The 56492-nt window shown below is 41.7% G+C and overlaps 1 protein-coding gene and 1 pseudogene across 2 annotated transcripts; both read left to right on the plus strand.

Annotated features, from left to right (window-relative positions):
• The first annotated feature begins 22376 nt into the window (after window positions 1-22376).
• On the plus strand, window positions 22377-25529 carry LOC308622425 (histone-lysine N-methyltransferase SETD2-like; annotated as a pseudogene). The gene has a single exon. The product of its transcript is annotated as a histone-lysine N-methyltransferase SETD2-like (transcript).
• Window positions 25530-38549: 13020 nt separating this feature from the next.
• LOC308622775 (histone-lysine N-methyltransferase SETD2-like) lies at window positions 38550-43024 on the plus strand (the record flags this gene model as incomplete). Its single annotated transcript, XM_081244405.1, has 1 exon — window positions 38550-43024. A coding segment is annotated over one exon (4425 nt), but the record flags the coding sequence as incomplete, so codon positions are not given.
• Between the last annotated feature and the right edge of the window lie 13468 nt (window positions 43025-56492).

Consider the following 56492-nt stretch of genomic DNA (forward strand, 5'->3'; position numbering starts at 1 on the left):
CCTGCCTTTGAATCTGCCAAATACACATGATGGTGGCTGACTCCCTAGCTACAGCAAAGCTGTGAGTAAGTAGCTTCTGTTTCTTCTCATTTGGGTGATCTTTATTTCCACAGTGCTTAACACTGTGTTTGTGGAGTTTAATGAGTGCCCAGTAATTTTCATATAGAGCTGCAGAATTGTTTTGTCAAATGAAATTTTACACAGAATCCCAACATATAAAACAGATAAAAGTGGCATTAAATAGTTTTATTTAAGCCAGTTAGTACTAGCAGTGGGACTTTTTTTTTTTTTTTTAATTTTTTGGCCGCATTGTGTCTTCGTTGCTGCGCGCAGGTTTTCTCTAGTTGCGGTGAGCGGGGGCTACTCTTCGTTGCGGTGCGCGGGCTTCTCGGTGGTGGCTTCTCTTGTTGTGGAGCGCGGGCTTCAGGCGCACAGTCTTCAGTAGTTGTGGGGCCCAGGCTCCAGCGCGCAGGGTCAGTCGTTGTGATGCATGGGCTTAGCTGCATGGCATGTGGGATCTTCCCAGAACAGGGATCAAACCCCTGTCCCCTACATTGGCAGGCAGATTCTGTTGAGTGCTTGCACTGCGCCACCAAGGAAGTCCCTAACAGTGGGACTTTTGTGGTGATCTCAGTAATATTAAATGGGAATAAAGGATACAATTGCTAACATGATTGTTTTTCAACATCTTTATTGGAGTACAATTGCTCTACAATGGTGCATTAGCTTCTGCTGTATAACAAGGTGAATCAGCCACACGTATACACATATCCCCATATCCCCTCCCTCTTGCGTCTCCCTCCCGCCCTCCCCATCCCACCCCTCTAGGTGGTCACAAAGCAACGAGCTGATCTCCCTGTGCTATGCGGCTGCTTCCCACCAGCCATCCATTCTACATTTGGTAGTGTATATATGTCCATGCCACTCTCTCACCTTGTCCCAGCTTACCCTTCCCCCTCCCACGTGTGTGTCTTTATTCTTGTCCTGCCCCTAAGTTCTTCAGAACCACTTTTTTTTTTGACATGATATTTTTTAAAATCCTGATTCACACTATAAGAAGTCGCCAATGATAACAGGTTTTTGTTTTTGTGTTTTTCTTTTAAGCAGGTTACCTTACAATCAAATATTTGTTGAACCCCCATGGAACCTCTTCAAAACTCTAGAGCTCTCAGAAAAATGGAGCAAAGGCTACTAGTGTGAGGTCAGGGTTCAGGGTCTTAATTTAAGTTGTAGGGATGATGCAAACCAGATGGGTAACCTTGGGCAAGTCCCTTGACCTTTGTCTGAGTTTTGTTTCTTCCTCTGCAAATTGAGGAGAGGGAACTAAATAAGAACTTCTCAAAATTTAGTGTCCACCACCACCTGCGTGTAGTGGAGGGGGCATCGGTGCGTGTGTCTGTTTTAAAAATGCAGGTTTCTGGCCCAACCAGTGGTTCTAACTCAGTAAATCTCACGTAGGGTCATATCTAATCTTTACAAGCACCTAGCTGATTTTGATGCTGGCGATCCTTGTGCATAATTTGAGAATCACATGAGTAAATGATCATTTAGGCTCCTTTCGGCTCTGGTGTACGTAATTTAGGTGGAGTTGGAGAGGAGAAGTCACAGGGCTGGAGCGTTGGGGAGGGTAAAATCGCTCAACAGGGAAAATGTTGATGGGGAGTCTTTTGTATCAATATTCCGCTTTTGAAAGCCCCCACGAATCTAGTCCAGAGAGACTTGCGTTCTGCGAGGAGTTCTTGCAAAGGCTATTCTATTCTCCACTAGCCGGCATCAAAAAGCACTCCTGAACTTCCCAGTCCCATGCCCTGCGTTTGAATACACCAGAGATGACATACGACGTGCAAAATGCTTCCTTGCCCTCCAACTCCACAATTTCCCCACGACTCGCTTGGGGTAGCACGGGACAAAGGAGGATTTGCCCACTTTGTGGTCTTGTCCTCAAAACCGGATTAAACCCAGGCCACTCCCTCAGCGCTCACGGTAAAATCCTCTTAATTCTGCAGTTGAGACACCAGCTCAGTGTAGCAATACCGCCCTCTCGCGGCGGAGAATGGGACTCCACCTGGCGAGGTGAACAAAGGCCAGGGTCGGATACAGCCCCCAAAGACTCAAAGTTCACCTGGATCCGAGGGAGGGGGAAGAGAAGGAGGAAAATAAAAATACCACCAGGGCGCTTCTCTGTCTCTTTCTAAGTTACCAGTCCTTTCTGCCTCCCAAAGCCAGTCCTCCCACTTACCCTTGCCCTCTATTAATAACCTTTTTCCTAATGCTTCCCAGTGTACAAGGTGTTTTCGTGATACATTCTCACGTCTTTTCACATCACCCGCCCCGCCTTCCAGAATGAGAAGGAACAACTGAAAACTAACAACCTATGTAAATGCCTTTCTTGTATTTTGCATAAGGGTGGACCTGACATCCCCTTATTCTTGGATTGCAGGACCTTGAAGCTGACTTTGACCCCTGTAGGAGCCTATTAAATTTGTTCTGCTGTGTGGTCACAAATGGAAACTTCAACATGCCAGGGCTTGGTCACAAGGAGAAAAAGCAAAGCATATGGCCAAAGCAGCACAAGCCTAGGTTCACACTATTTTTTTCTTTCATCAACTCTTTAAAATTAATGAAATTAAAATAAACATAGAGGAGACCTTCAAAATGGCAGAGGAGTAAGACGTGGAGATCACCTTCCTCCCCACAAATACATCAGAAATACATCTACATGTGGGACAGCTCCTACAGAACACCTACTGAACGCTGGCAGAAGACCTCAGACTTCCCAAAACGCAAGAAACTCCCCAAGTACATGGCCGTGTGGCTGACAGGGTCTTGGTGCTCCGGCTGGATGTCAGGCTTGTGCCTCTGAGGTGGGAGAGCCGAGTTCAGGACATTGGTCCACCAGAGACCTCCCCGCTCCACGTAATGTCAATTGGCGAGAGCTCTCCCAGAGATCTCCATCTCAATGCTAAGACCCAGCTCCACTCGATGACAAGCATGCTACAGTGCCAAACAACTAACAAGACTGGAACACAACCCCACCCATTAGCAGAGAGGCTGCCTAAAATCATAAGGTCACAGACACCCCAAAACACACCACCAGACGTGGTCCTGCCCACCAGAAAGACAAAATCCAGCCTCATCCACCAGAACACAGCACTAGTCCCCTCCACCAGGAAGCCTACACAACCCACTGAACCAACCTTACCCACTGAGGGCAGACACCAAAAACAATAGGAACTGTGAACCTGCAGCCTGCGAAAAGGAGCCCCCGCACACAGTAAGTTAAGCAAAATGAGAAGACAGAGAAACACACAGCAGATGAAGGAGCAAGGCAAAAACGCACCAGACCTAACAAATGAAGAGGAAATAGGCAGTCTACCTGAAAAAGAATTCAGAGTAATGATAGTAAAGATATCCAAAATCTTGGAAATAGAATGGAGAAAATACAAGAAACGTTCAACAAGGACCTAGAAGAACTAAAGAGCAAACAAACAATGATGAACAACACAATAAAAGAAATTAAAAATTCTCTAGATGGAATCAATAGCAGAATAACTAAGGCAGAAGAACGGATAAGTGACCTGGAAGATAAAATAGTGGAAATAACTACCGCAGAGCAGAAGAAAGAAAAAAGAATTGAGGACAGTCTCAGAGACCTCTGGGACAACATTAAATGCACCAACATTCAAATTATAGGTGTCCCAGAAGAGAAAGAGGAAAAGAAAGGTACTGAGAAAACTTTTGAAGAGATTATATTTGAAAACTTCCCTAATATGGGAAAGGAAATAGTCAATCAAGTCCAGGAAGTGCAGAGAGTCCCCTACAGGATAATTCCAAGGAGAAACACGCCAAGATGCATATTGATCAAACTATCAAAAATTAAATACAAAGAAAAAATATTAAAAACAGCAAGGGAAAAAACAACAAATAACACACAAGGGAATCCCCATAAGGTTAACAGCTGATCTTTCAGCAGAAACTCTGCAAGCCAGAAGGGAGTGGCAGGGCATATTTAAAGTGATGCAAGGGAAAAACCTACAACCAAGATTACTCTACCCAGCAAAGATGTCATTCAGATTCGACGGAGAAATTAAAACCTTTACAGACAAGCAAAAGCTAAGAGAATTCAGCACCACCAAATCAGCTTTACAACAAATGCTAAAGGAACTTCCCTAGGCAGGAAACACAACAGAAGGAAAAGACCTACAATAACAAACCCAAAACAATTAAGAAAATGGTAATAGGAACATACATATCGATAATTACCTTAAATGTAAATGGATTAAATGCTCCAACCAAAAGACATAGACTGGCTTAATGGATACAAAAACAAGACCCGTATATATGCTGTCTATAAGAGACTCACTTCAGACCTAGGGACACATACAGACTGAAAGTGAGGGGATGGAAAAAGATATTCCATGCAAATGGAAATCAAAAGAAAGCTGGAGTAGCAATACTCATATCAGATAAAATAGACTTTAAAATAAAGACTGTTACAAGAAACAAGGAAGGACACTGCATAATGATCAAGGGATCAATCCAAGAAGAAGATATAACAATTAAAAATATATATGCACCCAATATAGGAGCACCTCAATACATAAGGCAACTGCTAACAGCTATAAAAGAGGAAATCGACAGTAACCCAGTAATAGTGGGGGACTTTAGCACCTCACTTACACCAAAGGACAGATCATCCAAAAGGAAAATAAATAAGGAAACAGAAGCTTTAAATGACACAATAGACCAGATAGATTTAATTGATATTTATAGGAAATTCCATCCAAAAACAGCAGATTACACTTTCTTCTCAAGTGCATACGGAACATTCTCCAGGATAGATCACATCTTGGGTCACAAATCAAGCCTCAGTAAATTTCAGAAAATTGAAATCATAGCAAGCATCTTTTCTGACCACAATGCTATGAGATTAGAAATGAATTACAGGGAAATAAACGTAAAAAACACAAACACATGGAGGCTAAACAATAGGCTACTAAATAACCAAGAGATCACTGAAGGAATCAAAGAGGAAATCAAAAGATACCTAGAGACAAATGACAATGAAAACACTATGATCCAAAACATATGGGATGCAGGGAAAGAAGTCCTAAGAGGGAAGCTTATAGCTATACAAGCCTACCTCAAGAAACAAGAAAAATCTCAAATAAGCAATCTAAACTTACACCTAAAGGAACTAGAGAAAGAAGAACAAACAAAGCTGAAAGCTAGCAGAAGGAAAGAAATCATAAAGATCAGAGCAGAAAGAAATGAAATAGAAACAAAGAAAACAATAGCAAAGATCAATAAAACTAAAAGCTGGTTCTTTGAGAACATAAACAAAATTGATAAACCATTAGCCAGACTCATCAAGAAAAAGAGGGAGAGGACTCAAATCAATAAAACTAGAAATGAAAAAGGAGAAGTTACAACAGACACCACAGAAATACAAAGCATCCTAAGAGACTACTACAAGCAACTCTATGCCAACAAAATGGACAACCTGGAAGAAATGGACAAATTCTTAGAAAGGTATAACCTTCCAAGACTGAACCAGGAAGAAATAGAAAATATGAACAGACCAATCACAAGTAATGAAATTGACACTGTGATTAAAAATCTTCCAACAAACAAAAGTTGAGGACCAGATGGCTTCACAGGTGAATTCTATCAAACATTTAGAGAAGAGCTAACACCCATCCTTCTCAAACTCTTCCAAAAAATTGTGGACGAAGGAACACTCCCAAAGTCATTCTATGAGACCACCGTCACCCTGATACCAAAACCAGACAAAGATACTACAAAAAAAGAAAATTACAGACCAATATCACTGATGAATATAGATGCAAAAATCCTCAACAAAATACTAGCAAACAGAATCCAACAACACATTAAAGGATCGTACACCATGATCAAGTGGGATTTATCCCAGGGATGCAAAGATTCTTCAATATATGCTAACCAATCAATGTGATACACCATATTAACAGATTGAAGAATAAAAACAATATGATCATCTCAATAGATGCAGAAAAAGCTTTTGACAAAATTCAACACCAATTTATGATAAAAGCTCTCCAGAAAGTGGGCATAGAGGGAACCTACCTCAACATAATAAAGGCCATATACGACAAACCCACAGCAAACATCATTCTCAATGGTGAAAAACTGAAAGCATTTCCTCTAAGATCAGGAACAAGACAAGGATGTCCACTCTCACCACTATTATTCAACATAGTTTTGGAAGTCCTAGCCACGGCAATCAGAGAAGAAAAAGAAATGAAAGGAATACAAATTGGAAGAGAACAAGTAACACTGTCACTGTTTGCAGATGACATGATACTATACATAGAGAATCCTAAAGATGCTACCAGAAAACCACTAGAGCTAATCAATGGATTTGGTAAAGTTGCAGGATACAAAATTAATGCACAGAAATCTCTTGCATTCCTATACATTAATGATGAAAAATCTGAAAGAGAAATTAAGGAAACACTCCCATTTACCATTGCAACAAAAAGAATACAATACCTAGGAATACACCTACCTAAGGAGACAAAAGACCTGTATGCAGAAAACTATAAGACACTGATGAAAGAAATTAAAGATGATACAAACAGATGGAGAGATATGCCATGTTCTTGGATTGGAAGAATCAACATAGTGAAAATGACTCTACTACCCAAAGCAATCTACAGATTCAATGCAATCCCTATCAAACTACCAATGGCATTTTTCACAGAACTAGAACAAAAAATCTCACAATTTCTATGGAAACAGAAAAGACCCCAAAGAGCCAAAGCAGTCTTGAGAAAGAAAAATGGAACTAGAGGAATCATGCTCCCTGACTTCACACTACACTACAAAGCTACAGTAACCAAGACAGTACGGTACTGGCACAAAAACAGAAATATAGATCAATGGAAGGGTATAGAAAGCACAGAGATAAACCCACGCACATGTGGTCACCTTATTTTTTTTAATTTAATATTTATTTATTTATTTTATTTATTTATTTTTAGCTGTGTTGGGTCTTCGTTTCTGTGCGAGGGCTTTCTCTAGTTGCGGCAAGCGGGGGCCACTCTTCATCGCGGTGCATGGGCCTCTCACTATCGCGGCCTCTCTTGTTGCGGAGCACAGGCTCCAGACGTGCAGGCTCAGTAGTTGTGGCTCACGGGCCTAGTTGCTCCGCAGCATATGGGATCTTCCCAACCAGGGCTCGAACCCGTGTCCCCTGCATCGGCAGACAGATTCTCTACCGCTGCGCCACCAGGGAAGTCCCTGGTCACCTTATTTTGGATAAAGGAGGCAAGAATATACAATGGAGAAAAGACACCCTCTGCAAGAAGTGGTGCTGGGAAAACTGGACAGCTACATGTAAAAGAATGAAATTAGAGCACTTCCTAACACCATACACAAAAATAAACTCAAAGTGGATTAAAGACCTAAATGTAAGGCCAGAAACTATCAAACTCTTAGAGGAAAACATAGGCAGAACTCTCTATGACCTAAATCACAGCAAGATCCTTTTTGACCCACCTCCGAGAGAAATGGAAATAAAAACAAAAATAAACAAATGGGACCTAATGAAACTTAAAAGCTTTTGCACAGCAAAGGAAACCATAAACACGACGAAAAGACAACCCTCAGAATGGGAGAAAATATATGCAAATCAAGCAACTGACAAAGGATTAATCTCCAAAATTTACAAGCTGCTGATGCAGCTCAATATCAAAAAAACAAACAAAGCAATTCAAAAATGGGCAGAGGGCTTCCCTGGTGGCACAGTGGTTGAGAGTCCGCCTGCCAAATGCAGGAGACACAGGTTCGAGCCCTGGTCCGGGAAGATCCCACATGCCACGGAGCAACTAAGCCTGTGCACTACAACTATTAGGCCTGCGCTCTAGAGCCCGTGAGCCACAACTACAGAGCCCATGTGCCACAACTACTGAAGCCCGCATGCCTACAGCCCCTGCTCCACAACAAGAGAAGCCACCGCAATGAGAAGCCTGGGCACCACAACAAAGAGTAGCCCCGCTCACCGCAACTAGAGAAAGCCCGCACGCACCAACGATGACCCAGCGCAGTCAAAAATAAATAAATTAATTAAATAAATACCAAAAAAAATGGGCAGAAGACCTAACTAGACATTTCTCCAAAGAAGATATACAGACTGCCAACAAACACATGAAAGAATGCTCAACATCATTAATCATTAGAGAAATGCAAATCAAAACTACAATGAGATATCCTCTCACACCAGTCAGAATCGCCATCATCAAAAAATCTGCAAACAATAAATGCTGGAGAGGGTGTGGAGAAAAGAGAACCCTCTTGCACTGTTGTTGGGAATGTAAACTGATACAGCCACTACGGAGAACAGTATGGAGGCTTCTTAGAAAACTAAAAATAGAACTACCATATGACCCAGCAATCCCACTACAGGGCATATACCCTGAGAAAACCATAATTCAGAAAGAGTCATGTACCACAATGTTCATTGCAGCTCTATTTACAATAGCCAGGACATGGAAGCAGCCTGTGTGTCCGTCGACAGACGAATGAATAAAGAAGATGTGGCACATATATACAATGGAATATTACTCAGCCAAAAAAAGAAATGAAATTGAGTTATTTGTAGTGAGGTGGATGGACCTAGAGTCTGTCATACAGAGTCAAGTAAGTCAGAAAGAGAAAAACAACTACCGTATGCTAACATATGGAATCTAAAAAAAAAAAAATGTTCTGAAGAACCTAGGGGCAGGACAGGAAAAAAGACGCAGACGTAGAGAATGGATTTGAGGACACAGGGAGGGGGAAGGGTAAGCTGGGACAAAGTGAGAGAGTGGCATGGACATATATACACTACCAAATGTAAAACAGATAGCTAGTGGGAAGCAGCTGCATAGCACAGGGAGATCAGCTCAGTGCTTTGTGACCAGCTAGGCGGGTGGGATAGGGAGGGTGGGAGGGAGACGTAAGAGGGAGGGGATATGGGGTTATATGTATATGTATAGCTGATTCACTCTGTTATAAAGCAGAAACTAACACACCATTGTAAAGCAATTATACTCCAATATAGATTTTGATAAAAGGAAAAAGAATAAACATAGAAAAATGCACAAATCATAAATGTACAGTTCAAACAATATTCACAAGGTGAGCACACCGTTGTAACCAGCTCCCAGATCAGGAAACAGAACATTATTAGCATTTCCCTAATGCTCCCGTCCAATCACATCTCACCCCCCAGTTAACCACTATTCTGACTTTATTTTTTGGCCGGGTAGCATGCTGGATCTTAGTTCCGCAACCAGGGATCAAACCCGTGCCCCCTGTAATGGAAGCGCGGAGTCTAAACCATTGGACCACCGGGGAAGTTCCATGCTGTTCTGACTTTTAACATCATAGGTTAATTTTGAATGATTTTGGATCTCATATAAAAGGAATCAAACAGTATGTACTCGTGTATATGACTTCTGCTGAAAGTTGTGAAATTAATCTATGTTGTTGCATATGGTTCACTCTCATTGCTTTTATATATATAAACATAGATATGTATAAGTGAACCACTTTGCTGTTCACCAGAAACGAACACAACATTGTAAATCAACTATACTTCAATTTTTGAAAAAAGAATGCTTCTATGAACATTCTTCTACATAACTTCTACATAGCTTTTGGGAAATATAAGTACATATTTCTGGGTACTTCTTCTGGCTTTATAACTAAAAGTCAGATTGCCAGTTTGTAGGGTTGTTTTCACTGAGACTGCAAACAGATTTCCAAAGTGTTGTAGGTACTAATTTACATTCCCATCAGCAATGTATGAGAGCTTCTGTTGCTTCATGTTCTTGGCAACGTTGGTATATTGTTTTTCATTTTAGTCGTCCTGGTGGGTGGGTAATGGTAGTATTGCCTTGTAGTTTTAATTTACATTTCCCTGATGACTAATGAAGTTGAGCACCTTTTCATGAGCTTATCAGCCATATGGTTTGGATATCTTCTTTGTCAAGTGCCTATTCAACGCTTTTAGGCAAACAATTTAAGCCTAAATTTACTTACCCTGAGTGATAAGAGCATTGTTCAGTATTCAATTTAATTTCCAAAAAACATGTTCTATTCACGGGCTACACTGAGAGATGATCCTTATACCTGTGTGCTACTTACATGATGTCATTTGGTTAATACAAGCCCTCTGAAAAGTAGAAGGCTGAGGTTATGCTTGTTTTACAGAAGAGGAAGCAGTCTTTGGGAGATTGGGACATGCTCAAAATAAGTGGCAGGACCAAGATCCTCGATAAAGGTTTTGCTGTTTCCTGGCCTAGTGCTCACTCCACTCTAGTGGTTTAATCTCCCCACCTATTATAACAAATATTTTGTATCACTGCCCCCCTTTACTACAATGAAATTAAACCTACACATAATTTCAAAAGATAATCAGTCTGTTGCCCCCATGGTATACAGGAGAAATAAAAGAATAATGGTTTATAGTAAAGAATTACTATAATTACCAATAAAATAAGAATCTAATAATAGTATAATTGCAAATGAAACAAATGCTCAAGTACAACTATACTAGAACATGTAATGAAATAATAGATGCTTAGAGCAGACTCACTATAAATTCAAACAGCCACAAATAAAGACAAACACAACTGGTTGTACTGACAACTCTAATCCCATACATTGCTATCTCTGACATGATTTTCCAAATCGGTGAACAACTTCAGACAAAATTCTGAACAAAACAAAATACCATCATCCATTAACTTACATAGTTGTTGTATTCCTGAGAAATTCACTGTACTTTTTTTTTTTTTTTCTTTTGCGGTACGCGGGCCTCTCACTGTTGTGGCCTCTCCCGTTGCGGAGCACAGGCTCCAGACGCGTAGGCTCAGCGGCCATGGCTCATGGGCACAGCCGCTCCGCGGCATGTGGGATCTTCCCAGACTGGGGCACGAACCTGTGTCCCCTGCATCAGCAGGCGGACTCTCAACCACTGTGCCACCAGGGAAGCCCTATTCGCTGTGTTTTTAAACCATGTAAAAAATATTTTGTGTTTATATATAAAAGAGAGTTAGGCTTTAGATTCAGATACCTTTGGACAGTTTTTCAGCTGCGTGAGTACTGATACATTCAAAAGTTGGACAGGATGCAGGACACTTCTTCATTTTGCGGGACTGTCACGTTCATTGCAGGATAACTTAGCGGGCCTAGCCGTGCCCTCTAAATGGAAGTAGTGTTCCCCCAACCATTGTGACAACCCGAAACTTCTTGGAGCAGTACTGCTCGTACTGAGGGCATTATACTACATGCTCTGTACGGCACAGCCCCGGCCTGAAATACGGAGTGTGACCAAAAAGCTGGGCTTTGGACTGGGAAAGATCTGAGTTCAGTGGTCAGCCATTCATTCTCTGTAAGACCCTGAGCAAAGCCATTTAACATCTCTGAGCCTCGAGTCTCCAGCTATGGGGCTGGTCTCTGCCCCCCACGGCAGGAGCAGCAGTTGCTATGTCTCCCTTGAGCACAGCTGTGGCATGCTGTGCGGAGAAGGCTTCCATCCCTCACACCCCATCACTCAGCCCTCCAGTCCACCCACCACCCCGCGTTGCAAGTTTGACCAGTTACTTCTGCATGTCGTTCTCTTTTTTTTTTTGGCCATGAAGTGTGGCCTGCAGGACATTAGCGCACAGTCCTAACCACTGGACCAACAAGGAATTCCTATGCATATACTGCTCTTGATCTTCCCGGTCCCTGTTGATAAATGCATTCAGCAGTAGGTGCTATGGAAGATATTAGCATGTCTCTCAAAAAGAAATATCAAAATACATATCTATTGCCTCAGTAGAAAACACTCCTTAAGGCTTTAGCTATGAAAAAATACACTGTTTGACACTTTCCCAAGTCTAATGAGTTACCTCATCCTGGTCAAAATCTTGGTCAATGTAACCCCTTCCCATGGAGATCCCAACCGCAGCCCTTGCTAACACATGCCTTTTTGAAATTGGTGATAATTGGCCTACTTGAAAAATAGACATCAGATTAGTGAGGGATATCACAGTGGATTCAAAAGTATTACTAGAGGGCTTCCCTGGTGAGACAGTGGTTGAGAGTCCGCCTGCCAATTCAGGGGACGCGGGTTTGTGCCCCGGTCCCGGAAGATGCCACATGCCGCGGAGCGGCTGGGCCCGTGAGCCATGGCCGCTGAGCCTGTGCGTCCGGAGCCTCTGCTCCGCAACGGGAGAGGCCACAACAGTGAGAGGCCTGCGTACCGCTAAAAAAAAAAAAAAAAAAAGTATTACTAGAGCTTAAATTCAAAGGCACAAGGTACAGCATATGAACATAATATGAATGTATATGAATTACACTGGAGTATAGATTTTTTAAAAATTTAATAACATGGACTTATGCCAATATAAAATTAACACGTCAAAGACTTTATTCAACTTATTGATGAATGAAAAAAACCAATAGGATGTTAAAATTCAAATGAGAATTTAACACAGTAGACAGCATATTTTTACAGCTCTATGAACAGAAATCATTTGTATAACTATGGACAGGAAGCATTTGTATTTCTCTCAATTTTCTACAATTTAACTTCTACCTCTACAGGTTGTAGAACCAACGAAACAAACAAACAGACAAACAAAAATACAAAACCAACCCTGGTGTTAATTTTCTGCTGCTGCTGTAACTAATTACCAAAAACTTGGTAGCTTAAAACAACACAAATTATCTTACAGTTTCGTTGGAGTATCTTACAGTTGCAGGGCAGAAGTCCAAAATGGGCTTCACGTGGCTAAACTCACGGTGTCGGCAAAGCTATGTTCTTTCTGGAGGCTCTAGGCGGGAATCCGTTTCTTTGCTTTCTCCACCTTCTAGAGGCCACCCAACTCTTTGGCTTCTGGTCCTCTTCCTTCATCTTCAAGGCAGTCATGGTTGGTTGAGTCCTCTTCACGCTGCAGCACCCCAGGTTCTCTGACTACACTGTCACATCTTCGTCTTTGACTCTGACTCTCCTGTCTCCCTCTTTCACTTGTAAGGACCCTGGGGATTATACTAGGCCCACCTGGATAATACAGGATAGTCTCCCCATCCCGAGATCCATCAACGGTGCTAACTCCTTTGAGAATCAGATGATCCCTGAAGAGTCCACAAGAGACCACACCCTGTGGTCCACTGGAAGGATGCAGTTCACTGAAAGGACACAGTCCACTGAAAGGATGCCCAATAATCTCTTGTGCCCTTTCCCCAGTCTTGGAAAATTTTTCCTGATGATGCCAAGGCCCATAACAAGGGTGACTATGCAAAACACAAAATCAGGCAACCCTGGAATCATGTCTCTGAGCAGGGACGCAGCTGCCCCTTTAATCAGGCCGTGGTCGCTGTTCTTGCCCAGCTGATTTAGCTTGTTTCCCTTGGCCTCTGCTAGCGTTTGAGTTGTCCAATCCTGGTTACTGATTGATCAAATTTCCTTTCCTCAGCCCTGGAACAGAGCACAAACATTTAGTCCATAAACTGGGAAAAAGTTAGAAGGGGACAAAGAGAGAAAAGAGGCATATAGGTAGGGCACAAACAAAGCCAAACCGTAACCACTTTATGGTTTTGTGTCGACCTGCATTGTCCCAGGGCTGGGACAGGGAGTGGGTGCAATAGAGAGTGGGGTAGAGATGTCTCTCCACACTGCCCTCCTCCTCCCACCCATTTGGCTCTCACGGAATAAGGGCGAGCCAAGAACTCCCCTGTAGTAAGTCCAAGATGTCTTCATGCTATTAACTACATGGTCACAGTGAACAGGAAGTAGCCGGCCACACTTGATCAATCCAACAATTTTCAAACTACTGTTTTTTGTTTTGTTTTGTTTTGTTTTTTGCGGTACATGGGCCTCTCTCTGTTGTGACCCCTCCCGTTGCGGAGCACAGGCTCCGGACGCGCAGGCTCAGTGGCCGTGGCTCATGGGCCCAGCCGCTCCGCAGCATGTGGGATCTTCCCGGACCGCGGCACAAAGCCGTGTCCCCTGCATCGGCAGGCAGACTCTCAACCACTGTGCCGCCAGGGAAGCCCCAAACTACTCTTGATCAAACTCCTGCTTAACACTGAATTTTCACATTGCTCCGTTAGTTATTCATCTTCTCTCTCTAAAGAAAATCCTCTTAAATAAATGGCAATCAACCAAGACAGAATGAGAAGTTGCCTGATGGAGGCCAGAAGGTCACTTCATTTAAAGCCAAAGTAACTCATTCCTTCCCTGAGCAAAATCTGATTGAGACTTTGCTGAGTGCAAGGTCCCGGGTCAGGCTTTGCTGGGAGTACAGATAAGTCCTGCCTTCAAGGAGCTTCCAGTCCAGGGGGTGGAGAGGTAAGGGTGAAGTCGCATGTCCAAAAGCATAAAAAGGGAAGAAAAGCATTCCAGAGAGAGGGGACAGCAGCAGGGAAAGCATGAAGATGTGGTCACAGCGGACGCGTTCTAGGCTGGGAACTTCAGATAGAAAGAAGTTCAACCCATTCGCTCAAGCTCAGGAGGAACGGAACAATGCCATGAGAGATGAGACTGAAGAAAGGGAGGAGGATCAGATTATTGCTTGTGTACCCTCAGTCTTGGGTTGAGTCCTTCATTCACTAGATATTTATTTAGCACTTTCTATGCTCCCAACACCAAGTCAAGCACTTCTAATGGCTCTACCTTCAATAAGCCACAGTCTACGGAGGGGAAAGAGCTATGCAAATAAATACTCTCAGTAGAGCGAGATACATGCAAAAAAGAGGTGTGCTTTAAGTGCTGAGCAAGAGACCCCCAAACTCTGCCCACAGGATTGGCAAGAGGAAGGAAGGCCACTCAGAAGATTTTGCAAAGGCTGTATAATTAGTAATATACTTCCTGGCTAACAAGCAGAAGATGAAGACTCATGGAATGACTGCTCCAAGGCTCCATGCTCATAGTCATTCTAAAGCCACAGAACTCATCTCGTCCAGTCGGATTGGGTCCTCGATGGCTCCGTTCCCATTGCGTCAAGACAGTCGAAGCCAGATTTAAATCCTGCACAAATTCACTTCTCTCCTGCTCCATTCACCTGCCTCCTGCAACATTCCTTGGACTGGTTTCTCTCTGCCCTGTAGCTCTGCAATTTAGCCCAGAATTTGGTTTCCTCCAGTTTTTGACCTTGGACTCACTGTCTGCCTGCAGCTCTTTAAATTGCTGATTCTATGAAAGGCCTTAGGGTCACATCAACTGCCTCTATCAGTTACTCAGTAACTAACTTGCAAACTCTGAGATTTGCAGTCAGGCGAGAAGGAAAAGCTTACAGGCACTCTGCATTCGCTCCGCTTGGCTAACTCGGCATTATAAAGAAAGTTTCTCCTTCCAGAGGTGAATTCCAGCTTTCACAGCCAGTGGAGCCCACAGTTCTGAGCCCGTAAGCGCCATTGCCAGCCTTGCCCAGTGCTGGCCGTGTCCAGGGTGTTTTCCCCTTACCTTCCCAACTACACCAAAGACCCTGCAGTTTCGTGGCATTCTGCTGTAGCTGCCTAATTTTTTTGACCCTCCAGGCCCCACGTTTTTTGGGCAAGGATCATCAGAATTATTTCTGTTTTCCGGCCTTACTGGGAAACTCTGAAATGGCAGAGTGCAGCCAGAAAGACCCTGTACGGAATCCACTTTGCTGGATTCCTCATGGGACGATTTGGAATAAAAAATACCCTAGCAGGCATTGGCCGACGGGGTTAGTGAGCCTGTCTTTCATGGAATCTGCTTCCTAGCTCTGGATTTGACCTGTATGCAAATTTCCAGGAAGGACTAAACATAATGATGCTATAAGCCAGCTTGGATGCTGAAGTAGGTGGCCTTACAGAAATGGTGGCCCTGAAGGTAAGGCCCAGAAAGGTAAGCTGGCTAACTGCCTACACCTGCTCACCAGTCTGGCCAAGCCCAGAATCTGGCTGGGGCCTGTCCACAGCCCAGAGTTCCAGGGGGATGATTTTAACTGTGTGCACATAACCGTAGAGACAGATGTCATTGATACTGCAATTGGGACTTGCTGCGTGCCTCTCCCCAAATAACCTGCCAGTTCCAAACCTGTTTATACCCTCCTGCTTTTCTTCATGCCTCATTATTTATCTAAAGGAAATTATCCATGGTTCAAGCTTCACAAGTTTCTAGGTATTGAGTCACCTTATCAAACAGAGCCAGTCCACTGGGTCCAGATACCAACACACCCAGACTTCTGATTTAGGTGAATGTCAATTCCATATGTGCTCTACTAGGGATGAGAGGGGCAAAAGGGGTTCGTCACACATGAGAACTCCAGACAGCTAACTGTGGAACTTGGGAAGCCACTGACATTTTTATCATCCACTTGTCATGATATCAGCACTTACCTGTTTTAAGATACTAGGGTCATGCCCTGAGACCTCAGGTGGCAGCCACTCTGAGCTACCTGCTGCTTGTCAGCACTGCCTGCAGGCTTTGTAGTCGAGTGCACGACCGCCCTCCCAGTCCCACCTCACTTCCTGATCCCTTCTCTCATCTGACCCATCCCAGACCGCTGGCCAAACACATAAGGAGTAAATAACGCCTCATGGGACAGTGACTGTCTGTGTCATCACCCTTATGCCCACTGCTGCTTATATTTATATATACTGTCCAGCACAAAGAAAGCACTCTGTAGGCTCTATATAAACACTATGTATTTTCATTACTGTTATGCTATGTGATGATCCCTAAATAGACAGTCTTTCAATTCTGGGACCATCTTTCTTCTCTCAGCCGCACATTCCTAATGTCTTGCCATGACTTCGAACTCAGCATGATTAACATATTCCTTCCAAATGAGGTGTTTCCTTCCAACTCCTTTATTTCTGTTAACATTCTCTCGGTCTTTGGGACTAAAAACCTGAGTTCCCCCTCCAAATCCTCCCTAACAATCACATCTCATATTTTACCTGTTACCTGATATTTCAGATTCCTTTCGAATGCTTCCCTAACCCAGCAGTTGTCAACCCTGCTCATGCATTAGAATCATTAGAGGAACAGTCTTAAAATAACAGGTGTGGGTCCTGCCTGGGGTCACCTCCCTCATACGGTTGTGCAGATCATTCGGTGTAGAAGGGTGGGTGGGTGGCTGAGCCAATTCATGTTCTGCTTGCTAAGCCATTGACCCTGGCATGGAGCTGCATTTGATGAGAGGAAGAGGAGCCTTTGAACTCAGACAAAGGCACAGTATAGACCAAGAAAGTTCTGGCCATCCTCTGAAATTCTGATTCAGCAGACCTAGAGATTTATATTTTAAATAGCTCCAGTGAAATATGGAGACTTCATTCCTAAATAACTGCATCCCCCCTCTCTCTTTTTTGTTTTATTATTGTTACATCTATGTATGTTATAAACCCAATAATACATTGTTATAATTATTACTTTTAAAGGGACTTAGAGAAGAAGAGCAAGTATATATTACAGAGTTTGTTCTACTAACCTTCTGTTCTACTATGTCTACTATAGAGATATAGTAGAATATCAGAACAAACTGATATTCCGGTTTCTCTTTACTTCTTCCTATGGATTTGAGTTTCCATCTGGTGTCATTTCCTCACTCCAGTACAGATTTGCTCTCACCAGCTTCCTTCACTCTGTTATTGTCAAACATGTTACATTTTTACATGTTTTAGCCCCAACAATACAATTCTATAAATATTATTTTATTCCATTACTTTTTTTTTTTCTTTTTTTGCAGCACATGGACCTCTCACTGTTGTGGCCTCTCCCATTGCGGAGCACAGGCTCCAGACGCGCAGGCTCAGCCGCCATGGCTCATGGGCCCAGCCGCTCTGCAGCATGTGGGATCTTCCTGGACCGGGGCATGAACCCGTGTCCCCTGCATCAGCAGGCGGACTCTCAACCACTGCACTACCAGGGAAGCTCCTAAAAGTGGACATTTTTGATAATAGATTGTAGCAACTATGGATGCTGATTTCCCATCCCAGAGGCTTGTAGCTGCTGTTTGCTTCATCATTTGTTTATTTGTTTAATGGCTTGGCTGAACTAATTTTGCCAAGTCTATTTCCCCTGTGGTGTGCAGTCTCTGATGTCCCTGCTCAGACAGTTTCCCCTTGCTTTTATCTTTTACCGTGGGTAGCTGGGGTTGCCCAGGGTTGGCCTCAGGTTCTTCTCGGTCACAGGCGGTACTTAAGGCCCCTTAAGGCCAGTTATATTTGACCCTTTATCATTGGATATGTGTTTGGCTTGGAGGCTGCTGTCACATTCAGGGGGTTTACTTTTTTGCTCCATGTTTGTCCAGCACCTAGCAGCTTAGATGTTCCCTCTCTGATCACTCCTGATAGGGTGCAGCCTCAGGCATGCCCACAGTCATCCCAACTGCCAGGGATGAGTGTGATTTTACTTTTAAGACTACTTTCCTAGGAGCTGCCCCTGGTCAGAGTAGCTTATTGTTCAGTCAGTGTTTGGTCAGAGGTTGTGTTTAAGCCCATTGTGCGATAAGGAGCCCTGTGTTAACAGCCAGTGTGTGGCTTGGGGAAGTTTTCAAGTCTACCCCATCCTGCGCCCTGATTGCCCCTGAGTGGGGGCAGCCAGGCACGTGTGCTCAGGCTGCTTGATCCCTAGTGTGGAAAGGGCTTCCAGGAAAGCTCTTATGGGCTTCCTCTTTCCCTGGGTCTCTATTAACTTTCTAGCCACTCTGCCATTTTGCTTGTATCATGGAGCAACCAGCTCCTCTTAATTGCTCTACATCAAGATCTCTGTTGTTTCCACAGCACCATTAGGCAGAGTTTTCTCCAGGCTCTGTTCCAATAGTCTCAAGCGGAGTTCTGAAGCTCTTTGTCCTCATGAGTTGCTTTTCTTCCTTGGCAGAACCTGTGTGCCACTGCATCAGAGCTGGGGGTGGGGCCCCATTTTTCCTGGAGCAACATCCTGCTCTGTGAGGGGGTGGGGTGGGGGATGGAACCTACTCATCTTCTCTGCCTGTTCCTCCTGGTTTAGAACCCCACTCTATAAACTGGCTTGGGGGAGGGATGGAGTGATGGGGCCCCAGTATTCCAGCCTGCCATGACTGTAATAGAGTTTTCACAACAGAGAACTAGGGGCATGGAAGTTCTGACAGTCTGCTTCTCCCAGGGTGAAACTGTAGCCACAGACTGGGAGCTGGGATGAATCTTCTTGTTAAGAGCAGAGCTCCCTGGGAGAGCTTCTGTAACAAGGGGCTGGGAGAGGCAGGCTAAGGGAATAATGGGTCGTGGCTCAAAGGCCATAGACTCTCATCATTCTTCCTAAAATGTGGGTTTCTTGTATAATATATTTGTTTGCTCTATGCTCTTGGAACCATTTCAAGTGATTTTTAAATGATAGCGTGTGTTTTGTCTTACAGTTTTTACCAGTTAAGTTGTGTTTTGCTGGGGAGAGGATCCACCTAACTCCTTGCCCTGCCATTCTGAAAGTTCCACCCTCTATGTGTTATATTTAGAACAGTGCCCACCAGGGTAAGTGCTCGACAAATGATAACTGTTATATTTTGTTTCTCGCCAGTTATCTTCAAGATTCAGTGTTTTCCATTCTCAGTGAAGCCTTCCTTAGGGTGCAAAGCCTGTGACAGCAAGCCTGCCTCTGAATCCAGTAGCATTTATTATGTTCGGCTTTGCCCAGTTACCTACCTTCTGTGTATGGGTGCTGCCTCCGTGGCTGGGGCGTGAGATGCTCTTCTGCTTTTTTATATTCCCAACACATCTGAGGCTCAGTAAATATTTGTTAAATGATATGAAACACAGAGTACTATAAATAATAGAGGAACAGTTTGTACCTGACAACTACGTAAATAATCCCATTGACACATCCACGCAATAGGCTATTTTTTAAAATAACAGTTTTATCATAATTCTCATACCATACAATTCACCCATTTAACGTGTCCAAGTCAATGGTTTTTAGTATATTCACAGAGTTTCACAACCATCAGTGCAGTTTTAGAACAGTTTCATCTCCCCCATTAGCAGTCATTCCCCATTTCCCTTCAATCTCCCATCCCTAGGCAAATCTACTGTCTCCATTGATTTGCCTATTCTAGACATTTCATACAAATGGAACCACACAATATGTGATCCTTTGTGTCTTGCTTCTTTCACTTGAATACTTGAATAAAGTATTCAAGGTTCATCCAATTTGTAGTGTTTCAGTACTTCATTTCTTTCTATTGCTGAATAATATCTCACTGTATGGATATATCATATTTTGTTTATCCATTCATCAGCTGATGGACGTTTGAGCTGTTTCTATCTTTTAGCTATTATGAATAGCGCTGCTAAACATTCATGTGCAAATGTTTGTGTGGACATGTTCTCATTTCTCTTGGGTATATACTGAGGAGTGGAATTGCCGGGTCATATGGTAACTCCATGTTCAACCTTTTGGGGAACTGCCACACTATTTTCCAAAGCAACTTGTACCATTTTACATTGCCACCAGCAGTATATGACGGTTCCAATTTCTCGACATCCTCACTAACACTTGTTATTATTTGTTTTTTTGATACAGCCATCCTAGTGAGTGTGAAGTAGTATCTTGTTGTGGTTTTGATTTGCATTTCTCTGTTGAGCATCCTTTCGTGTGCTTATTGGCCATTTGTATGCCTCCTTTGCAGAAATGCCTATTCAAATCTTTTGCCCATTTTTAACTTGGGTTTTTCTGTCGTTTTATTATTCAATTGTGAGATTTTAAAATATATTCTAAGGTACAAGTCCCTTATCACGTCTGGGATTTGAAAAAAATTTCTCTCCCATTCTGTGGATTATCTTTTCACTTTCTTGATGATGTCCTTTGAAGCACAAAAGTTTTAAATTTTGATAATGTACAATTTATGTATTTTTTCTTTTTGTTGCTTGTTGCTATTGTTTATCCTTAAAAATTATGGACATGAACTTAATTAATATTTTTTTGGATATGTCTACTCAGGCAAGGGAAACAAAAGCAAAAATAAATAAACAGAATGCATCAAACTAAAAAGTTTTGCACAGTGAAGGAAACTATCGACAAAACGAAAAGGCCACCTACTGAATGGGAGAAGATATTTGCAAACAATATACCCAGTAAGGGGTTAATATCCAAAATATACAAAGAACTCATACAACTCCACATCAAAAACATACACCACCTGATTAAAAAATTGGCAGAGGATGTGAATGGACATTTTTCCAAAGAAGACTTACAGATGGCCAACAGGCATGTGAAAAGACACTCAGCATCACTAACTAGGGAATGATTAGTGCAAATCAAAACCACGAGACATCACCTTACACCTGTCAGCACTGCTATTATCAAAAGGACAACAAATAACAAGGCAAGGATGTGGAGAAAAAGAAACATTTGTGTACTATTGGTGGGAATGTAAACTGGTGCAACCACTACAGAAAACAGTATGGAGATTCTTCAAAAAATCAAAAATAGAGCTACCATATGATCCACCAATTGCACTTCTGAATACAAAAAAAGATATATGCACCCGTGTTCATTGCAGCATTATTTACAACAGCCAAGATATGAAAGCAACCTAAGTGCCCATCCATACATGAATGGATAAAGAAGATGTGTATATGTGAGTGTGTATATACACATATATATACATACATACATACATACATATACACATTGGAATATTACTCAGCCATAAAAAATAATGAAATTTTGCCATTTGCGACAACACGGATGGACCTAGAGGGTATTATATTAAGTGAAATAAGTCAGAGAAAGATGAATGAACAAACATAATAAATGAGAAACAGGGTTATAGATACAGAGAACAAAACGTAGTTGCCAGAGGGGAGGGAGGTGGGGGGAGAAAATAAATAGGTGAGGAAGATTAAGAGATACAAATATCAGGTGCAAAATAAATGAGTTATGGGCATGAAATATACAGTGTGGCGAATATAGTCAATAACTATGTAATATCTTTGGATGGTGACATTGTAACTAGACTTATCATGGTGATCTTTTTGAACTGTATAGAAATATGGAACCACTATGTTGTGTAACAGTAACTAACATTTTGTCATAGGTCAATTATACTTCAAAGACAAACAAACAAGCAAATAAACAAACTCATAGAAAAGAGATCAGATCTGTAGTTACCAGAGGTGGGGAGTGCAAGGGGAGGGGGGAATTGGATGAAGGCAGTCAAAAGGTACAAACTCTCAGTTATAAAATAAATAAGTACTAGGGATGTAATGTATGATATGATAATATAATTAACACTGCTGTTAATGTTAATTATGTTATATATGAAAATTGCTAAGAGTTCTCATCACAAGGAAAAATATATATTTTTTCTTATCTTTTTCATTTTGTATTTATATGAGATGATGGATGCTCACTAAACCTACTGTGATAATCATTTCATCATGAATGCAAGTCAAATTATTCTGTTGTACACCTTAAACTTATACAGTGCTGTATGTCAACTATATCTCAATAAAACTGGAAGAAAAGTTATGGTCATGAAGATTGTACAGAAAGAAAAATGCTTATGATGAATTGCTAATTTGTTGACACATGACATCTACCCAATTCAAATAAATTTTAGCAGACAGGAAATTTATTGGTCATGAACTTTGAGAAAGGTCAAACAATTAAATCATAGGAAGGCCAGGGTTATGGATCAACCTCAGAAAGAGCTACATCCAGAATTCCTAATAGCACCCGGGCTCTCTCTACAGTTCAGCCAATTTACATTTTCACAGCCATCCCCATAATAACTGAATAGATAATTAAAAGGGAGATATTATTTCCCTTATGGGAGGAAAGAGATTCCTGGCTAAAAATAATTCTTTAAAACATCATAAGCTGCTGAGTGTGTGGGGGAGAGAGCGGCGGGCGGGCGCCGGAGGGAGGGAGGGAGGGAGGAAGGGAGCGAGCGAGCGAGCGAGCAAGCAAGCGACGCGGGCCGCCCCTGCCGCCCCTGTCGCCCCCGCCGCCGCCGCCGCCGCCCTAGCGGCCTCCTTCCCTCCCCTCCCTCCCGTCGCCCTGCCGCGGGGAGGGGCTCGCGTCGCCGTCTCCAGCCGCTCCCGATGAAGCAGCTGCCGACGCAGGGAAACAGGTCTCGTTCTAGATCTGACAGAGATTCTAGAACTAGTTCATCCTAATCTGTCATAATCCCATTATTATGACTCTGATGGTCGTTACCATAGGCGCTCCCCTTATAGAGAGAGGGCACGCTATTCGCGGCCATATACAGATAACAGGGCAAGAGAAAGTTCTGATTCACTAGATGAGTATGAGAAGACATATTCAAGGCGCACATCATCTCATTCTTACTTAGAGACTAAGTAAGAGAGTCCTCTTACTTAGAGATGGAGAAGAGAAGAAAGTATTCTTCAAAATTAGAAAGAGAATCCAAAAGGACTTCAGAAAATGAAGCAATGAAAAGATGTTCTCCTCCCACTAATCAACTGGGATTCCGACGGGGGTCATCATATTCCAAGCATGGTAACACTGCTTCCCGTTATAAATCTGTCCCTTCAAAACCTGCACCTAAGTCTGATCAATTTAAAAATTCTTTCTGTTGTACAGAATTGAATGAGGAAATCAAACAGTCTCATTCTTTCAGTTTACAGACTCCTTGTTCAAAAGGTAGTGAATTAAGAATGATTAGTAAAGTTCCTGAAAGAGAGAAGATTGGGTCTCCATCTCCAACAAATAGATTAAATGATTCACCTCTTTTAAAAAGCTAGATGAATCACATGTTTTTAAGTCTGAATTTATAGGACATGATAGCCATGATAGTATTAAGGAATTAGACTCTTTATGTAAAGTGAAGAATGATCAATTAAGAAGTTATTGTCCCACAGAATTTAATATCAACGGATCTCCTGGGGCAGGATCTGATTTGGCAACATTTTGCACTTCTAAACGTGACAGTTTTTTTTTTTTTTACATCTTCATTGGAGTATAATTGCTTAACAATGGTTAGTTTCTGCTTTATAACAAAATGAATCAGTTATACATATACATATGTTCCCATATCCCCTCCCTCTTGCGTCTCCCTCCCACCCTCCCTATCCCACCCTTCTAGGTGGTCACAAAGCACTGAGCTGATCTCCCTGTGCTATGCAGCTGCTTCCCACTAGCTATCTACCTTACATTTGGTAGTGTATATATGTCCATGCCTCTCTTTCGCTTTGTCACAGCTTATCCTTCCCCCTCCCCATATCCTCAAGTCCATTCTCTAGTAGGTCAGAGTCTTTATTACTGTCTTACCCCTAGGTTCTTCATGACATTTTTTTCTTCTTAAATTCCATATATTTGTGTTAGCATATGGTATTTCTCTTTCTCTTTCTGACTTACTTCACTCTGGATGACAGACTCTAGGTCTATCCACCTCATTACAAATAGCTCAATTTCATTTCTTTTTATGGCTGAGTAATATTCCATTGTATATATGTGCCACATCTTCTTTATCCATTCATCTGATGATGGACATTTAGGTTGTTTCCATCTCCGGGCTATTGTAAATAGGGCTGCTATGAACATTTTGGTACATGACTCTTTTTGAATTATGGTTTTCTCAGGGTATATGCCTAGTAGTGGGATTGCTGGGTCATATGGTAGTTCTATTTTTAGTTTGTTAAGGAACCTCCATACTGTTCTCCATAGTGGCTGTACCAATTCACATTCCCACCAGCAGTGCAAGAGGGTTCCCTTTTTCCCACACCCTCTCCAGCATTTATTGTTTCTAGACTTTTTGAGGATGGCCATTCTGACTGGTGTGAGATGATATCTCATTGTAGTCTTGATTTGCATTTCTCTAATGATTAAAGATGTTGAGCATTCTTTCATGTGTTTGTTGGAAGTCTGTATATCTTCTGTGGAGAAATGTCTATTTAGGTATTCTGCCCATTTTTGGATTGGGTTGTTTTTTTGTTATTGAGCTGCATGAGCTGCTTATAAATTTTGGAGATTAATCCTTTGTCAGTTGCTTCATTTGCAAATATTTTCTCCCATTCTGCGGGTTGTCTTTTCGTCTTGTTTATGGTTTCCTTTGCTGTGCAAAAGCTTTGGAGTTTCATTAGGTCCCATGTGTTTATTTTTGTTTTTATTTCCATTTCTCTAGGAGGTGGGTCCAAAAGGATCTTGCTGTGGTTTATGTCATAGAGTGTTCTGCCTATGTTTTCCTCTAAGAGTTTGATAGTTTCTGGCCTTACATTTAGGTCTTTAATCCATTTTGAGCTTATTTTTGTGTATGGTGTTATGGAGTGATCTAAGCTCATACTTTTACATGTCCCTGACTGCCGTAGTCCAGCTCCAGCGAGTCCAGGGATACCCGAGGGATGGATAGCGTCGGCGAAGGAAATAATTCTATTACACTTCTTAAAGTATCAGCATTGCATGTTTCTCTTTCTGAAGTCTTTATTCTTCATTCTTCTTCTATTGTTTACAATCACAGGTTTATATATTGTAGTTGATTACATTACCAGGTACGTGGCCAAACAATCTTAGCACAATCAAACCTCAAAATGTTCTATAAAGATTTTTTTTTTAAAATATCCCCTAGTTTCTAGATGTCCTATTAAAATATTTCCCCAAGTTCCCATTAATCACAGGTTGTTTCTTAGTAACCAAGCCAAGCAGTTATATGATTATTTCAATTGTAAAAGTTGGAGCTACTTGTTCCTATTTCTCTTCTTGCATGGGCAACCTTTTACAATGGTTCCATGAAAATATTTACAATGTACCTGCATGCTCTTTCTCGTTGTTTCCTTCAACTGAGACAGTGTTTTCTCCCTATCCTGGCAACCAATTCTGCTCTAGTCATTTGCTTTTCTATAATTCATCTTCCTTTATAATAGAACCATAAATTTCCTATGTCATCAGGAACTCCGGCCCATGGCCATAACTCCATACTAGAGGGTGTTTTTCATAAAAACATCCCCTTAGTTCCAGGCTCTTAATTCTTTACCCATTTCCCCGGCGCTTTAGTAGGTACTTCCCATTCTGTGGTAGTTTCAGGAGGGGAAGTCCTAGAGGAATTTTTCTTTCACGTGGAGCAACATCCCACCAAAATTGCCCCTGTATGTAAATTTATTATCATAAAACATAACAACGGAGCTGTAGTCCACCTTCCTGGCACGGCGCTGCCTTGCAGTTTCGCCTTCCATTGCTCATGACTTTGTCATGGTGCAATGGCTCCAAGATGGCTTCTGACATCTCCCCCTTTTTTATTTTTTAAAAGTGCAGTATGGAGCTTCCCTGGTGGCGCAGCGGTTGAGAGTCCGCCTGCCGATGCAGGGGACACCGGTTCGTGCCCCGGTCTGGGAAGATCCCACATGCTGCAGAGCAGCTGGGCCTGTGAGCCATGGCCGCTGAGCCTGCGCATCCGGAGCCTGTGCTTCGCAACGGGAGAGGCCACAACAGTGAGAGGCCCATGTACCGCACCAAAAAAAAAAAAAAAAAAGTGCAGTATGTAGCTCCACGGAAAGTTGTTTGATGCTTTTAATAATTATTCTGATGATGACAGGAAGTAAAAATATCAGAATTAGTACAACGACTGCAATGATTCCTCCATTAATGAGCATTGAGAATAAGGTTTTATGTGACACAAATCACTTAGTACTTTCAAAAAAATTCTGAGCAAACTGTGCCGGAGATAAATCTAAGTTTGTATTTCCTATGTCATGAATCTCTTGATGTAATTTAGTAAGGTCTAAACTAACATCTGTTTGGTTCCAAACTCCCATAATATGAGTCTGAATTTGTTTCCAAGAATATAATGATTCATTCACTTTTAAAGGAGTAACACAAATCCATCTATATTTTTTATGACACCTCAAAGCTAATCTTACTTTGAGCGCTGTTAATTCCTGCCCTATTGTAAAATTGCTTCTTCTAAGGCATCCATCCACCTTTGCTTCTAACTTTCTGTCTATAAGTTCCTGAGTAGCCAGGGCTAAAGATACATTTTTTGAAAGATCATTTACATGTTAAGCTGTATGTACTTGTTAAGCTAAGGAACTTATTGAAAGAGAAAATGATGCTATTACAGCTATAAATGTAGATATTCCTACAATTAAAGCTGCAACAAATCTCTTTGAACATAATAAAACTTCAGTTTCATGCAAAACTTGTAAGCCATAATCATCATACCAGGCAGAGGATAATTTTACAGGCAACATAATGTATGGTGGTCGTTTAAGAATCATTAAAACTTGTACATTCATAGAGGGATTTATACAACTTGTCAAAATACAATCATAGCAATGTGTCCAAAAAGTAGAATCAGAAGTATTATGATAAATATTTAGATCCACATATTTTGGGGCTACCAAGGATACATAAGGTGCTGACACACAAGCCTGCATAGAATAAATGCCCATATTTTTAGGTCTATGAAGAATAACTGGCGATGGTGCAGCAATAGCTTTCCAAAGCTGGGTCTGTGCATAATACATATTATCTTAAGCCATAGTTAGGATAGGAGGCACCCATCCTCCAGTGTGCCATCTATTAACATGCATAGAAGCAGGAATGAATGAATTATTCCAATCATAATGTGCATGATGTTGTAAATAAGATCTGTAATCCTTAGATGGATCAGGATTACTCCAGTCATGCACATTTTTTGTGTTATCCTGTATGGGAATATCTATTCTTGAAGAATATATACAATAATTCCATGTAGGAAATCCTGTATTGGCATCTACAGCATCCCAGTTACTATCCAATTGGTCTTCCAGAGATTGTAATATAGATGATTGTATTCCTGTACGAATACCATAAGGAGGATTACAAGGAGGAAATTTTAAAGGATGAAAGGAAGGTTGATTATAAGTTGGATCTTCTCCGGGTGCTAGATAAATCAAAGACCAAAGAATTCTCTTATTAGATTGACTCGAAGGAGAAGCAGTAAGCTGTCCTTTAAGAAAAACCGGTATACATCCATTCTTACGAGAGGCTACAGAATTATTAATCGATGGAAATATAAAACATACAGGATGGAACCCTGATTTTCCATGAAAAGTAAAATTATTATTTGTTTTAAATTTATTATATGGATAGGAGCTTATGGCTCCTCCCATTAACCTGCGCATAGTAGTAGATACTGGTATATCCTCATTATCACAGGCTACAGTTTATAAAATTGGTGGATCAGGGAGATAAGTCCAATAAGAATTACCCAAAGCATTTCCCCTAGTTACCTGGCAGGCCAATATAGCAAGCATAGCAACAAAAAGATTTCCAGGTGTTAAGGTAGCTCCCTGGTCTGTTACCACTTTCTCGGCGTCGTCAGCAAGTCGTTTAATCTGACCCCAAGTTGGTGGATTCGAAGTTCTCGTAGAGACGGCTTGTCTCTTGCGAGGTCTCAGGCGCGGACGCGGCAGACAAAGAATTGGTCTCTCTCCGATGGTGAGGTTTTGTATCTGCTGCAGCAGCGGTTCTTTAGCTGATGGTGATTCATCAGCTGACGTCTCCGGCTGTGGTGGCTTGTGCCTGATTGGAAAGTGGTAAGGCGGGGGCGGAGGGCCCGACATGTCTGATGAGACGGTCAGGCACCCACAACGGCGAGTCGGCGCCCTGTGGAAATACACAAGCATACTCTCTGCCACTGGTTAGTAAAATATCACGTCCTTTCCATTGACCAGTGAGCAGATCCTTCCATTTCACCCTAGGTTTAGGTTTATTAATATCGGGATTCCAATGCCTCATCATGGCAGTATTACCTTGTGAATCAGTATTCAAATTATTTAATACAAATAGTGCGTGTTGAAGAATGTGATGTGGAGAACTGTACTTGAACTCCCTTTGCTGTAATTTTGTAATTTGAACTTTTAAAGTATGATGGGCTCTTTCCACTATTGCTTGACCCTGAGGATTACAGGGGATTCCAGTAGAATGGGAAATATTAAATTTTTCACAAAAGTCTTTAAAAGCCTTTGAAACACAGGCAGGAGCATTATCCGTTTTTAGAGCTTTTGGAATGCCTAGAAAGGCAAAACAGAAAAATAAGTGTTACATAACATCCTTAAAAGCTTCTCCGGTTCTTGCTGAGGCAAGAATTACATGAGAATAAGTATCCACTGAAACACGTACATAAGACAGCTTTCCAAAAGTTGGCACATGAGTTACATCCATTTGCCATAACACATTAGGTAATAATCCTCTAGGGTTGACCCCCATGGGCAAACTGGATGAATAAGTTGGTGTGGACAATTTTAAACTATAGATCTGGCTATCTCCCGAGGCAGTTGAAATTGATATCGCAGAGCTGCGGAATTTTGATGATGCAAATTATGCGAAGCTAGTGCCTCCTCAATACAAGGGAAAGCTACAATTCGTGTCAAAAGGTCAGCTTGGCGATTACCTTCACATATGCTTCCAGGCAAGTTAGAATGTGACCTTACATGACCGACATAATAAGGTAAAGAACGTGCCCAAACTTGTTTTTGTAAACAATTTAAAAGATCAAAAATTGTAGTTTTATGCTCTGGCAAGACTGCGGTTTCTATATGAGGAAATAGCTTAACCACATACTGTGAGTCTGAATATAAATTGAAAGTCTGGTTCTGCAGCTCAGCAAAAGCATGTATTATTGCAATTAATTCCGCTTTTTGAGCAGAAGTTTCCTGAGTTTGAATTACCTTTGGAACATTATTAATAAGTAAAGCAGCTTTTCCATTAGATGATCCATCTGTAAAAACTAAAGCTGCATCTTCTATTGGCTGATCAACATAGCAGTTAGGAAATATAACTGGATGTGTAGCAAAAAATTGTAACAGCGGATGTTTTGGCAAATGAAACAGAATTTGTCCAGTATAAGAACTAAGAGCTGGGCTTCCCTGGTGGCGCAGTGGTTGAGAGTCCGCCTGCCGATGCAGGGGACACAGGTTCGTGCCCCGGTCCGGGAAGATCCCACATGCCACAGAGCGGCTAGGCCCGTGAGCCATGGCCGCTGAGCCTGTGCGTCCGGAGCCTGTGCTCCGCAAGGGGAGAGGCCACAACAGTGAGAGGCCCACGTAACAAAAAAAAAAAAAAAAAAAGAACTAAGAGCTATTTGCCAGTCTTCATCATTCTGTAATAAAATTTGTAGTTGATATTTATTATAAGGGATAATTATATTAGTTACATCTTTTCCAAACAATTCCTTACTTCTTTTTCTTCCTTTAGCTATTAAAGTTGCTGTTAACATAGGATAGGAACTATTTTCTTTGAAGTAGCTGGTAAATGGATCCATTCCAAAGGTCCTTCCTGCCAAAGTATACCCGTAGGTGTGACTGGAATGGGCAAGATTAGCAAATACCATTCTTTTGTGTAATCTATTCTTTGTAAGAAGCAGTTGTTTAAAGCAGATTCAATAGACTGTAAAGCCTTTTCTGCTTCAGGAGTCATATTTCTAGATGAGGTTGGATCTGAATTTCCTTGTAATATGTTAAATAAAGGCTTCAATTCTGCTGTAGTTATTTTTAAATAAGGTCTAATCCAATTAATATCTCCCAATAGTTTTTGATAGTCATTTAATGTTCGTAAATTATCTTTCCGAAGTTGTAATGGTTGATGTGTCACAGTTGTGTATGTATTATTCTCCCTAAATAAGTCATAGGTGGTTCAGTTTGAATCTTTTCTGGAGCTATTTGGAGTCCATTTTTTTGTAATGCCTCTGTTAAATGCTGTAAGACTTCTTGTAAATATCCTCTACCTGAATGGGCCAACAATATATCATCCATATAGTGTATCATATATACTTCCGGATTATTAATTCTTATTTCTGTTATAGCCTTATCCACAAATTTCTGACATAAGGTTGGACTATTTTTCATTCCCTGAGGTAATACCTTCCATTGATATCTTTGATAAGGTTGTTTAAAGTTAGTAGAGGGTACACTAAAAGCAAATCTTTTTCTATCTTGAGGGTCCAAAGGAATAGTAAAAAAGCAATCTTGTAGATCTATAATAATTATATTATAATTTATTGGAACAGCAACAGGAGAGGGCAATCCAGGCTGTAAAGCTCCCATATCTTCCATAGTATTATTAATTGCCCTTAGATCTTGTAAGAGTCTCCATTTTCCTGATTTTTTCTTTATTACAAAAATTGGTGTATTCCATGGACTGTTAGAACTTTCAGTATGTCCTGCTTCTAATTGCTGTTGTACCAATTGTCTTGCTGCTGACAATTTTTCCATAGTTAATGGCCATTGTTCTACCCATACAGGAAGATCTGATTTCCAAGAAATGGGGTCAGCAGCTCGAGCAATGGCCATATTTATAAATTTGGATAACCCAAACCTTGCCTAAATTTATGTTGTTTAGTTAGTATGGGCAACATATCACCTTGTTGTTCCTTACCTAATCCCTTATTGGGATCATATCTCATATTTAACATTTGAGAAGTAACCTTTTCATCTGGGCTATATAATAGCATTCTCGTTTGTGCAATATATCTCTTCCACAAAGGGTAAATGGCAAAGAAGGTATTATATAAGGATAAAATGTACCTGATTGACCTTCTTCATTGGTCCAATGCAATATTTGCAAACGTTTGCTACAGATGGAGCTTTCCCCAAACCTGTAAGCTCATTATGAGTACTTTTAGTTGGCCAGGCTGGAGGCCAATCCTTACCAGCCACACAGGACACATCTGCTCCAGTATCCAATAATCCTATAATCTCTTTTCCATTAACCCTTAGTGCTTTTGTAGGTCTAGACTGGGTAATTTCCTGTACCCAAAAAGCCATATCACTAGATCCAAAACCTCCTTCATTTCTAGGTTTATCAATTACAGATTGTCCCGTCTGATAGTATGGGAGCAAAAGCAATTGAGCTATTCTTTGACCTTTAAATATTTGTCGCGTTTTTGTAGGGGGAGCCACCATAATTTGTAGTTGTCCTGTATAGTCAGAATCTATAACACAGCAAAACTGTTAATCCTGCAAGAGATGATGAACTTCTTCCCAATATGAGACCCAATACACCTTCTGGCAATGGCCCTTTGATTCCAGTAGGAATTTTTATTGGAGGAGCATCAGGAGTTAATATTGTTGAGGTGGTGGAACACAAGTCCAATCCTGCACTGCCTGGGGTTGCTCTGAAGAGTTCTGAGATGGAACGAAAGGAAGGAAGGGGTTCAGATGTTGGGATGTATTTATTTGTGTTGCCCCTATCATTTTTGGGGCCTGGGGCAGGCCCCCCTGGAAGTTTCCCGAATTCCCTGTGTCAGAATTAGGTGGTAAAAGTTGTCCATTCTTATGAAATTTAGATCTACATTCTTTTGCCCATTGATAACCCTTCTGACACCGTGGACATAAAGTCTTTGGAAGATTGACTTTTGAATTTATAGGTGAAGGAACCGATAGTGGAGGCATGTTAGGTGCTTCTTGTTGGTTATCTGCATTCTTATAAGGACATGCTCTACTAAAATGACCTGGCTTACCACAGGCATAACAATAATTTCCGGGAGTACCCCCAGCCATAATGACAGGAGCTCCTTTTTTCTTTATTATATTTTGTACATATTGTGGATACATTTCCCCTTTTAATGCAGCTGCTATAGCAACGCCCTGTATAAAGGCAGGTCCTACGTCAGCACATTGTTTAATAAAATCAGTTATATTTCCAGTTTTCCTAATAGGTCTCAATAATGCTTGACAGGTACTGTTTGCATTTTCAAATGCCAATTGCTTAACAAGCATATCAGCTGCCTCTTGATTGGTAATTACTCTCTGTACTGCCTGTGTTAATCTTGACACAAAGTCTTCATATGCTTCATCAGCCCTTTGCTTAATTTCCCCCAAGGTAGTTGCTTTCCCAGCCACTAAAGGAAGAGATTTCCAGGCATTAACAGCACAACTAGTGACCTGCATCAAGACTTCCTTATCTAGGTACATTTGACTTTGTGCAGTATCATAATCTCCCTCACCTATTAACATATCCAACAAGATATCAGCTTTCCTTTGTCTTTCATTAATTGCAGTTTGTTTTTTAGCTAAGTCTTCATATTCTGTTTTCCACAACAGATATTGCCCACCTGAGAGACAGACTCGAGCCACTTGGACACAATCATATGGTGTCATCCATCTGTTAGCAAGAGCATCTAGCAAAGTGAGTGTATAGGGAGCTAGTGGTCCATAATCAGCACATGCAGCCTTTAATTCTTTGAGAATCTTATAAGGCAGAGGTTCCCATGTCACCCCATCATCAAAGGCTCCTTCAAAACCTACAGGGAAACAAGCAGCAAATTATGGATCATCAGAGACCTGCATTCTTCTGGAATGCATCTTTGGCTTAATATTAAATGTATTTTTAATCATTTTGTTAGTTGGAGGAGGTGGAGGTGGTCTCAAAGGCATCTCTTGTTTATAATCTGGTAATGCAGGATAACTAATTTTTGGCAAAGGTGTTTTTGTCTCAGAATTAATAACAGGAAAATCCCAAGGATTTGGCTCTCTATGATAAGCAGCAGCAGCCTCCTCCAGGTCTTTTCGGTCCTGAGGGGACAACGCATCATCATCATCATAATCTATTTTACATTTTTCAAATGTAGCTGCCAATACTTTCTTGGGAGGTGGTTTTGGAGGTATTAAGGGAGTACTTTCATCTGGAATTCCCATATAAGGTATTCTCTGTCTTTCTTGTACTGGATCTAAGGTATCTCTAATGAGATACCATAGAGCAAAAGTATCTACAGGAACTTTTTCAGGACCATGAAGAGAATAATATGCTTTTAATTGATCCCCTACCTTAGCCCATGTATCCAAATTAACTGTACCTTCCTCTGGGAACCATGGACATTGTTCTTGAATAAAGTTAAAAAAGTTAGCTAATTGACTAGTAGTTACCTTAAGACCTCTTCCAGATAACATATGTTTAATAATATCAATAAATAATTTTCTCTCTTTAGATTCCTTATGACCCATAGTTAACTTACCTTTTATATAACTTATTAGATTATCCACCCTTCACTTACCTAGCCTATACTCTGCAAGGGGGTCTGCAGCACCCTAGGTGGAAGCCTAGCTATCCCGAACTCACTCTATTTACACTCACCCTTCAGGTCCCTGTTCGGGCGCCACTTGCCGTAGTCCAGCTCCAGCGAGTCCAGGGATACCCTAGGGATGGATAGCGTCGGCGAAGGAAATAATTCTATTACACTTCTTAAAGTATCAGCATTGCATGTTTCTCTTTCTCAAGTCTTTATTCTTCATTCTTCTTCTATTGTTTACAATCACAGGTTTATATATTGTAGTTGATTACATTACCAGGTACGTGGCCAATCTTCGCACAATCAAACCTCAAAATGTTCTATAAAGATTTTTTTTAAAAAAATCCCCTCGTTTCTAGATGTCCTATTAAAATATTTCCCCAAGTTCCCATTAATTACAGGTTGTTTCTTAGTAACCAAGCCAAGCAGTTATATGATTATTTCAATTGTAAAAGTTGGAGCTACTTGCTCCTATTTCTCTTCTTGCATGGGCAACCTTTTACAATGGTTCCATGAAAATATTTACAATGTACCTGCATGCTCTTTCTCGTTGTTTCCTTCAACTGAGACAGTGTTTTCTCCCTATCCTGGCAACCAATTCTGCTCTAGTCATTTGCTTTTCTATAATTCATCTTCCTTTATAATAGAACCATAAATTTCCTATGTCATCAGGAACTCCGGCCCATGGCCATAACTCCATACTAGAGGGTGTTTTTCATAAAAACATCCCCTTAGTTCCAGGCTCTTAATTCTTTACCCATTTCCCCGGTGCTTTAGTGGGTACTTCCGATTCTCTAGAAGTTTCAGGAGGGGAAGTCCTAGAGGAATTTTTCTTTCACGTGGAGCAACATCCCACCAAAATTGCCCCGTATGTAAATTTATTATCATAAAACATAACAACGGAGCTGTAGTCCACCTTCCTGGCACGGCGCTGCCTTGCAGTTTCGCCTTCCGTCGCTCATGACTTTGTCATGGTGCAATGGCTCCAGGATGGCTTTCGACACCTGACCAGTTTTCCCAGCACCACTTATTGAAGAGGCTGTCCTTTCTCCACTGTATATTCCTGCCTCCTTTATCAAAGATAAGGTTACCATATGTGCGTGGGTTTATCTCTGGGCTTTCTATCCTGTTCCATTGATCTATCTTTCTGTTTTTGTGCCACTACCATACTGTCTTGATTACTGTAGCTTTGTAGTATAGTCTGAAGTCAGGGCGACTGATTCCTCCAGCTCCATTTTTCGTTCTCAAGATTGCTTTGGCTATTCGGGGTCTTTTGTGTTTCCATACAAACTGTGAAATTTTTTGTTCCTGTTCTGTGAAAAATGCCAGTGGTAGTTTGATAGGGATTGCATTGAATCTGTAGATTGCTTTGGGTAGTAGAGTCATTTTCACAATGTTGATTCTTCCAATCCAAGAACATGGTATATCTCTCCATCTATTTGTATCATCTTTAATTTCTTTCATCAGTGTCTTATAATTTTCTGCATACAGGTTTTTTGTCTCCTTAGGTAGGTTTACTCCTAGATATTTTATTCTTTTTGTTGCAATGGTAAGAGGGAGTGTTTTCTTGATTTCACTTTCAGATTTTTCATTATTAGTATATAGGAATGCCAGAGATTTCTGTGCATGAATTTTGTATCCTGCTACTTTACCAAATTCATTGATTAGCTCTAGTAGTTTTCTGGTAGCATCTTTAGGATTCTCTATGTATAGTATCATGTCATCTGCAAACAGTGACAGCTTTACTTCTTCTTTTCCGATTTGGATTCCTTTTATTTCCTTTTCTTCTCTGATTGCTGTAGCTAAAACTTCCAAAACTATGTTGAATAAGAGTGGTGAGAGTGGGCAGCCTTGTCTTATTCCTGATCTTAGTGGAAATGCTTTCAGTTTTTCACCATTGAGGACAATGTTAGCTGTGTGTCTGTCATATATGGCCTTTATTTTCTTGAGGAAAGTTCCCTCTATGCCTACTTTCTGCAGGGTTTTTATCATAAATGGGTGTTGAATTTTGTCGAAAGCTTTCTCTGCATCTATTGAGATGATCATATGGTTTTTCTCCTTCAATTTGTTAATATGAGGTTAATATCACGTTGACTGATTTGCGTAGATTGAAGAATCCTTGCATTCCTGGAATAAACCCCACTTGATCATGGTGTATGATCCTTTTAATGTGCTGTTGGATTCTCTTTGCTAGTATTTTGTTGAGGATTTTTGCATCGATGTTCATCAGTGATATTGCCCTGTAGTTTTCTTTCTTTGTGACATCCCTGTCTGGTTTTGCTATCAAGGTGATGGTGGCCTCGTAGAATGAGTTTGGGAGTGTTCCTCCCTCTGCTATATTTTGGAAGAGTTTGAGAAGGATAGGTGTTAGCTCTTCTCTGAATGTTTGATAGAATTCGCCTGTGAAGCCATCTGGTCCTGGGTTTTCGTTGTTGGAACATTTTTCTTATCACAGTTTCAATGTCACTGCTTGTGATTGGTCTCTTCATATTTTCTATTTCTTCCTGATTCAGCCTTGGCAGCTTGTGCATTTCTAAGAATTTGTCCATTTCTTCCAGGTTGTCCATTTTATTGGCATAGAGTTGCTTGTAGTAATCTCTCATGATCTTTTGTATTTCTGCAGTGTCAGTTGTTACTTCTCCTTTTTCATTTCTAATTCTATTGATTTGAGTCTTCTCCCTTTTTTTCTTGATGAGTCTGGCTAATGGTTTATCAATTTTGTTTATCTTCCCAAAGAACCAGCTTTTAGTTTTATTGATTTTTGCTATCGTTTCCTTCATTTCTTTTTCATTTATTTCTGATCTGATTTTTATGATTTCTTTCCTTCTGCTAACTTTGGGGTGTTTTTGTTCTTCTTTCTCTAATTGCTTTAGGTGCAAGGTTAGGTTGTTTATTCGAGATGTTTCCTGTTTCTTAAGGTGGGATTGTATTGCTATAAACTTCCCTCTTAGAACTGCTTTTGCTGCGTCCCATAGGTTTTGGGTCGTCGTGTCTCCATTGTCATTTGTTTCTAGGTATTTTTTGATTTCCTCTTTGATTTCTTCAGTGATCACTTCGTTATTAAGTAGTGTATTGTTTAGCCTCCATGTGTTTGTATTTTTTACAGATCTCTTCCTGTAATTGATATCTAGTCTCATAGCATTGTGGTCGGAAAAGATACTTGATACAATTTCAATTTTCTTAAATTTACCAAGGCTTGATTTGTGACCCCAGATATGATCTATCCTGGAGAATGTACCATGAGCACTTGAGAAAAATGTGTATTCTGTTGTTTTTGGATGGAATGTCCTATAAATATCAATTAAGTCCATCTTGTTTAATGTATCATTTAAAGCTTGTGTTTCCTTATTTATTTTCATTTTGGATGATCTGTCCACTGGTGAAAGTGGGGTGTTAAAGTCCCCTACTATGAATGTGTTACTGCCAATTTCCCCTTTTATGGCTGTTAGTATTTGCCTTATGTATTGAGGTGCTCCTATGTTGGGTGCATACATATTTGCAATTGTTATATCTTCTTCTTGGATCGATCCCTGGATCATTATGTAGTGTCCTTCTTTGTCTCTTCTAGTAGTCTTTATTTTAAAGATTATTTTGTCTGATATGAGAATTGCTACTCCAGCTTTCTTTTGGTTTCCATTTGCATGGAATATCTTTTTCCATCCCCTTACTTTCAGTCTGTATCTGTCTCTAGGTCTGAAGTGGCTCTCTTGTACACAGCATATATATGGGTCTTGTTTTTGTATCCATTCAGCCAATCTGTGTCTTTTGGTGGGAGCATTTAGTCCATTTACATTGAAGGTAATTACCGGTATGTATCTTCCTATTCCCATTTTCTTAATTGTTTTGGGTTCGTTATTGTAGGTCTTTTCCTTCTGTTGTGTTTCTTGCCTGGAGAAGTTCCTTTAGCATTTGTTGTAAAGCTGGTTTGGTGGTGCTGAACTCTCTCAGCTTTTGCTTGTCTGTAAACGTTTTAATTTCTCCATCAAATCTGAATGAGATCCTTGCTGGGTAGAGTAATCTTGGTTGCAGGTTTTTCTCCTTCATCACTTTAAATATGTCCTGCCACTCCCTTCTGGCTTGCAGAGTTTCTGCTGAAAGGTCAGCTGTTAACCTGATGGGGATTCCCTTGTGTGTTATTTGTTGTTTTTCCCTTGCTGCTTTTAATATGTTTTCTTTGTATTCAATTTTTGACAGTTGGATTAATATGTGCCTTGGCCTATTTCTCCTTGGATTTATCCTGTATGGGACTCTCTGTGCCTCCTGGACTTGACTGACTATTTCCTTTCCCATATTAGGGACGTTTTCAACTATAATCTCTTCAAATATTTTCTCAGTCCTTTCTTTTTCTCTTCTTCTTCTGGAACCCCTGTAATTCGAATGTTGGTGCGTTTAATGTTGTCCCAGAGGTCTCTCAGACTGTCCTCAGTTCTTTTCATTCTTTTTTCTTTCTTCTGCTCTGCAGTAGTTATTTCCACTATTTTATCTTCCATGTCACTTATCCGTTCTTCTGCCTCAGTTATTCGGCTATTGATCCCATCTAGAGTATTTTTAATTTCATTTATTCTGTTTCTAATCGTTGCTTGATTCACCTTTAGTTCTTCTAGGTCCTTGTTAACTGTTTCTTGCATTTTGTCTATTCTATTTCCAAGATTTTGGATCATCTTTACTACCATTATTCTGAATTCTTTTTCAGCCTGTCCTCAAACTGAGAAGTTCTTCTTTCATAAAGCAACAGAGAAGAATTCAGAAATTTCTTTTACGCAGCTCAACCAAAAACAGACAGATAATCACCTGTCTGAAATTGCTCATCCTCAGAGTGATGGGCTTGATAGTACAAGTCATACAGACATAAAATCTGACCCTCTAGGTCATCCAAATTCTGAGGAAGCAGTGAAAGCCAAAATAACTTCTAGGCAGCAAGAAGAGCTACCAGTTTATTCTTCTGATGATTGTGAAGATGTTTCAAGTAAGTCTCGGCAACAGACCAGTTTCCCTATCAGGCCAGAGGGTAGACTGGGAAAAACAGAGTCAAATTTTTCTTCTTGTGAGATCTCCCGAGTGGATGGTTTCCCTTCATCAGAAGAGCTCAGAAGTCTAGGGTGGGACTTCTCTCAACAAGAAAAGCCTACTACCACATATCAGCAACCTGACAGCAGCTATGGAGCCTGTGGTGGACACAAGTATCAGCAAAGTGCCGAACAGTACAGTGGGACACCTAATTACTGGCAAGGCAATGGCTACTGGGATCCAAGATCAGCAGGCAGACCGCCCGAAACTGGGGTTGTGTATGATCGAATTCAAGGGCAGGTACCAGATTCCTTAACAGATGACCGTGAAGAGGAGGAGAATTGGGATCAACGTGGAGGATCTCACATTTCAAGTCAGTCCAGTAAATTTTTTCTGTCCCTTCAGAAGGACAAGGTGTCAGTGCAAGCACCTGAAATAAGCAGCAATTCCATTAAGGACTCTTTGGCTGTGAATGAGAAGAAAGATCTTTCGAAAAACTTAGAAAAAAATGATATGGAAGATAGAGGGCCTCTTAAAAACAGGAGACAGGAATTGGAGAGTGATTCTGAACGTGATGGCGAGCTTCAGGACAGAAAGAAAGTTAGAGTGGAGGTAGAGCAGGGAGAGACAGCAGTGCCTCTAGGCTCAGCATTGGTTGGGCCTTCGTGTGTCATGGAGGACTTCAGGGACCCACAGCGGTGGAAGGAACGTGCCAAACAAGGGAAGATGCCTTGTTACTTTGATCTGATTGAAGAAAATGTTTATTCAACAGAAAGAAAGAAGAATAAATCCCATCGGGATTTTAAGCGAATGCAATGTCAGTGTACACCTCTTTCTAAAGATGAAAGAGCTCAAGGTGAAATAGCATGTGGGGAAGATTGTCTTAATCGTCTCCTCATGATTGAATGTTCTTCTCGGTGTCCAAATGGGGATTATTGTTCCAACAGACGGTTTCAAAGAAAACAGCATGCAGATGTGGAAGTCATACTCACAGAAAAGGCAGGCTGGGGCTTGAGAGCTGCTAAAGACCTTCCTTCGAACACTTTTGTCCTGGAATATTGTGGAGAGGTACTTGATCATAAAGAGTTTAAAGCCCGGGTAAAGGAGTATGCACGAAACAAAAACACCCACTCCTATTTCATGGCCCTGGAGAATGATGAGATAATAGATGCCACTCAGAAAGGAAACTGCTCCCGGTTCATGAATCACAGCTGTGAACCAAACTGTGAGGCTCAAAAATGGATTGTGAACGGACAACTGAGAGTTGGGTTTTTTACCACCAAACTGGTTCCTTCAGGCTCAGAGCTAACACTTGGCTATCAGAAAGAAGTGCAGAAATGTTTCTGTGGGTCGGCTAATTGCCGGGGTTACCTGGGAAGAGAGAACAGAGTCAGCATCAGAGCAGCAGGAGGGAAAATGAAGAAAGAACGATCTCGGAAGAAGGATTCGGTGGATGGAGAGCTAGAAGCTCTGATGAAGAATGGTGAGGGTCTCTCTGATACAAGCCAGGTGCTCAGCTTATCCTGGCTAATGGTTACAATTGAAACTTTGGAACAGAAACTTACCTGTCTCAAGCTCATACAGAACACACATTCACAGTCTTGCCTGAAGTCCTTTCTGGAACATCATGGGCTGTCTTTGCTGTGGATCTGGATGGCAGAACTAGGTGATGGCCGGGAAAGTAACCAGAAGCTTCAGGAAGAGATTATAAAGACTTTGGAACATTTACCCATTCCTACTAAAAATATGTTGGCGGACAGCAAAGTACTTCCTATTATTCAACGTTGGTCTCAAACCAAGACTGCTGTCCCTCAGCTGAGTGAAGGAGATGGGTATTCTAGCGAGAATACATCACGTGCTCACATACCACTCCACACACCTGATCCTTCCACCAAGCTGAGCATAGAAGCTGACACAGACACCCCCAAGAAGCGAATGTTTCGCAGACTTAAAATTATAAGTGAAAATAGCATGGACAGTGCGATCTCTGAGGCTACCAGCAAGCTAGAAGGCAACGATGGCAAAGAGAACCCTGAGCAGTTAGAAAACGTCCCTGTAGAAGAAGAGGAAGAGTTACAGTCACAACAGCTACTCATACAACAGCTGCCTGAATCTAAAGTTGATAGTGAAATTGCTGTGGAGGCCATTAAGCTACCCACATCGGAACCAGAGGCTGACACTGAAATAGAGCCTAAAGAGAGCAATGGCACAAAACTAGACGAACCTATTGCTGAGCAAACACCATCCCAAGATGAAGAGGAGGGGGTATCTGATATGGAGAGTGAGAGGAGCCAGGAACAGCCAGATAAAACAGTAGATATAAGTGATTTGGCCACCAAGCTCCTGGACAGTTGGAAAGACCTAAAGGAGGTATATCGAATTCCAAAGAAAAGTCAAACTGAAAAGGAGAGCACAATAACTGAACGAGGAAGGGATGCTGTTGGCTTCAGAGATCAAACAGTTGCCCCAAAGACTCCTAACAGGTCAAGAAAGAGAGACCCAGACAAACAAACTCAAAAGAAAGAGAAAAGGCAACGAAGGGGCTCCCTCTCACCACCACCTTCTCCCTATGAGCGGGGAACAAAAAGGCCAGGTGACAGATATGATACACCAACTTCCAAAAAGAAAGTACGAATTAAAGATCGCAATAAACTTTCTACAGAGGAGCGTCGAAAGTTGTTTGAGCAGGAGGTAGCTCAGCGGGAGGCTCAACAACAACAGCAGCAGATGCAGAACCTGGGAAGGACGTCTCCACTGCCCTATGACTCTCTTGGCTACAATGCCCCTCATCACCCCTTTGCTGGCTACCCACCAGGTTATCCCATGCAGGCCTATGTGGATCCCAGCAATCCTAATGCTGGAAAGGTGCTCCTCCCCACACCCAGCATGGATCCTGTGTGTTCTCCTGCTCCTTATGATCATTCTCAGCCCTTGCTGGGACGTTCTACAGAATCCCTTGCTGCCCCTCCACCTGTGCCAGTGGTGCCACATGTGGCAGCCCCTGTGGAAGTTTCCAGTTCACAGTATGTGGCCCAAAGTGATGGTGTGGTACACCAAGACTCCAGAGTCACCGTCTTGCCAGTGCCAGCCCCAGGCCCGGTCCAGGGACAGAATTATGGGGTTTGGGATTCAAACCAACAGTCCGTGAGTGTACAGCAGCAGTACTCTCCTGCACAGTCTCAAGGAACCATAGATTATCAAGGACAGGCTTGTCCAACTGTCTGTGGTGTGACATCACCCTATTCACAGACAACTCCACCAATTGTACAGAGTTATGCCCAGCCAAGTCTTCAGTACATCCAGGGACAACAGCTTTTCACAACTCACCCACAAGGAGTGGTGGTACAGCCAGCCACAGCCATGACTACAATAGTTGTACCAGGGCAGCCTCAGCCCTTACAGCCACCTGAAATGGTTGTGACAAATAATCTCCTGGATTTACCATCCCCACCTCCTCCCAAACCAAACACCATTGTCTTACCTCCCAACTGGAAGACAGCCCGAGGCCCAGAAGGGAAGATTTACTACTACCATGTGATCCCAAGGCAGATTCAGTGGGATCCTCCTACTTGGGAAAGCCCAGGAGATGATGCCAGCCTTGAGCATGAAGCTGAGATGGGCCTGGGAACCCCAACGTATGATGAAAATCCCATGAAGACCTCAGAAAAGCCTAAGACAGCAGAAGCACACACCTCCAGTGAGCTGGCTAAGAAAAGCAAACAAGTATTCAGAAAAGAGATGTCCCAGTTCATCGTCCAGTGCCTGAACCCTTACTGGAAACCTGACTGCAAAGTGGGAAGAATTACCACAACTGAAGATTTCAAACACCTAGCTCGCAAGCTGACTCACGGCGTTATGAATAAGGAGCTGAAGTACTGTAAGAACCCCGAGGACCTGGAGTGCAATGAGAATGTGAAACGCAAAACCAAGGAGTACATTAAGAAGTACATGCAGAAGTTTGGGGCTGTTTACAGACCCAAACAGGTCACTGAATTAGAGTGACCTTCAGGGCCAGGGTGGGAGGGCGGGCAAGCTGGTAGGAGAGACTCTGGGGAGAAGAAATCCCGTGGGTCCTCTCTCCCCACCCCACTGTCAGGGCTGTGCTACTGATGACACATCACCCTGGGGAATTCAAACCTGCAGATTTCAACTGAAAGCCACAAAAATGAGCTCCATCTACAACAAGCAGTCCCTGGTTGTGAGCTGTTGGGAGAGGCCATCTCATGCAAAGGTTTAGGCCCTTGAGACCTTCCCTTCTGTGACCCTGGCCAGCCCTGACCCCATTCTCAAGCCTGGGTCTCCTCCTTGGCGGTGCTGTCAGCGCACAGACTCATGCACATCCCCACCCACGACCCCTTACCCTGACGATCTGTATTATATTTTAATGTATACGTGAATATATTGAAAATAATTTGTAAAAACAACAAAAAACATCATAAGCTATTCAAATTCCAGGAGAAATACTCAAACACTCTTATCTTCAAGACAATGTTGGAAGATGGTAGTGCCCATATGCATTACTCTATCTTGATCTCAATGAAAGGAATCAGTAAGACCAAATGACTACAGCACTGCACGCTGGGGTCTCCTGAGTTTCTGATGAAAACCTGAAGAATGAGAGCACTATCAGACATACTAAGCATACACTAACACAATGCTGAAGATTCAAGCTTCTTAATTGTATAGAAATATGAGCTGTCTGGCTTAAGGTTTAATAAAAAATGCATTATAGTGTTAGAAAACTCTGAGTGCTTATGTAAAAACATGTACCTTTTTAAGACTAGTGCTAAGTGTATTCTTCTGCTTTAGGGCCATCTGTATAAATGGTATTAACTATGGCTGAGACAGAAAATACAAGTAAACACTTAAGACGGAGAAAAACTGAAGAGTGCAGTGGGCTTGAAAAAAAAAGTAAAAAATATAATGTAAACTCCGTTAACAGAAAATTGCTTACCAAAAGAAAAAAAAATACAAATTTCATAATATTTTCATTTTGGGAAGTCTAACCAGAAAGAGGAAAATTAAATCGGTACTTTCAAGGGGTCCTGCATGCCAAACACTACAAAATTATCCCCGTTAGCAGTACTGTGAACTTCCAGGAAAGAGAAATAAAGCTTCTCTCTGGAACTTCACCTACATAACAGTACAACACTCTCTGGTAATATTTCAGTACCAGGGTACAAGCTAGGGAAACACAGGAGAGGTAATCTGAGCAAGCGCAACTTTCTAAGAATTAAATGTTTTTAAGTTCAACAGAGCTTATGGGACTTCTCTGGCGGTCCACTGGTTAAGACGCCGCGCTTCCACTGTGGGAGGCACAGATTCGAGCCAGGTCGGGGACTAAGATCCCGCATGCCACATAGCTCGGCCAAAACAAAAAAACAAAAACAAGAGCTTAAAATTCTGTAAAATCTAGAAAATAGTATGTCAGTTCCTCAAAAAAAACATAGAATTACCATATGATCCAGCAAGTCCCCTTCTGGTGATATACTCAAAAGAACTGAAAGCAGGGACTCCAACAGATATTTGTACACCTGGGCTCATAACAGTATTCACAATAGCCAAAACGTGGAAGCTACCCAAGTGTGTATCAACAGATGAATAGGTAAACAAAATGTGGTACACACAATGTTATTCAGCCTTAAAAAGGGATGACATTCTGACACATTCTACAACATGGATGAACCCTGAGGACATTATGTTAGGTGAAAAAAGCCAGTCACAAAAGGACAAATACTGTATGATTCTACTTATATGAGGTACCTAGAGTAGTCAAGTTCATGGAGACAAAAAGCAGAATGGTGGTTGCCAGGGGCTGTAGGGAGAGAGAAATGGGGAGTTAGTTAACTGTGTTTAACGGGTACAGATTTTCATTTTTTTTTTTTTTTTTTTTCTTTTTGCGGTATGCGGGCCTCTCACTGCTGTGGCCTCTCCCGTTGCGGAGCACAGGCTCCGGACGCGCAGGCCCAGCGGCCATGGCTCACGGGCCCAGCCGCTCCGCGGCATATGGGATCCTCCCAGACCGGGGCACGAACCCGTATCCCCTGCATCGGCAGGCGGACTCTCAACCACTGCGCCACCAGGGAGGCCCAGATTTTCATTTTTACGAGACGAAAAAAGTTCTGGAGATGCATGGTGATGATGGTTGCACAACAATGGGAATGTACTTAAAGCCACTGAACTACACACTTAAAAACGGTTCAAGTGGTAAATTGTATGCTATGTGTATTTCACCATAATTTTTAAAAAGGAATGAAATTCTGACATAGTCTACAACATGATGAACCTTGAAGATATTATGCTAAGTGAAATAAGCCAGACACAAAAAGGACAAATATCCTATCATTCTACTCATAAGGTAATTGGAGTAGTCAAATTCCTAGAGGGAAAAAAAAGTAGAATGGTGGTTACCAGGGGCTGAAGAGAGGAGGGGATGGAGAATTATTCTTTAATAGGTACAGAGTTTTAGTTTGGGAAGACAAAAAAGTTCTAGAGATGGGGGGTGGTGATGATTGCACAACATGAATGTACTTAATGCCACTGAACTGCACGCCTAAAAATGGTTAAAATGGCAACTTAGAAAATGTAGCAGTATCCACATCATTTTATATCCTGTTTCAAACCATTGACTCTGGTCCAAGGCCTGGGAACATGAGAAATAAACTAATCCAAATACAAATGAATGCCACCAGATAACAGACTATCACGCCAACAGAAATACCGTCACAAATTCTCATTCATAAGCTCCAATACAACAAGGACATGAAATGACTATATTTGCACTGTCCAAGACTTGGAATGTGGCAGTGCAACTAAGGAATGGATTTTAACTTCATTTTAATTAACTTAAATTTAAACAGCCACAATAGCCATGTGGGTAATGGCAATCATATTAGACAATATAGCCAGAGTGGTATACTATTCAGTTGAAAGGCCTTTGGTTTTTATCATTTACTTACACACTCCCATTTTCCAGCAATGCAAAGTATACAGTATTCCTATGTTCACTGAACTAACTGGCCCCAAAGAAGTTATACACGAACATTTTCTATTTTCTAGACGGCTTGCCTTTCAAAAACATGTTTATGGGGTTTTTTGTTGTTGTTGTTGTTTTTTTTGCGGTACACGGGCCTCACACTGCTGTGGCCTCTCCCGTTGCGGAGCACAGGCTCTGGACGCGCAGGCTCAGCGGCCATGGCTCACGGGCCCAGCCGCTCCGCGGCATGTGGGATCTTCCCGGACCGGGGCACGAACCCGTGTCCCCTGCATCGGCAGGCGGACTCTCAACCACTGCGCCACCAGGGAGGCCCACATGTTTATGTTTTAAGAGTCACTTGACTGGAGGATGAGAGCAGAAACATTAAAAGATGTCTAGATTTTCAGGTAAATCAAATCAATGACTGCATTACTAGAGCAAAAACAAAGACTCTAGGTTTTAGAACTAGCCTCAAGAATGAAGAAACTCCAAAGAGAAAAATTACTAGGAAAGAAGTCTAAAGCTGATACTCCAGGACCCACGACCTTCCCGAGATATTAAGAATAAGAAAATTCTCAAGGATATGTCATAAACCAAACACTGCAATGCCATCGATTCCAGCTGATTTATACTTTTTTTTCTTTTCATCTTTCCTTTTCAGTGTACAGACTGAACTACGCAACTTTTGAGATAACCTCTAACCCACAGATGGTCTCTGTGAAAGTAGTCCCCTTCTTATAATTTAAATTACAAACTTAGAACAAATGAGTAGCACAATTAATTAGCCCTATAAAGAGATGGTCTTCCCTTCCATTGGTTTCTGCATTGTCTACTAATTTTGGTTACTAGAGGTGGACAAAGAAAACTACTAAGTATTCAGAGTAGTCCACTGTTAAATAGGCTTCCTTTAAGATCTGTCTCAAAATAATTTTTTCTTTTAAAACACTTGGAAGACATCAGTGATATCTGCCTATCCCATAAAACAAAACCATGGGTGTAGGCTGTTTCCAAGAATTTTGGTGGAAAAAAAGTTTAATGAAGGTAGATTCTTCAGAAAATGGCTGTTTTATACAAATACCAGAGAAAGAGAAAAGATGCTAACTCATAGCATGGGCTGAACCATGTCCAAATTATACCATTATACCAAATCTATTGTCACCAGGATCATTATAACTATACTAAAAGACTCTAAGATGAATAAGTATGGGGAAGAGGGAAGTAAGGATAATAGTTTTTCAAAACGTATATTATTCAAAGTGGTTTTGAAACAAACCAGGCAAATTCTGTTCCTTACCAATTTCATTTTTTTGTTAATTTTCTTAGGGACTGTACAGTTTTGGATGCTACTTTATTTTTTATTTATTTTTTTTTTTTGCGGTACGTGGGCCTCTCACTGTTTTGGCCTCTCCCATTGTGGAGCACAGGCTCTGGATGCGCAGGCTCACGGGTCATGGCTCACGAGCCCAGCCGCTCTGCGGCATGTGGGATCTTCCCGGACTGGGGCACGAACCCGTGTCCCCTGCATCGGCAGGCGGACTTTCAACCACTGCGTCACCAGGGAAACTCCCTGGATGCTACTTTATATGGCATAATTTTAGTTACTACATTTTCTGTTTTCAACTGAAGTAGATTTTTTTTCCCCCAGCCACGGTGTGCGGCTTGTGGGATCTTAATTTCCCAACCAGGGACTGAACCCGGGGCCCTCTGCAGTGAAAGCACAGAGTTCTAACCACTGGACCACCAGGGAATTCTTTACCAATTTCAAATTGAAAATTAAAACACTATGCTACTACACTGCATGTCTTGTGACTACTCTAAAACAGATTTTTGGTTTAAAATGTCACTTAGTGACCACTTCATGAAAGGCTTATTGTGTCAAAAAGTTCCTCTCCTTTTCTGTACTCAAGTTGTTCAAAGCATAAAAGGAGGGTAATAAAAACTTATCTCATAAAGACTGCTTTTTAAAAAAGATTGGAAAGACTGAAAACAGAGCATCATAGGAGGCTGAATAATATTGTTTATTTTCAATCATCCATGGATATGTTAGAGAGAAGCAGCAAAAAAATGAAATTCATACAAAAAGACAAATCTGAGACATCCAACTGCCCCTTTGGAGGTGCTACAAGCAGCTATTCATTCAGAAACATTTTTAAGAAACTGTGTGTGTACAGACTGCCAACAAATACATGAAAGAATGCTCAACATCACTAATCATTAGAGAAATGCAAATCAAGACTACAATAAGGTATCACCTCATACCAGTCAGAATGCCCATCATCAAAAAATCTACAAACAATAAATGCTGGAGACGGTGTGGAGAAAAGGGAACCCCCTTGCACTGTTCGTGGGAATGTAAACTGATACAGCCACTATGGAGAACAGTATGGAGGTTCCTTAAAAAACTAAAAATAGAACTACCATAAGAGCCAGCAATCCCAATACTGGGCATACACCCTGAGAAAACCATAATTCAAAAAGAGTCATGTACCACAATGTTCATTGCAGCTCTATTTACAACAGCCAGGACGTGGAAGCAACCTAAGTGTCCGTCAACAGATGAATGGATAAAGAAGATGTAGCACACATATACAATGGAATATTACTCAGCCATAAAAAGAAATGAAATCGAGTTATTTGTAGTGAGCTGAATGGACCTAGAGTCAGTCATACAGAGCGAAGTAAGTCAGAAAGAGAAAAACAAATACCGTATGCTAACACATATATATGGTATCTAAAAAAAAAAAAAGGTTCTGAAGAACCTAGGGTCAGGACAGGAATAAAGACGCAGACGTAGAGAATGGACTTGAGGACACGGGGAGGGGGAACGGTAAGCTGGGATGAAGCGAAAGAGTGGCATGGATTCATATATACTACCAAAGGTAAAAGAGATAGCTAGTGGGAAGCAGCCGCATAGCACAGGGAGATCAGCTCGGTGCTTTGTGTCCACCTAGAGGGGTGGGATAGGGAGGGTGGGAGGGAGACGCAAGAGGGAGGAGATATGGGGATATATCTATATGGATAGCTGATTCACTTTGTTATAAAGTAGAAACTAACACACCCTTGTAAAGCAATTATACTCCAATGAGATGTTCAAAAAAAAAAAAGAAATTGTCAGACAACTTCATCATTTCTTAATAATCATGGTTTATTCCTTCAACTATGGGTATCAGATTATATAAACATCTGAAAGGATCCTGCCGTCTATTGGGGGAGACAAAACAAATTTTCAAAAAGGTTAAAAAAATGATAAATGCAATTAAAGTGCTTTCGGTGTTGGGGCAGGGGCTGAAATGACTTTCAGCGGAAGAGAATCTGTTAAGACTTTAAGGAGAAAGAATTTAAGCTAGGCTTTGAAAAGATGGGCTAGTTTCTTCATTTGAACACAGGATTGGGAAAAAGTAATAGTAAAAGTCCAAAGGTAAGAAAAAAATTAAAAAATCATAAAACCAGACAAAGGCTGCATCCCCTCCCCACAAAAAACCATTTGCTTATTCTGGGAGATCCTACAGCTGTGTGAATGCTGATGGGAAGGATCCAGTAAAGAGGGAGTTTTAGGATACCAGTGAGACACAGGATAACCAAAAGATCAAGGTTCCTGAGAATTCAGATAATGAGATGCAGAGCACTGAAATCGGACAGGAGAAGCAGTTGGATCCACACGCTCAAGTTCTACCACATCAGAGGTGAAGGGTTGGTGGTATATTGAAGAAAGGGAGGAGAACGACAGTCCCTGGAAAAAGACAAGACCTAACAAAGAAAAAGGGCCAGTCAATGGAATACGGTTTTGATGAAATTCAAGAACTAAGACTTCTGTTTAACACAATTTAACTGATTGAAACATCTGTTTGCCCTCAAATTCCCTCCAAAATCAGAGTAAAAAGATTTTATCCCCCAAGGATGAGGGAACCCACAAGGACAGAAAATGGAAACACGAATGATATTAACAAAACTGTGAAAAGGAGAAAGCTGCTGGGTAAGTGTTAACTCTCAGAGAAGGTCTGAGAAAGCTGAAATTTGTCTGGCAGCAGGGAGGGGGAAGGGATAAGAATGGGGGAAGCCAAGAGGCAAACTAATTCATTTGCAAAATCCCAGTAAGGCTCAAGAATTAGAAGTACTGAGATACACCTGAAGACAGATGCACAGATAGAACAACAAACAAAGGAATGGCTTCAAAATCTGTGTAAGCGGTTTAGTTTCCTAGATTTGCTCCCTGACTCTGAGGGGCCAGGCTACTATACTATCCTCCCACCATCACAGAAAACTCAAGGTTTACTTTGCAGAGACTGAAGCAGAGGGACTCTGGACTCTTGGACAATAGACTCACCTAAGGACAGGAGTATCATACTGAAAACAGATTATATAAACTAAAGTCTACATACTTAGCCTTTAGATTCCTCCTCCAGTTCATTCTCCTACCTGCCACTGGCAGCCTAGTTCATAACCTCCAGGCAGAAGACTACAGAACTCTCAGGGTCAAAGTGGTCCAAGAAAAATGACCAACAATGAGAGAGAAGAGATGAAGGTTCCCCTCTCAATTATCTGTCAAATGAGGGAGTAATTCAAGAAAAGATCATGGGATCCAGGATTCAGCACATCCAATACAAGAAAGAAAAAGGAATTCCCTAGGACAGTGAGATCCCAGGATAATAATTATGCAAGAGACCTGGAGAACAACCAGGCCAGATTGGAGCAGGGAGACAGAGGGCTCTCGGGAGAGGTTTCCTTCCACCAAAAAAGGAAACAGATTACCAGTGTGAACATACTAAGAGGATATTTACGCCTACTAACAGAGAGTTTGGGATGAATTACTGTAGATATATAGAAAAGAAGGCAAACGTGAATAAAGAAAAAGGTAATGATTACCACAAAAAAAAAAGTTGCACAAAAAAGAAATGATCAGGGTATACACACTTCATGATTCACAATGTGTAATGATTTAACCAGAAATGTGGTATACCTATGTTAACCAAAAATGTGGCATACCATACATAGGCATACCTATGAGTGATGGGCTGTGAGGAAGCGGAGGAAGCCTAAATCCTCACCTTTCATAGGAGAAACTATGAAACTGCTCTCTTTTCTTCCTAAATCTTGTAAAAACTATTCCCATTTTATAACTTTAGAAAGTTTTTAAAGTTTGGCTTAAATCTTTAAAATTTTAACAATAATAACTTTTATTACTAAATTAACAATAAATTTTTTCATTTTGATAAAATTAAAATTATGTAAGATTTCAAAAAAGTAAAAACTATTACATGACATTACTTGAGATTCCTGAGCCAGCAAACTAGAAGAATTTCAGTTGGTTGTGTCATCAGAGCTCACTGCGTGAGTTAGTGATTTAGGGGGGGTTGGTGGCTTTTTAGCAATGACAAGATCCAAGATGTGACTGTGTGACCAGGTGGCTTAGAAAAAAGTAAAGGAATTAAGAAGCCAAAGTGTTAGCTGAATTGTCAATCCAGATGCTGCAAGTTGCCTAAAAATGATGATGTGTGACTGTGCTATTTTCCAGGTCCACTTTTCCACTCTTCTCTACCATGTTTTCTGCCCCAGTATGTTGACCTCTATGGAACAGATCAACAGGTTCCTGCGTCCCCTAGCTTAGGGTTAGGTTTGCCCATTGGGAAATCCCAGGTGGAAGTTAGGAGAATAAGGTGTAGGTATTTATTCTTCCAGCTTCCTCCCTGCAGAATCACCTCATGCTGGCTATGTCCCTTCAACTGAAAACTACAATTCCTCTCAAGGCAGCCAACTCCATACTTCTCCTGAGAGTCCAAGAAGTAACCACTCTCTCTCTTACCTCTTCTGGCTTAGGGCTGCTAACAGTTTGGCTACAGGGTACTACACTATCTTTTGTGGTACCCCATTATATCCACATCTTTATAAACAGTACCTTTATAAAACAAACACTCCTCAAATTAGTCTATTTCAAGTGTGCCATCTGTTCCTGTTGGGACCTGACTGTAAATAGTGATGATGATGATGGTGATGATGTAAGGCTGTAACAGAGACTAGTGGAAACTAAGTGACTAATATTTAAATAACAATTATTAACATATTTTGAGTTCTAGGTTCCAAGAACTTTGTTAAGCTCTTTGTAGGTATTAACTCGTTTAAACATCACAAATATCCTGTGCCAAGCAAAGATTTTTTGTGTCTGGTTCATTTCCATATACCAACACCTAGCAGTTGCTGGTACATGGTAAGCACTAAAATACTGATTTAAAATACATACAGCAGGGGGCTTCCCTTCCCTGGTGGCGCAGTGGTTGAGAGTCCGCCTGCCGATGCAGGGGACATGGGTTCGTGCCTCGGTCCGGGAAGATCCCACATGCTGCGGAATGGCTGGGCCCGTGAGCCATGGCCGCTCAGCCTGCGCGTCGGGAGCCTGTGCTCTGCAACAGGAGAGGCCACAACAGTGAGAGTCCCGCGTACCGCAAAAAAAATAAATTAATTAATTAAAATACATACAGCCATAAACAGGTTTAGTAGGGAAGGCTGACTTTTGGTATGGTGTAGCATTTCTCCTATTTTTACTTTGAAAACTTTAAGATCAGGGACGTGTGGCTCCCCAGATCACAAAAACTAACTAAACACTAAGATAGACCACATGTGAATGATTTTCTTGTGTAGCCAACAGTGAGTCTTATCCCCGTCTCTTCCCATCAGGTCACCGAGGACTTGGGTTCCCGATTTTTTTTTTTAAGTGTAATATTCAAAGTTGCAATTTTTTAAATACTTATTATGCACTCACAGCCTAGGAGCTGATTCAAAAGGGCAGAGCATCTTTAAGTACCAGTTATGAGTTTAAAAGAAGAAATGGAAGGGGAGGGAGCAAATTTTAAAACATACTTAGGCATATAAAATGCAAAAATAAGAAAGGTAAAGTCAGCAATATCACCAAGTACACCTAATCACACTGAATTACAGCACTGCAAGGGCAAGTAGGAAAATTAGAGGAGGAAGCATAATACACGAGATTCAAAGAACACAGAAACACAATAAGTATAATAGGCTGCAATTAACCCCCTCATTGGATGCTGACACAATTATCTGTAATAGTCAAGGCAGCTACGATACCCGTATCTTATAAAGAAGCTAAAAATCAGGGGAAAGAGAAGGTTAGAAAACCAATATGCAGCAAAATGAGAACTGCAAAGATTTTCTGAAACGAGATTTGATTTTTTTTCTTTACGTTATGTTGCACTCCAAAACACGGCGAAAACTCACGTGTATAAGGCTCTAGCAACCTGAGAAGTTTCGAGAATAATGTACTCAAACTAGAGTGAAAAGCAGCAAGAAACAGTGAGATGTAAGGCTATGAGCGGGAAGGAATTGCCGGAGTAACACCTGGACACCGAAGAGAGATGGATAAAACATCCTGAAGTGGAAGACAGAGAAAGACTGGGATTGGATTTGGTTGAAGAAAGACAAAACGGAAAAGCAAGGCCTAAGAAACAAACAGTAGCAAGGGTGAAACTTAGAGGACCAGATCGAAGCCACGAGCGAGAAGTACAGGACCTACAAGCCAGATTCTACGGGGTGGGGAAAGGGCCACTTCGCGACCGGCCAGCTGCAACTAGTTTCCGAAAAGCCGCGTACATGTAGCTTCGCAGCCCCACCCCGCGGCAGCAGCTCCTCCCCAAGGAGGACCTCAGGAGGCCAACGGCCGGGCGCCGGCTCCAGCCGAGGTCCCACCCAGCCCTTGCCCCGCGGCGCAGAATGGCCTCTCTCGGCCCCTCACCGAACGCTGCAGCTCCCCAAGCCAAAACGAAGCGCGCTCCTTTCCGCTGGGATCTGGGTCGTGGTACAGCGCCTGCACTGCCTGGTACACCAGCTGCAATGTCGGCTTTGCCCCTGCCATGGTGGTAGCGGTGGTGGCGGCAGCGATGGCTCTGGTGTTTTCTCCCGAGGCTTCTCCGGCTGCTCCGCCTTCGCGCTTCCTCACTTTGTCGGCCACGGCCGCTCCCTGACTGGCGCCATCTCCTCTTTGGCCGTTACCAGGGCAGAGGGGTTCCCCGTTGAAGTTACCCCCTCGGAAACAGAGGTTAGATCGTATTCAAGTTCCTGGTTGTTTTTCCGATCTTACCACTAGACTCTAGACTTCTGAGTCTACACGCCGGTGCTCGCCTCTTGACCCGCTGACTTGCCCTCAGAAAGCTGTCCCAGCCCGACACAGACCATGCAGCATACCTCAGCAGCCTTTACCCGGACCGGAAGCGGCAGCACCAAAACCTTTGGCACACTTCCGCCTGGTGCGGCGTAAACTGCCTCCTTCCCCGCATGCCTCCTCTTGTCTCACCGCCCCCTCCCGGAAGTGAGAAGGAAAGAAGTGGTTCTCTACTTCCTTGCGTCGGACTGAAGCTCTAGGACCCTCGTGGTTCCCACACCCGTGCAGCTCTCCTCTCCTTGGCAATGGATCCGAGGTCTTTCCTCCTCCTTCCGACTTCTCCATTCCTCTACATAGAGTCCTTTTGGACCCCCGTGGACAAGGCGCATCAATTCAACCATCTGTGGAGTGTCCACTGTACTGCAAATTCAAAGATGATTTAAGACAAGATTTGTATGCAGACCCTAATGGAGGAGACAGACACGTAATCAAATAACTATTGTCCAAACCTGAAAAATGTGTCACGGAAATAAATACAAAATGCCTAGAATTCCCTTTCCACTAAATTCTGACACCCAAAAAGGTATTTCATTCTATTGCCCAGGACGCTCTGACTCCAGAGTATTTACACAAACACACTGAATTGTGTGTTTGTGTATGCCTTTCTTCCCGAATCAAACATCGATGGTATAACAATTCACAATTCACAAAAGAAAATATAAATCTTGGAATCTGTACTATGGAGAAAATTTCCAAATGTTGCTGCTTCTCCTTTGCACTAATAAGTAACGACTACTGGGACTTCCCTAGGGGCACAGTGGTTAAGAATCTGCCTGCCAATGCAGGGGACACGGGTTCCATCCCTGGTCCAGGAAGATCCCATGTGCTGCCGAGCAACTAAGCCCATGTGCCACAACTACTGAGCCTGCAAGCCACAACTACTGAAGCCCACACGCCTAGAGCCTGTGCTCTGCAACAAGAGAAGCCACCACAATGAGAAGCCCGTGCAATGCAACGAAGAGTAGCTCCCGCTCACCGCAACTAGAGAAAGCCCACGTGCAGCAACAAAGACCCAATGCAACCAAAAATTAATTAATTAATTAATTAACTGCCACCATTTGATGAATGCTTACAATGTGTAAAGCACTGTAGTTATGAGGTCTTATTTAATCCTTTTAACAATTATATAAAGTAAATCCCCAATTTAACGAATAAGAAATAGGTAATTATGGGCTTCCCTGGTGGTGCAGTGGTTGGGAGTCTGCCTGCTGATGCAGGGGACGCGGGTTCAAGCCCTGGTCTGGGAGGATCCCACGTGCCGCGGAGCGGCTAGGCCCGTGAGCCACAACTACTGAGCCTGCGCGTCTGGAGCCTGTGCTCCTGTAACAGGAGAGGCCGCGATATTGAGAGGCCTGCGCACCGCGATGAAGAGTGGCCCTCACTTGCCGCAGCTGGGGAAAGCCCTCGCACAGAGGCGAAGACCCAACACAGCAAAAATAAATAAATAAATTAATAAACTCCTACCAACAACATCTTCTTAAAAAAAAGAAATAGGTAATTAATCTGCCCAAGGTTACACATTTCTTAAATGAAAATCAGGATTTGAATCCAAATGTTTTGCTCCAAAGGCTGTTAAGTTGTACAGTCCCTATCATCCTGTATATTGGTTTGTTTCTGAATTGTTACTGTCAAAAGATTTTAACTACCAATATCACAATGAAAACAGTGTTACTGTACACAGTTGATATAATTTCTGACCAAAGGAAAGAATCTTGATATTTTGGTTGCCTAATTCATCCATTCATTAAAAATTTAGTAAGACCACCTTGGTCTCTGCCCTCATGGAGTTTACAGACCAAATGCAAAGAAAGACAACTCAGTACAGTTGAAAAGGTCTATGAATATCCACAAGCAAAAGAATGATATTGGACCTACCTTGCACCATATACCAAAACTAAAAAAGAACCTAAATGTAAGAGCTAAAACTATGAAACTCTTAAAAGAGTGTATCTTCATGACCTTGGATTAGACAATGGTTTCTTAGATATGGCACCAAAAGCACAATTAACAAAAGGGAAAATAGATAGTCCGATTTATCTATTTTAGTTCATCAGTTTAGTTAATCAAAACTAAAAACTTGTGTGTGTCAAAGAACACTATTAAGAAAGTGAAATGACAACCCACAAAATGAGGGAAAATGTTTGCAAATCAAATATCTGATAAGGGATCAGTATCCAGAACATATAAAGAACTCATAATTCAACAATGAAAAGACAAGATAGGGGTTGGTCACTTGAAAGACTGTATGCGTGATTAGAGAGTTGCAACTTTGGACCAGATTAAGTGCAATCACTTAACACTGATGTAATCATCTGTGCCTAGGAATGAAACCCTGATCAAAACTCTGGACATTGAAGCTCAGTAGAGCCTTCTG

Source organism: Mesoplodon bidens (assembly GCF_964165515.1).
Source record: "Mesoplodon bidens genome assembly, chromosome: 9".
Lineage (NCBI taxonomy): Eukaryota > Metazoa > Chordata > Mammalia > Artiodactyla > Ziphiidae > Mesoplodon > Mesoplodon bidens.